The following is a 72,089-nucleotide window of genomic DNA, read 5'->3' on the forward strand; positions in this document are numbered from 1 at the left end:
TTGTCAGTAATCCATATTAACATAAAGTCATATTTTTCAATAAAGAACCCCAGCCTAATTAAATAAACCTTGATTTTAAATCCTGTTAAAGTTGTGTCTTTTTTTATATCAATTGTAATTAAATCAATAGCCATCAAAAATAACTTGTGTGTGTTTATGTCTTTATTTGTATTTTAACCGACAGAGTGACGTCTGATCACATGGTCTAGTGGCAGAAACTTGGACTATGGGCAGAGAAGGTTTCTGGTTCGACTCCACGGAGAGACAACAAAAAGACGAACCTGGATTTATCTGTCCAAAAATCCAAGAGTCTCCCTACCCTGTCTAGTGCCCTTGAGCAAGGCACCTTACTCCCCTAACATCTGCGCCGTACATGGTCGCCCACTGTTCTGTGTGTCCTGCACCAGATGGGTGTGCCTTTGCATGTCTGCATGTGTTTGGGAAGAATAAATGGATCTTAATCTTAATCACTGGAGACCCTTTTGGAGACAACTTCTAATGCTAGGTGTGAACTGATGGATGAATGTTGGGTTTACCAGAGATGTTAATACCGGGTTTGAGCAGAGACGGACTAACATCTGAGTCAGAGTCATCTCCCTCTGTCTGGAATTAAAAAAAAACTGAGTTTCCCCTCAACTCATTTTCAACAAACTCGAGTTTACATAAAATTTGCTTTCTTTAACTTTTCCCCAAAAGAGTGTTGCTTATATTATTGAAGTGCAAGCGCGAGTGTGTGTGTGTGTGTTTTGGGGTGGTTGGGGGGCGCTAATCTCAGCGGCGCCACCTTAAAGAAACAGTCTCGCGGGCCTGTCAATCTAGCCGAACCAGACAGACCCTGGTTCGCCGTCCTGCTGTAAGAGTCGCTTAATGATTGGCCGGCAGCGGGAGCTCCTGTGAAACCTGACTATCTATTGGTTGCAGCATGTTGAGACTCTGGCGAGCACGACGTCTCTCCTCTATTGTTATTGTGGCGTGCGCGTGTGGAACGGGCAGGATGCGCGAGGAGACAGCGGGGCCGTTATGATAAACAGCAGCGAACACCGAGCTCGCGAAGTACAAACATATGAGAAATAAACAGAAGCCGGTTATATCCAAGGATATCTGAGAGCCATCTGCCGTGTGAACACTAAGCCCCACACAGGGCTCATCCAAAGGAGTGTAAACACACACGGCAGCTGCGGTCAGCCCAGACAGCACGGAGGGAGCTGTCGGAGACTCCGAGGTCTGACTGTTTTACTTCTCCTCCCCTCTCCGGCTAATGTGTAAGTACAAGCTATTTATCTCCGTCCCGTCGTTCTCCCGCTCTCACCACTACCACGACGAGACCGAACAACCGAGACACCGAGACTCCGGGGGGAAGTCAGTCCCACTAGCTTTGCTAAATTGTTGCGTGTATCCGCAACAAATGCTCTCGGCTGTCTCACTCTTTCATTGTCACGGTCAATATGTAGTTCTCACTTCCTGGCGTTTGTTCGACTGGGACGAGTCAGATGAATGAGTCGTGGAGATGTGTAAATGTATTTCATGAGCTGGTACTTGCTCAGACAGCGAACTGCGTGACGCATATTCACCGATGTAGGATGTCAGGGAGGTGGGTGTATTGGCCTGGACACCGCTCAGGTTGTGTCAGACAGACATGTAACAGACAGCGTGCCCCCGTTTTCCTGTCTCATCGCACTGATGGAAGTTTTAGAAGTGTGAGAGGTCTGGATCTGTTTGATGAACACTGGGTTAAATGGGAGACGTGGGTAGGAAGAGTGGGATTTGTGGGAAGCAAGCAAATATGCGTGGAGATATGATTCTAAAATGAACAGCTTCTAACTGGTGGTGGCTGCATGATGCAGAATGACCATTCTCTCTCTCTCTCTCTCTCTCCCTCTCTCTCTCTCCCTCTCTCTCTCTCTCTCTCTTAAAGTTGTCTGAATAAAGCAGACTTATGCATGATCATTTCCAATGAAAATCCAAAGTACACACACAACAGAGTCACTGCATATAGATCTACACGACAAGATGAAATATACAGGGATTTCCATTCAAATGTTGTTTGCATTTAAGATATAATAACAATATCCCATCACTGTAATACATATGTAAATATATATAATAAGGGTAAAGAGACCAGCCATTCATTATAACAAAACTCTACTACTGTTGATGCCTTTAGTAGATTTTTTTGTGATAATGCTAAAACACATAATAAAGTCATGAAGTCTGGATTATATCTTTAGAGTTGGATTTTGAGCCTAAAAGCAACTTATTTATTTCAGAATGCCTAAAGATTAAAGCTTTTGTTTTCAGGCCCAGACCCACAAAATAACGGTCCCAGAGACTTTGCAGCCCCCACTATCCTCAGAAGCATACAGTGGTTAAGGATTTGAGCTTTATCCTGAAAAGAATATCCTATGTGTTCATGTCATATTTGTAGACTTTATATAACGTTGCACGACACATCTCCAATTCCTTTCCCTATCCAGAAACGAAGCCCAAATGTCCAGGATACAACCATTTCCGTCTTGCTCATTTGAAGTACAGAGGTAGTGAATTGTGTTTGACCAATCAAGCTGTCAGTCTCAGCTATGACATTTCACACTGTTTTTACAACATCAAATAACTAATTTCAACCAAACTTATCAGAAACATGAACAATTGAGCATACATCAGTGTTATAAGAAATCACAAAAATGACAGACACCATCTTTCAGAAAATTGTATATTGACTTTTTATTTTGGTCCATGTCCCTTCCACTAGGGATATGAAGGAGTCAGGATTTATGACCTAAACTGCAGCCAGCCACCAGGTGGTGACCAAGGCTGAGGCTCAAGAGTAGAGCAGGGTTTCCACTAACTAGAGGGTGGGCAGTTCGATCCCAGCCTCCCCCATTCTGCGTGCCAAAGTGTCCTTGGGCAAGCTACTGAGCCCTTGACAGCTGTGCATGGGTGATGAATGATAGAGGAAGCGCTGCACATAGACGAATTGTATGAACATGTGAGAATGGGTGAATGGTAACTGACCAGTAAAGCACTCAAGAGTGGCAATCAATGCTAGAAAAGGGCAATATAAATACAGACCATTTACTTTGGTTTTCATGTTGTCCAACTTTGAAGTCTATGGTCGTAATGTGGTGTGCTGGCCGAAGGCAGAATGCTTATGGCATTTGTTTTTGCATGGTTGTATCAACATTTTTATTTAAGTTAACTGTTTGTTCGATTTAGACTATGTTGTTTGGAATCTGTCTCTCACAGCTGTATTACTCAATTACTGGAGTAAAGATTTTGAATAGTGGTAAGAAAGGATCTAAACACTTACACTACCCCCACTGCTTAGATTTGTGCAGCACACCTAACTAGCATCCACTAGTTTCTAATCTACCTGCTCTACCAACAGGGACTGATTCAGAGCTGGGCCATCACGATGCCAATGAAGTTTCTGGTCACTCATTGGCTGACCAACTTAATACCAGGTAAGCAAGACAGTATTTTTACTCCCAATACTCCTACTAAAATACAGCAATATCAGTCTTCAAAAACAGGAGGAGAGTCTCCTGTTGATGTTTGTCTTGATTACTACTGTTTTTATGTTATATTTTCATTGGTACATGATATTACTGGACTTCAAAGTTAAAGATTGAATTTTGAAAGGCAGGTTTTGAAAGTAAATATTAAAACCGCATAGAATTTTTTTATTAAATGATAGGAAACACAAATGAAAAAGATCATATGCAGATGGTGGGATTGAACCTTTACATGACCAAGACTTTAAGCAAGATAGCTAATGTGCCAATATTAGAATGACAGTTACAAGAACAGGGATTGGGCCTGAATTGATGATGGTTTGGTAGCTGTCTATGCAACCAATCAGCTTTGAACTTTATGTTGATTCGATTTGGCTTGCAGTTGTGAACATGCTTCTTTAGTAACTATATTATAACAAGAGAATAAAATGGTAGGCTTGTCTCGATAGCAATTTTTGTTGGATGATATATTGTCATAACTCTCAAACCATTTAAAAACACTGATATAATTATATTATAACATAATCATGCGTACCTTTTCAAAGAGCAATGAACATAACTTATTTGTGAAGAACAGTCAATCTGACATTTGATATGTGTCAGTCAAACTGATATGCATAAGTTATATTATGTTGCCACATAGATACAGGGTTTTATGGACATGCTGTGAATGGCGCTGGATCAGGACTTATTTTCAATCTTCTAGCATTATAGATTATACATTATAGCTCATGTGAGTTTTCATTTTCATCTTGGGATAGGCACAGAATGTGCTAACTAAACTTGAAAATTAATCGAAGAGTGAGGACTTTTGAAATTGAATGGGTCTGGGGTAAGGTTGTCACAATACCAACATGTTAGACCTCGATATCATACTAGTTTTAAAAAATGATACTCAATACTGCTTTTGATACCACAATTAAAAGAAAATAGGTTCTGTTATGTTGCGCAATATTGCTCCTGTTATATCTTTAATTTTAGCCCCAAACATTTTTTTTTGTTAATTAATAAATGGAATTGATTAACAACAGTGGCCAGTCTGCAAAAAAATGAGAACATTGATAATAATGCCTTTGACCAATGTTTGGACTAAACAAGTGGTGTCATTTGGGGCAAATTAGTGGAGATTTGTCTTCATAATTGAGTGCTTTTAATTCTAAATATTGTATTTAATTTTATTCATTGAAACATTTATATTATTATTTTTAGTGACTCCCTCCCCCAAGTATGTTATGCAGACTTGCAGGTTGGTTGCAGGAAGTGAAGTGAGTGTATCTGTGTGAGAGAAATGCTGCAGTCACACACAGAACTTCATACAAGAAGCGATGTAACTGAGCTAATATTCGTTGGGCTTTTTTTTTCCTGAGCTCATCTCCATTACATCACAACATCATATTTCACTCGGCTTTCAATAATGACACTTATTAACCTATACTAACACAACATGACCTCTCCAAATTCTTTGAAAAGGTAAGGGTGCCGGTCTTCTAATGTATGTGTTGTTTCTTCCTCTTGTCCTTTAACATATTGACTTGTTGTAGTCTTTCACATTTCCTTGAGAATTTGCTTCGGCTAATATTGCCAAACAGCACTACGACCCTTTACATTTTTTACAAAGTTTGATACTTCGGTCTTCGCCATGGTGGTCATCTCTAGTTTAATTCATTACAGCAACAGGTCGCTGACCGGCTGCTGACATGCTGCTACCTGCTTGTGCTTCAGCTTCCAGTCACGTAATAGGTTTCCCTCTAGTGGGATGAGGCAACAGCGACAGATTGATGATCAATTAATTTTCTCCTGTGTTGTTTTCTTTAATGCAGACTTATGTGTGATGTTTTAAACAAGTGGAAGTCAATTATTGATTTGACTAACCTAATTCTGGATGACTGTCTGAAAGGCACTAACCTGAGAATACCTTTCTGCCATGGTCATCTGCTTGTAGTCGCAGATGTGACACATTCTACTCTAGTCCCACATGCTGTATGTATCATAGTCTTCTGTCTGGTGTGATCCAATCACCCAGACCATATTTTGAGCTGTTAAGGGGTACATGTGGCCACATTTTTTTCTTTGTGTGAATAAATATGCATATTGACATATTAACATATGAGTAAAATGATGTTTCATTGTAAAGCTATATGCATTGCTTCACCAAACCATTACTGGCTCCACTCTGTCCCTCTCTCTATCTCTCATCATCACACTAACACACAAAATGTATCTTTCTGTCTCTCGCTCTCCGTCTCACAAACACACACACACACACACACACACACACACACACACACACACACACACACACACACACGCAAACTGACAATAGACTAATCTATATCGGCAGACTGACTAAAAACAACATAACTTAGTCATTGTGAACAGAAATTACTTATTTCTGGTGTTTCTCTGTCCTTACTTTGCTTAAGAGACACTGGTACTAGAGGATTATTATGAATTGCATTGGAATTATAAAAGTCTTACTAGCCACTTACTCTTGGCCTTTTCTGTGTTATCTGTGTTAAACTTTCCATGTACTTATACGCTGTCTATTATGTTGAACACAGTTTTTCCGAGTTTGGACTAGTATCTCCTCTACTTCTTTTATTTTCCCAGTGTTTCAATCCAGCATCACATATCCCTTTTCATAAATTTTCAATTTTCCAACAGAAAAAAACCTAGTGAAATATATAAAAAAATATTGTTGCTGTGCATGTCTATGTATATGTTCATTAAGCATATGGAGTGTTCCTCTTGTGTCTTGTGGCAGCAGCATCATGTCAGTGAACCCTCCAAGCAGCAATGACGCCTGTCTCAGCATCGTCCACAGCCTCATGTGCCACCGGCAGGGTGGAGAGAACGAGGGCTTCGCCAAACGTGCCATCGAAAGCTTGGTGAAGAAGCTGAAGGAGAAGAAGGATGAGCTGGACTCGCTCATCACTGCCATTACCACCAATGGTGTCCATCCCAGCAAGTGCGTCACCATTCAGAGGACACTGGATGGACGGCTGCAGGTTAGTCGTCCTCTCATTAGCAGGCTTATTATGTTTTTGTATTTTATTTGCTTTACATTAAATATAATTCTACATTTAGAATCAGAAATACTTTATTGATCCAAGGAGGGACTTGTGTTTGTTACAATAGCTCCATGCAAGAGTAGAAATATAAGCATATACACACTAATAAAATAAAATAAAATATGAAATATATACAATATGTGCGTTCTGTACATTGAGTATTTAGTGCAAGCATGGCATTGTAATGAGTCCAGTCTGTTGACTCAGAGTGTCTGACAATCATAGGGAGGAGCTGTAGAGCTGGATGGCCACAGGCAGGAATGACCTCATTTTTGCACTCTCTGGTGCAATTTGGTGGTATCAGCCTTGCACTGAAAGTGCTCCTGTTTTTGGCCAGCACGTCATGGAGAGGGTGGGAGACATTGTCCACGATGGCGTGTAACATAGACAGTATCCTCCTGTCTGACACTGTCATCAGAGATCCAGCTCCACCCCCAGAGCGTCAATGGCGGTTCAGTTTGTTGAGTCTGTTGGCATCCTCAACCCTCAGTCCGCTGCCCCAGCACTCAACAGCAAACAGGAGAGCACTGGCCCCCACAGTCTCAGTATAGTCCGACAGATGTTGAAGGACCTCACTCTCTCACAGGCAGCTCTGGCCCTTCTTGTAGAGGGCATCAGTGTTCTTGGCCTAGTTCAGCTTACGGTCTATGAACACTCCAAGGTATTTATACTCCTCCACAATGTCCACGCTGACCCCCTGGATGGAAAAAGGGGTAACCAGTGTCGTGACCCTCCTCAGATCCATAACCAGCTCCTATGTCTTGGTTACGTTGAGCTGCAGTTGGTTCTGCTCACACCATGTGACAAAGTTACCCACCACAGTCCTGTATTCAGCATCCTCACTCTTGCGAATACATCCAACTATTGTAGAGTCATCAGGAAAAAATTTGGAGATGACAGCACCCTGTCTAGTAGCTGAAGTCCGTAGTGTAGAGGAAGAAGAGGAAGGTAAAGAGGACCGTCCTTGTTGGGCCCCTGTGTTACTGACCACTCGGTGAGACACACAGTGATGCAAGCGCACATACTGTGGTCTGCCAGTCGCTGGTTCACAATCCAGGACATGAAGGGGGCATCCAGCTGCATAGGGCTGATCGATTTGGGAAAATAATCGAATTGCGATTCCCCCCCAAGAATATTGCGATTGCAATTTTTTTATTTTATCATATTTCCCCCACCCAAAAAAAGTAATGAATTAGGGCTTCTCGATTATGGAAAAATTCATAATCACGATTATTTTGGACAATATCAAAATCACGATTATTCAAAAGATTTTTAATATGTGCCCTTATTCTGAAGTCTATGCTTTAATTTTTTTAATCACTTCCGGTTCCGGTAAACACCGAGGACGGCTGCGTGTCTCCTCCGTGAAACTAGGATATCGGTGCCCTGTTATTCAAACCCTTAATGATGGCAACCCTAACAAACCATGACCGACTGACCGGCGAGGAGAAATGCGGATCCGGTCTGACCGGTCTGAACAGCCAGGCGGGAGCGCGCTTGTAAATAGCGGTGTGCGGCTCTGCCGCTACATGGTCTGCTGCGGCCCTCCCTGCTTTTCCACTCGCGCTGTTTTTTTCACCGCCAGTCACCACAAACACAACTCGCCTCCTTCACTTTACAGCTGCTTGAGAGTGAGAGCCAGTCAGCTGGGCCGCTGAATGCTTTGGGACAGAAGGACTGAATTGCGCATGAGCGTCTCTTTCGAAAAAAAATTAAAATAATCGTTTCAACTCGATTATAGTAGTTTGGAGATAGTTTGACCCCATAATCGTAATTACGATTAAATTTCGATTAATCGAGCAGCCCTATAATGAATGATTTAAATATGACCAACACAATATTTATTTAATTAAAGGTGTCTTACTGCTCCCAAGTCAGTAACATTTCCAGTGTTGGGAAGGATACTTTCAAAACGTATTCCGTTACAGAATACAGAATACATGCGCAACAATGTAATCGTAACGTATTCCATTACATGAACTAATCTGAGAAACGTATTACTTGGATTACTTCCACATTGAATTGCATTTTATAAGTGTAGGAATGCAGCGTTGTTATAGTCAGTGAAGCCGCAGCAGTTTAAGCTCTGTATCCACGGATGCGGCGGGCCAGATGGATGCGATGGAAGGGCAGCTTGCGGATCAGCAACTCCGTAGATTCCCGTTCATGTCCGGGTGGTCGTGCAGCGGTATTGAGGCGCCGGGCCTCAGCAGGAACACCCCCATACTGAGCACCTCCGTCTCGCAGATGTGCATGTAGGTGACCGGGGGGCTATGGAGCCCCGCTGCCCCTGAGCTTGTCTTGCTTTTCTGGCGAGCGATTTTCAGGTCCGCCGCCCGCACCGCGGTCACCGGCGAGCTGGACTCGCTCTGCGTGTCCGCCCCATCGGCCGAAGACTTTAGGGCCCTGTAGGTAATGCAGGCTTGCTTCGCTATCTTCTGGATCAGAGGAGTTTTGTGGTCCCGCGGCATTTTGTCTGCGGGTGAGGACAGCAGCCCAGTGCCCTACTTTCTACTATCGCAAATGCAATTAATCGTTCAGCCCTACACCTGCATCGCTGTAAGTTTCTCGCCCAGGAGAGCTGGCCTGATGGTGTTGAAAGCACTGTAGAAATAAAAAAACATGACCCTCACAGTGCTAGTCGGTTTGTCCAGGTGGGTGAAGACTCGAATCAGCAGGTTGATGATGGCGTCCTCAACTCCTAGCTGGGGTTGGTAGGCGAACTGGAGGGGATCCAAGTGTGGCCTGACCATGGCCCTAAAAAGACCCAGGACGAGTCTCTCTGGGGTCTTTATGATGTGGGACATCAGTGCCACCGGTCTGTAGTCCTTGGAACCACTGGGACGCGGCGTCTTTGGCACAGGAATGAGGCAGGATGTTTTCCACAGCACAGGGACCCTCTGAAGACTCCAGCTCATGTTGACTACACGGTGAAGCACTCCACAGAGCTAGGGGACACAGGATTTGATTACCTTAGGGCCGCGGCATAGCGGCCGGCAGCCTTGCCTGAGTGGAGTTTCTTCAGCTGTCCTCTAATATTATTATAATAATAATTATAATTATATTGTGAATATGGGCTATACAAATACAATTTGATTGATTGAATATGGTGAGGTGTGAAGAGAACTTAAGGCCGGCGCATGCTTCTGCAACTGCGTCTGCGGCTATTCATTCCTTTCGAAGGAGTCGTTTATATAACTCTGTAAGTCCATCAATGTCCTGTCCGTGCGGCTTCATCAGAGGTACATAGCAGGGCATGAGATGCAATAAGTTGTGGTCTGATCTCCCCAAAGTTAGCATACAGCAGGTCCAGGCTCCTTTCCCACTCTGGTTTTGCAGGTGACGTACAAGGTGAATTTTTAAGGTTTTTTATTCATGCAAACATGAGTTCCCCAAGATTATGATGAGGGCATTCGGGTGTTCAGTTCGCAGTTAAACGATGTCGGGTTGGTGGACAGAGGAATGTACACAGCTACCACAGTAGCATGCAAGATTTCCCTGGGCAAATAGTATGGACGCAGTCCCACAGCCAACAGTTCAATGTCCAGGCAACAAATACAGTCCTTGATTATAATATGACCAGGATTGCATGATCTGTTGTTTTAAAAAACAGCAATCCCCCCTTCTTTGCGCTCACTTCTCTCCCTGTGTAGCCATGACTCCAAAAAGATCATCGGACTACACTCCCTTTGGCGCTCTCGTCCATCTTGTTCTCCGGTGATCTCACGTTGCCTATGATGAGAGAGGGGAGATAACCCCTGAAACTCCAAAAGTGTTTTGTGGACTCAAACACCTCAACCACCGCCCCCTGCCTGACCTCCAAGTAAAAAGTCAGTAGAAATCCAGTAGAATCCGATATGTAAACACAGCAGTTTATATCAGTGGTGATAAAGTAGAAGACACCGACAAAGATGTCTAGAGAGTTTCTTATGATAAGAGTTGAAGATGGTTGATGGGGTGCTGTAATCGAAATCTCTCGGCTGAATCATGCAGAGGATTTGTTGGTGTTGTAAATGCGTATGTGCTGAGAACCTCACGCTGTGTTGTGCATGTGTGAAAGGCAAACTCTAGTTACACTACGTAGCCAATTCTCCGGATTTTCCCCGGAGGTCATATCTGAAAAAGGCTAAGGGAACTGTGCTGAATTGATGACTGGACTTTCATGTCTCATGGTACCTGAAACGACACAACTACACTAACAGAGTCTCCTGCATTGTTTCAGTGCAGAGCTGTTTTTTCACTGAAGGGCTGCTTAAATGCACACTGACAAATGTTCACCAAACACTCATAGATAAGAACCAGATTACTTCTGTCACTGGTTGTAGTAAATCCAAAATGGATTTATGTTTGGTTTTGGATCAAGTAAAAGATTATGTCATGAATTTTTCCCAATTCAATATTATTTGTATAACGCCAAATCATAATATGCATTATCTCAAGGCACTTTACATAGAAGGTCAAGACCTTCTATGATAGAGAAACCCACTTAACCCATAGAGAAACCCATTTAACAGTAGCTACTGTATACCATAGGTTCCACGTCAATGAAGCGCCAGACTCTCAAGGTACAGGTTAGCTCAGGGGTGGGCAAACCTTTTAACTTGCGGGCCACAACGGGTTCTAAAATTTAACCGAGGGGCCGGGCCAGGAACATACTGTATGGATGGAGGGTTTGTGTGATCTAATATAAATGAAATGTAAAAATCATTAATTGAAAGGATTTGGCCTTTACAGGTAGCAAAGCATTTATTTGCAAGGCAATTTAACAATTTATACGAACTTGAACAATACAAAAACATGTCGTACCGTGACTGATCAAACATCATGAAAACATCTGAGGTCTGCTACCAAACCGATTACCTCACTTGAACTTCTTTATTATCTACATTAACAGGTTAGAGCAGCCACGCAGGCTGTGTCAGAGTTTTGGCTCCAACCTCAATGCAGCAAAACATCATCACTTTCAGTTTCAGTGGGCACAGTGTTGTTGATCTCCCATTTTTGCCAGTGCATCCAAGTCTGGAGTTATTTTGGTTGTGGCAATTCTCAGGATAAATCTGCGGTGCTGATGCGCGGCTGTGGCAGAGGGGTAGAGTGGTCGTCCTCCAACCTGAAGGTCGGCGGTTCGATCCCCAGTCTGACCCATCTGCATGCCGAAGTGTCCTAAGGGCAAGATGCTGAACCCTGAATAGCCCCCCATAGAATGACAAAGTGCTGCGATTTGATGCACTGTATGAATGGATGTATGTAAAACTGTACTGTTAAGCGCTTTGAGTGGTCATCAAGACCAGAAAAGCGCTATATAAATACAAAACCATTTACTTTGATCTGAGACGGACTTTGTTGGTGTTCATGACGCTGAATATCTGCTCACACAAATAAGTCGAGCCAAACAAAATTAGCATCTTCTGTGCAGTCCTCCGGAGGTTTAGAAACATGGCTCTGTTAAGTGAAGCATAAAAGTCATTCAGTTTAACAGAGTTGAACTTCTCCTTTAGGACAGAATCACACTGAAGATGTATCAGTTCCAACTGCAGCTCCTGTGGTGCTGTTTAAGGGTCTTGTGACAGGGAACAGGACACCAGCTGAAGTGACTGTTCAATGTTTTCGAAATTAGAGAACCTACGGCAGAATTCTCCGTGCAGGTCCTCAAGTGATTTGCTGTATTTTTTAGCGTTTCGTGGTGCCTCTTCCTGCATGGCAGGTGTTGGGAAATGAGCGAAAGATTTGTTTCGAAATTTGTCTTGAGAACAAAGTGAACTTGGATTTAAAATCTTTCACATGTTTGTACATGTCGTGAACAAACAGATCTTTCCCCTGCAGTTTCATGTTCAGCTCATTCCTGTGTGAAAATATGTCCACAGCAAACTCATTAAGCCAGTTCTTGTCGCTTCGCTCAGGGAATTCGTAACACTTTCCCCAATCTTAACCAGCGGAAACTAGAGTGGTACAGCAAGTCCTGATGATCTGCATCTGTTTCGTCCAGGAACGTAATAAACCAACGGTACTGAAGTCCCCTTGCTCGTATATAGTTCACAAGGTTTACGACTGGATTCAAGACATGATTAAGCTGCAATACAGACTTATACAGGGATTCCTGATGACTCCCAGAGCCACATCCCCACTCTCTTCCTCCTGCAGCCAACACTGATCACAACACTGATCACAGCCCACTACACCCAACATTTCCCACAATGAGCAAGTACTTTGGTGACTGTGGAGAAACTTACTAGAAGACCTCTGGCAGTACCCAACAAAATTTCCTTTGGTCATTCTGTAGCGTCACTGAATACTACCAGAATCTGTCAGTTGTATAATAAAGTGAGTGTTAGTCTATTATCTAAAAAAAAACGTTGAGTGACTATTGAACCCATAGGAGCAGCAGTATGTTGTTTTTCTGAATTTTTGTTCTTGTGTAAAAAATGACAGATTGTTAACAATAAGGACTGCGTGAGATGGAACATAATGTTAACATCTTATTTTTAAATATGCATACCATTTTATTTATAACAATTGTATTTACACATTGTAACACTTAGCTCTTAGCCCTAAATTATAAACACGATACACAATCATGATATTATGCAGTAAGTGACTTGCATTTGTTAATGTGTACACTACACACTTTGCAAATATTTAATAAGCCCTCATATCAAGCAAAAAGCAAAATTCTGCACAGTTTGTGTAATTTCACAAACAATGATATGATTTGTCTGATGAAGTACATGTATAGAAGCTATAAAGTCTGTGTGTGCTCGCTGTTGCTGCCTAATCAGGCCATATCTTTCAGAACATTCTCTCTACATAAGTATTGATGTGCAAAAAATCATGGCACAAAAAGGTTTATCAGTAACACAAGAGGTTACTCAGCACGACACACAGACTACTTATTCTAAAGGATAAACTGCATTAAAGGGCAGCTGTAGCTCAGGAGGTTAGTTGTCCTCTAAGAAGAAAGTTTTTTCTTCTTAGAGGACAACTAACTAAAAAAGAAACTGTTTTTTTAACACTTGTAATGATGCTGTGCTCTCTCCTCAGGTGGCTGGGAGGAAAGGTTTCCCTCATGTGATTTATGCAAGGCTGTGGCGCTGGCCTGACCTCCACAAGAATGAACTCAAGCATGTCAAGTTCTGCCAGTATGCCTTTGACCTGAAGTATGACAATGTGTGTGTCAACCCCTACCATTATGAGAGAGTAGTCTCTCCAGGCATCGGTAGGTCAGATTCATACTCTCAACAACTCTGAGTGGGGTTTACAATCTCTCTGTTAATTTGATCATTTACACATTAAAGCAAGTTTAGTTCAACAAACTCTGATGCTACATTTTACATAATAAAGTAAATCTTTGTTTTCTCTGTCTTCTCTAACAGTTGGTCTCAGCCTTCAAAACACAGGTGAGTTAGACTCTAGTCTACAGCATCACATCATGGCTTCATTAAGGTTAATTGTCATGTCAACACTCAAGTATTGTTATTGTCAAGTCAAAGTGCACACACAGGGACAGAGCCACTGCTTTCCACATGTGCCAATTGTCGGCCACATAGACAACTACTCATTGAAGTCCAGTCAGTTACTTATGATGGTCAAACAGTAACCTGGGGCCTTTACTACAAAGTGAGTTCAACAAACCGAGGCAATTTTTCTATCCAGTTTAATTTTACCTTACCAGCCCAGTCAGGCTAAGAGGTTCCATGACGTTGGTTATCAAACGGGTAAGTCAACCTTGTTTTACTGATGTAGATATTGGCGCATGCACATTAAAGGGAAGGATTTCACTGCATATGACCAATCACTGACATCGACAAGCGATATATTTTCAGAGACGAGGGGAAAACTATAAAGAAAATGTACGTAGTACAAACACATTATCCAGGCTAAAAGCAACACCGTTAGAGTCGCTTACTGCAGGATAAGGATAGCTGGCCAAAAATCACAGATTGCAAGAATGTGCAAATTAATGTATTTATAATCATCATTTGGGCACGAGTAGATCTGGCCATAATTTAGTTACATTTACATTACATTAATCAGAATGAGAATCAGGGTTTTTTGCCCAGAAAGTTTACACATACAATTTGCTTTGGTGTGTTTGTGCAAGTATATATAAAAAAATTGGAAAATAGGAACAATTCTTCAAAAAAAATTATAAGCACCAGAGAAAGGATTGTGCTATATGTTGTAAATAAACACTCGAGAATGGATTGTGCAAAGTACATTAAGTCTATAATTGTACATTAAGTCTATAATTAAGTCTATAAGCGGATGTTAAAGACCAATATAATACAGTATTTACATATATTCTCATTGTGTGTATGACAGTTTTAGCCTTTTTTTTTGTGAACAAGTAACTTCCACAATCAAAGAAACAAAGGGGAATTCATAGTCTGTGGTACTGTGCATCGCTCCAAGTGTGGGGTTTGTTATGTACGACTCTAGCAGGTGACTAAGGTAGATCATTCCCTTCAATGACAATCTTTAGGTTTCTTAAAGATACTCTTTAGAGTAGGTTCAGAATGATCAGAAATGCTGCCACCAAAACATTTTAGTGCACCAGCTGAAGTGATATTAACTTGAGTTGACAACAACAGTAATTGATAGTTTTTGTTGCAAAAAAGTAAAAGGTCAAATAAAAACTTTATAAAACCACCTATTCAACAAACATGTAGAAAAGGGATATTTTCAACGATTTGGTCCACGGGCTGCAGGCCACATGTGTTACCGACCCACCGCTCGGAAATTACACTAATAGGTTATTGCTCTATTGTTATATATTATGTTGGTTTCTAATGAATCTGTTGAAGTCTTATAAACCTGACTACTGTGTGAGACACCCCACCACCACGACATGTGGTACCTCCAGACAGTGAATCACAGCAGCAGCACAGGAAGGAGAACAGGAGCAAGGGCTGATATCGCCTTGTGTCTTTGTTCTTCTTTCTCTCTAAACTTCACTAATTTAGTTTACTGACATCTTAGATCTGTTTTCAGTGACATAACACAAATAGTAGTGTCTCTGCTGAATATAATTGTTGCTGCTCTAAAAACAGTATGAATAAAATATGATATAATAGGACTTTATATAGTAATATGTGGCTGCTCAGCTGTAGGAGAGAAATGTATGCAGCGCTCGCTCATGAGGTGCAATTCATTGTGAGTAGATTAGCATTTCTGCTTTGAGTTGTCTAAACCTACTCTCCTTTGGTGTGGTCATGGTCTGTATCTTATATTGTCTCTTCAAGACCTGATGACCACTCCAAATGCTTTACAGTACAGTACAGTAATTCCATTCACACACATTCATACAGAGCATCTATCATACATAACACAGACTGTTGGCTCAGCCTTTAGGGGCAAATTAGGGTTCCGTATCTTACCCAAAGACACTTCGACACTTGGAATGGGACGGATTGAATTCGTAATTTTAGTTGGTCAATCCTATACTTTGTAAGAATTACAGTATAAGAATTATTTTGAGGAGTTTGAGGAAAAATGCATGTGGGGCAAGGAGAATTTACAACCTGCTAAAAATAAAAAAGCAAGAAAAACATGAATGCATACAAAATGTGCAGAATTTAAAGAGAATTAACCAAACTTAACTATAGGTAACGAATATTCCCTTTATCTATTACTTCTATAATGTTGGATGTTATTTACCTGAGTTGCAAGAATGTCCACCATGATATTTAGAGTCTGGGTGTTTGATTTCAAATTTTTTCCTCAATGTAATGAAAACTTGCCTTTACAGTGCATACAATATACATAGTCATTCTATCCAGATATAGATATAACATTAGATTTTGAGCTCATTGAATGTCTGTGCATGCTTGTAAATTACTGTAAATATTCACAATAATCTTTTGAAACCTTTCTGACCCAAATGTCCTGCAGCTGCACCAATCGGCCTCATAAAAGAAGAATACATCCATGACTGTATACAGATAGACCTTCCACCTGGCTTGCCTCTGTCTGACCATCAAACAGCCTTGAAGCTGCCTCTTCCAGACCACTATGGTCAACCCCTGCCTCCCCAGCAGCTGTCGTCTGAGCCCCATGGACCCCCATCTGTCAGCAGATACACTAACCTGCCTGTTTCCCCCAAAGGTCAGCTCCTCATTTACATCTTACATCTATCATGGACGTTATGTTTTCATCTGCATTTGTTTGATACCTTACACCAGAGGTCTTCAACAGGGGGTCCGTGAACCCTAGGCGGTCAGCAGAGGTACTGCAGGGAGTTTGCTGAAATTTGGTTTGTTAGACAATTTTGTATATTTTTTTTTTTAAGACTAAATGCGTGCAATTTTGTGCAGCTTAAATGAAATTTTGCGGATAGTTGGGTTAATTGAATTGCTAAATTGTTGAGACTGTGAGACAGACAGACAGACTGACGGAACAAAACATTTGTTGTACAGTGCACTCCAAAGACTTTTCAGTCAGATTTTCATTTCTGTCTTCTTCGCCTGTGCCTCCACTTTGTCATTTGTCTTTCTTTTTGTTTTTATGCCTCCGCAGTGGCCAGAGCCATTATTTTTTCAGGTTGTACGTCCGTCCCTCCTATTGTCGTGAATGCCATATCTCAAGAATGCCTCAAGGGAATTTCTTCAAATTATAATCAAATATTTACCTGGAATCAACTGAATTGATTTTGGTGGTCGAAGTTCAAGGTTACGGTGGCCTCAAAGCAAATTGTTTGTTTTGTGAATACGATATCTCCAGAGCGCCTTGAGGGAATTCCTTCACATTTAAAAAAAAAAACTCACTTGAACTTGGATTAAATTTTGGTAGCCAAAGGTCAAGGTCATGATTACACCATATACGTTTATTTTCTTTCCTGAAAAAAATTTGCTTTAGGGAATTACTTCAAATTTGGTACACACATTCACTCGGACTTAAAGATAGAGTGATCATATTTTGGTGCCTCGAGGTCAATGGTCAAGATCACAGTGACCTCACGTTCCTGTGATTGTGATTTATCAGGATTGTCTTAAGGGAATATCATTGCATCTGGCACAATTGACTTTGACTCATGGATGACCTGATTAGTATTTGATGGTCAAAGGTCGGCTGCACCTCTCAAACACTTGTTTTGCCTTGTCAACATCTCAAGGGAATTCTTTCAAATTTGGCACACATTTTCACTTCAACTAACTGATTAGATATCAGTGGTAAAGGGTGATATTTTTGACCTCTTGATTGGGATATCTCAACACTGACTTGAGGAAATGTCTTTAACTTTCGATAAGTCACTTGGACTCAAAGATGAAGGGATTGCATTTCTGTGGTCAAATGTGAAGGTCACACTCACCTTATATGAATCTGGAACAAAAATGTATGTTCACACATACACCTCCTTGGGCGATCTCTGGAGTTCAGTGCATGTCTGAAAGCAGCAAACACTTCATATAGTTAAGTCGGCCTGATGTGTTCAACTGTTGTCTTTCCAGTGACCTGCTCTGGTTCCATGCTGCCACTACAGGGCGGTCACAGTGATGGCCGACTCCAAACTGCATCCCCACAGGCTCAAGTCATGACCCCAGCACCACGACCTCCGACTCCTACCCAACCCCTACCTCAGCAGCAGGCTGCCCAGCAACCCTCACAGCCCCCCCATAACCAACAACCCTCCCTACCTACTTCTCACTCACATGGAAAGAACGGATACAGCAGCAGTAAACACTCTCAGAGCCAGGCTGTCTTCCACAGTAAGTTAACAAATACACAAACGCACACACACACATATATATGTGTGAGTATGTATATATATATATATATATGTATATATATATATATAAGTGGTGCACGATGTATCGGCTGTAAATCAGTAGCGGCCGATATTCGCCTTGTTTACTGCCATCGGCGCATCGTTAATAAACTTGACTTTCACGCGATGTTCATTGGTATTGTTATGTCCCCGCCTCACAGATGACACGGAACTTCTTCTCTTATTTGTAACTTTATTAAAGTCAACACAACCATGTCACACTCCTTGCTCCTTCTCCGACACTCCTCACATCAACAAACGTCTTCGACACTTCCTTCCTCATTCACCACTGACCCCCAACAAACCAGCCAATGAGAACCTGTCATCCCATACAACCCCACCCCATTGGTCTAGAACTGTCACATGCCCTACCCCGATCTGTTCACTGACCCTCAGGACATCTCAATACTCCTTTAACACGTTGTCTTAACTGAAAATAAGTCATAACAAAACATAAGCATAAACCCAGTCCTCAAATCAGGTCAATCTGAGAAGGGCTGCTTTAGACAGGGTAAAAAGGGTGCTGTTTTAAATTATCCTTGTGGTATTTTGACCAAAATATATTACAGACATTTCATTGAGACCCCAAGGAACCATACCCACTTGTGGTTAAATGGGCATAATAGGTCTCCTTTAAATAAAGTTTAGTTAAACTTAAGATTGTTCTATAAATCTGATTGAATTTGTGCTCATTAAAAGATAGGAGTGATAAAGGGCTGAAATAATTTTAAATAGTGCTTTTTAAATAGTTATTTAATTATTGTCCTGGCACAAAAGGGTGAATGAATAACATCAGAAACAAAATAAACAGATATTGGTATCAGCTATCGGCTAGATTGCTGTTTTAAACATCGGTATCGGCCAAGAATTTCCATATCGGTGCATCCCTAATATATGTATATTCAAAGATCATTGTAAACTGTTGTATTGTACATTGGTTAACACTCATCATTCATTATTTCTCTGTAATCCAGCCGTTTGGACAGGCAGCAGCACAGCCTCCTACACTCCCATAGGACCGCCGCAGAATGGGCGTAATCTCCAACAACCTCCCCTCCATCACCCAAACCATCACTGTAAGATGTACATTAAGGGCAGAGGACTTCACACCTTGTTAAAGCCCTATGAGACAAATTGTGATTCGTGAATATGGTTTATACAAATAAAATTTGATTGATTGATTTAATTCTGGGAAAAGTCCTGACAAAGCAATTATGTTCACACATAATTTCTTTTAATGCTGACAACATTGACTGTAACTATACCAACGTTGTAGATCTGCTTCGGTACCTTACCTTATTTTGCATATATTACTGTTTCTAACTGATGTACACATTTCTCTATTTTTCAGGGTCTCAGCATCACGCCTCAAACTCTTTCCCCCCTGTGGCCAATCATCCAGGTTAGAGATCATTATGCTGAATATTAAATGATAATGTTTATTCTGATTTAATTTAGTATTATTACTCTTTGAGCTGGCGGGAAATCAAAGCCTTATTGGTGTGTTTGTGTGTGTGTGTATTCACAAATTCAATAACACATGATTGGATTTTTACCAACGTTTGGTGAGATTGTTACTTGGGAGGGTATTATCAGATTTAGATTGACTTTTGTGGTGAGCTGTCAAAGTTCAAGACCCAAAGGATATGATCCAAAAAAACATTTTTACAGGATAGTTTGGCTTAATTTGTTTAATCTTTTTATCACAGCAGGACCAGAGTTTTGGTGCTCTATCTCCTACTTTGAAATGGACGTTCAGGTGGGAGAGATGTTTAAGGTGCCCTCCAGCTGCCCTGTTGTGACAGTGGATGGTTATGTTGACCCGTCGGGAGGCGATCGCTTCTGCCTCGGCCAGCTGAGTAACGTTCACCGCACAGATGCCAGTGAGAGAGCTAGGTGGGTGAAGATAACACTCATCTGCTGTGTCTCTTGAAAGACCCCCTTAAAAAAAATTCTTAACATTGTGTATATGCATATATGGCGCATATCATATCAGCAAAACAAGAGCCCCCAACCGGGATGAAACAATAGCAACATTAACAGAGTAACATAAGGCAATTGTCAACACCCCCAAGTCTGAAGATGTATCATAAAGCTTTCCAATTTATCTCCCTCACCTAACATCACCCATTCCAACAGCACATCAAGGAAAGCCTGCATACCTAAATCACATTTTGTCCTTACGTCTATCCGCTAGTGGAATACGCAAAATAATTGGAGTTGGTCCCTCTCTGTTTGGGGCACTTGAATTTGGTGTAAAAGTACTTCAACGTAGACACTACAATGTACTGTTAGTTGGGCCTTTATCTATAACCTGACCTTGGGTACTGCTTGGAGAGAAGGGAGTATGTGTGGAATGAGACAAATGTAATGTATAAGGATGCTCAAAAATTCTCACACAATCATAATCAGTATTTCACAAGCTAAATTAGCTAAGATGGCTGTGATCAGGAGGACATAAGAAGAACAAAAATATTGTTTTTGTCGTCATATCGACTTTGTCGTCATATCTATTATTGTTAGTTTATCCTGAGCAAAAGAGAATTATGAGGTGGCCCCATAAAGTTTTGCTCCACCTCCTCATACTAAATTCCACTGTGGAAACTCGTAACGGCTGTGAGTGGCGCATGCACAGTGCCTTTGTTATGTTAGAGAGCATGGCAACTCCAGTTACCAGATGTAAACTTGTCTAACTTGCAAAGATTCCTTTGTCAAAGAGTATATAAAAAAGGGGTTTTCAGCCTATGTCCTGCTGAGTATCGCATAACCATATAAAAGTTAAATAGGAGATAATCAAAAAAGAATGAAAAATCATATGATATTTTAATATAAGCTCATTTTGAGGTGCACTTACATACAGTCTAGTTGATTCAACTATTAAATATTTCTTGTCATTTCAAATTTCTTGAAACCAACACAAATCCAAATGTATATATACAAAATGGGTGTGCATGCATATATGCAGCAACTTTTGGAAGAAACAATATTATTGGAAAAGCTATGACTTAATCTGCTTTCAATTCAGACATGCACTGAACTCTGCAGATACTCCATTATTTCATTCCATGTGTTGTCCAAGTGTGAAAGGCAGACTGTGGGTGAACTTGGTAGCCAATTATCTAGATTTTACCCGCAGGTCATGTCTGAAAATGTCTTTATTGAGGTACAATCAATGACATCATGGTCAGAAAAATGTATTTGATATTAGATAAGATGGTAAATGGTCTGTATTTACAATATATAGTGCTCATTAGGAGAAACACATCAGGAGGACACAAACACAGAGGAACCTGAAATGGTTATCGGACAATTTATGTTTTGTTTAATTTATGTTTGGTGTCCTAATGCTGGAAAATGAGTGGTTCGTCTCTGGCTGCTTTTGGAAGACACCGGTGGCAGGGGGACCTATGTTTATTCTGCAAATTATTGGCTTCGGCAAGGCTTTCACATTCATCTTTCAGAATATGATTTTTAAAACTGCTGTTTTACAGGTTGAAAATCAATAGTTTGATTGAAACCTCAGAGGCTTAATTTATTTAATTTTGGAAGTTGAATCTAAAGGAGGAAATATCTATTGGAGAGCGGAGGGAAGCTTTTGTTGAGCCTCAGGTGCAAAGTTCTTCATCTGACTGTAGACTCTTGTAGCTCCTGCTCACTGCACTACATTGTCACACTAAACCTTCTCAAGCTGTGTGACTTCTAAAAAAAATCCCAACTGAAATATTAAGAACTTTTAAAATACATGGAGGATATCACCTGTGCTGATGTCTGTTTGTGTTATAGGTTACACATAGGTAAAGGCGTTCAGCTGGAGTGTCGTGGTGAGGGGGATGTGTGGATGCGCTGTATGAGCGACCACGCTGTGTTTGTGCAGAGCTACTACCTCGACAGAGAGGCAGGCCGAGCACCAGGTGATGCGGTGCACAAAATCTACCCGGGAGCCTATATCAAGGTCTGAATTCAGCTCCCTCACTCACTCGCTCACTTACACACACACAGAATTAATGATTTTTATTGGCTAACAATTTGAGAATGAATGAATGTATCAACCATGTTTTGAAGAACAAATGGGACTACCCTCTCCAGATGGCCTTTTCTGGTGTTGTAATGCAGGCTGCGTGTGTGTTGGTCAGGTGTTTGACCTGCGACAGTGCCACAGACAGATGCAGCAGCAGGCAGCAACGGCTCAGGCTGCAGCTGCTGCACAGGCAGCTGCTGTGGCTGGAAACATTCCTGGTCCAGGCAGTGTTGGAGGCATTGCACCTGCAGTTAGTAAGTGTTGTTAAAACTTTATTTGATAATGACATACATAAATGGAAGCCCGATTGAAATACGGAATTGTACAATGAATGGCATGACATTAGTAACCAGAATATAAAAAGCCAGTAATATGACGTGTGTCCCTCACACAAAATCCTGCTTTTGTCCAGTTTTCTGTACTGTGTTATTTCTAGATTTTGCTTCTCAGTTTTTTTATAAGCTGTAAATGGTAAATGATCTATATTTTGTGCTTTTCTAGTCTTGATGATCACTCAAAGTGCTTTACAGTATAGTTTTTACTATCTACTCATTCACACATTCATACAGTACATCTATGTGAAGCACTTTTTCTATGGGAACGGCACAGGGTTCCAATTTGGGGTTCAGTATCTTGCCCAAGACACTTCGGCATGCGGAATGGGGAAGGCTTGGATCGAATTTGCGACCTTCTGGTTAAGAGGATAGCCCACTCTGAGTCAAAGCCGCCCCGTGCTGAGGAAGGTTGAGGCAGCTTTTGAGAAGAGCCTGTAGATGCAACTTAGGGATGAACTAAGTTATCCAGTTTTCTGGTTTAAAGAAATCTCACTATTTTTATTTACAGAAAATTTTCTTGAAAAGTCTAAAGCATATATGATTTGTATAGCTATATGAATGTGTGAATGAATGCAACTCAAACACATTGATTGATTAGACTGGAAAAGCACTGTATAAATACAGTATTTACCATTTACACATCATCTGACAGGAAACTGCAGCAAAAGACAGACAGCGCTCTTTGTGGTAAAGATAACTATATAACTATTTTGTAGATTTTTTAAGTTCAGTGTTGATGTTGGAAATGGTAGTTTGAACTTTTATTGACCATTTTTTATCTAATATAATAATATTTATCATTATGCATCAGGTCCCTAACAGGGACATTATAGCTGATTATTGTGTTTTTCTTTTTGGTACACTAACATTGTCATAAAAATTATAATCAACAAAATGTACTATTTGGTTGATGTTGAAGAATTTGTGACATCACTGTGCTCTAATAGGAACACTCAACACTGCAAATGTCGTCAGAGGCACAGCGCTGTGTATCACTGACACATACAATAGGGTTAGGATTTTCATTAGATAGGCCTCCAACAAATTCAATAAACAGCAACAAAAAGCTCTTTACCTATGAAATATCTGATATCATGTAAGTTCCTCAGGTGTTAAGTGTGTGTGTGCTGTTCCACCATCACTAAACTGTGACATAATATGCGTGTACATGTGCTCTTTAGTTAAAGGTAACTGAGCTTCAACTCTCTGTATGACTGACCATAAACTCCACCACACATGGTGTTATGTGATTATAGGTCTGTCTGCAGCAGCGGGGATCGGTGTGGACGATCTCAGGCGACTGTGTATCCTGCGACTCAGCTTTGTGAAAGGCTGGGGGCCTGACTACCCTCGCCAGAGCATCAAACACACCCCCTGCTGGGTGGAAGTCCACCTGCACCGTGCTCTGCAACTTCTGGATGAGGTGTTGCACACTATGCCATTGGCAGACCCAGGGCCTGCTAACTAAAGACCAAGACAGCATTCAAATTCCAATCAGGATTCTCTGAATGTGTGCACACAGACACACTATTGGATTATTTTCTTCAAGCCAAATATGCTATATGTCTTGATACACACAAGTTATTTAAGTTATTTGTCAGAAACACACAGAAGACAAAAATGACCAACAACACATTATGCTTGTAACAATCAATGCACACATCATTCATGCTGTCTCACAGACATACACACACATGCACAAACACACTGAAACCCAATGGTCTGTAGCTGCAACTCAGACATACAAGTGTGATATCTTTGGGGTTTTTCTAATGCTTTACTATCTAAAGTCAAGTGCAAATTAGTTAGATCTGTGAAGGTTAAGATTTTGAGTTTGTCTTCTGACCAGTGTGTCTCTGTACTGAAGAAAGTGCACTGTACAAATGCAGGGATGCGTTTCAGAAATCCAGTTTTCCAATATGCATTTTGGATTTCTACTAATTGTAGGAGTGTTCTGCACATGCACTCATGGAATAGATAAACATTATGATATTATGTATTCCAGGAGGCCACAACACTCCAGGACAGATAAATGCATACCTCTGCAAAAGAAAAAGTCTAAGTGATCCAAACAGTGTTTCAATTCTCTTCATGTCTTACTAACAGCAGAAGTGATCTAGAAGTGTGTCTTAGGAAGCCAGTGTTAAGTCAACTGTGTGCTTGTACTGCGCTCTTCACTATGTCCATCTCAACTCAAAATGTTAGCCCTCTTATTACGCTCAGCTCAGACTATATTATTTTTGTACCAAAAGTCTAAAAAGCCAAAAATATTTAGCTGTGAAGTAGTTTTGTTGTTTTCCAGTGCTACCCTGTATGTAACCAAATGCTTGGTAGAAATCACCAAAGCCAGAATACCTCATTACTACAGTGCAAAATCACAGTTCAGTTTTCTGCTTTGTTCAACATTGACAGACTAAGCTCAGGTCAGTCTGAGAGGGTATGTGAGGTCAGACACTGACTGTAATTTGTGAATAGGTAACTCTAAAGATTGACAGCGGAGTGGACTTGTCAAAGAAGTTTCTAGGTACTTCTGGTACAAACTCGAGCCTGTGCATGTGACACCAGTGCCTTTCTGTTCTCTGGTCTGATCTGTTTGGATCATCTCCTGCAGACATGTCACTAGCAGTTCATCTTAAAAGGGAATTCCACTATTTTTCAACATAGGCCCTTTGTTGATAAATGTGGGTTTGTAAATGAATGGTACTTAAAAAATAAAATTGGAAAAAGTCCAGTAGTGTGCCTCCACCTGCAGCCAAAACTTGATATTGGCTATAATCTAAACTTGTGGTGCAACTGCGACAGTCCATACATTTTCACAAATAAAATGCTCAAATTGTTGAGTCTAGCAACATTACACTGCTGCTTGACCCTTGCCAAATACCCAGAATTAATGAGATTAAATGAAAATTCTAGTTAAATGTCATGAGGTGATGTACACTTCGAAGGACACATTGACTCTCCTGAGGTTGACACCAGATCTGACAGTTTAATCAATGTCAAAATATCTCATCCATACTGTACCACAGTGGCAACATGGACTGTTGATCTAGATCCAGAGGTGTAGAGATGATTAGTGAGATGACTCATGTAGTTTGGATCTGTCCGGAACCTGAGACATTAATCATCCAATGCCGCTGCATTGCAAGGACCAGCCATTAAGACATATATATATTTGTGATTTTTGCCTTTGGTTGTCGTAGATGCACCAACACTGGATTGTAAGAAGATTGATGTTGCACATTGTGATTTGGTTTTCAGCTGTTCAGAATCTATGATGATATTCTGTAGTCCCCTCAGGTATCTGTAGCTCATCAAACTTAACGTAACGTAGTTTTGTTAATTGCCTTAGTCTTTAGTGAGTGTAGATATATGATATGGCTCTATCTTAATCTTAGCATGAACGCCACAACTAGATTTCATGTTTATCTGCTCTCCTCTGCCCATATTCAGGGATAATGGTCAAGCAGGCTTGCTCACATAAGGAGCAAATTTACCATCATCGTAGTCTTCATTGTCCTGATCTCTCTATATTCAATTCACCCGTTCAGTTTGTGCATCACATTGATTTGAATGACCAACGTCAGCAACTTTATCAAACCACTGCAGATTTAAATTCTGTTTATGAAAATGACCTGGTTTGAAAATCCAGAGTGATCTGATCAGTGTTCAGCCCTAAATACATGTATGAATGCACCCAAATGCTTCCTCAATGGGTCCTGAGATCCAATCAGTCAGATCACATTCAGGGGCTTTTATTGCTGTATGAACACAAATGTAATCAAGGCAACATATGAAGGTCCGCCTACTCAGCGGATGTCCACTGACCCACTAAAACTTTAGGATGAATTTGATTGTATTGTTATTCTTCTCAAAGCTAATACATTGATATGTGTTTTGGGCCAAAAATATAATCCTGAACTGAGGCTATGGTCAAGCTTCAGCTCTTGTATGAAGCAGTAAAGTGGTAAATCTCAATTTCCTTCATGGAGTGAGGATGAGGACAAGATCTCGATCATTGGATGACTATGAAGTATGAGGTAGTGCAAATCTATTTTAAACTTATTTGAAAGAGTTGCACATTTGGATCAATAGATGAATAGAAGTGATAAAAAGCACTTGTAGGGGGAAATTTAGCGTTTTCTTTATTCATCACATCCTTGGTGTCTGAAGACCTTTACAAAAACAAAAGCTGGTCCTGGCTCAAGTGCATTTGGAGCATATCTGGAAATGTTCTAGAATATGTTTCAATCAATCAATCAAGCAACTATTCATAAATCACAATTGGTCTCATGGTGTTTAAGATTAAGATTAAGATGCATTTATTAGTCCCAAACACATGCACAGACATGCACAGGCACACTCATGCAGGTAGGGAAATTTAATCTCTGCTTTTAACCCATCCTGTGCAGGACACACAGAGCAGTGAGCGACCATGTAGCCCTGAGAGTGAGGAATAACTACCCCAAAAACCAAAGGAATTTTTAACTCTTCAGTCAAGGACTGACCTTTTTTCTTTCTTAACAATTATTGTTTTCATCAGTCTATTTAGTTTGCGTATAGGCAGACAAATAAAATACAGAAGTAATCAAAAGGTCAGAAAAGCGCTAGTAGGTGAAGCATTTATGTGCAGGTTACTGTTGGTTATCGTCATGGCATTCACTAAGTCAGGACTAAACTTTAAGGCTCAAGTTCTGAAAGTGACTTGTTTCTCCAGCCTTGTATGTAAGCACAGTCATGATGACTGTAAGAGGGACCACAGCTTTCTTGATCACAACCTTTATATCTGCTCTCAGCAGCTATGCTAGTTCTACAGCATCACATCCTCACCCAAGACTGTAGAAGCCCTAACCATTACACAGAGCTTGTCTATGAAGTGTGAAGTGTGTTCGTGCATGAACTGAAGCTGTTTCTCTTAGTGTTTATGTCATGCATTTGATATGCTTGGGAGAAGATGAATGTTTAAAACAGAATGCACAGAGAAATGCAACAGCTTTAGAAATCGGTTTGGGTTAAATATTCTAATATGTAATTCATGCATTTTTTTATCTAAGTATAAATGTTCTGGAAACATTGTGGAACATTTATGGATTTCATCCCAAACCAAAACCAATGATGATGCATTTATCATTCAAGACAGATTTTTAATTTGAGACGATTGGATCAACACACACCATACCATTTAAGTGACATTACATGGGTTTAGCTGGACACTTAAAAAGGTCTGAAAAATAGGTAGTAAAGAACTGAATTTGGCTATATTACAATATTGTTATTATTATTTTGGAGTTATTTCGTTGTGAACACGTGCTGCTCTTGTAATGTTGACTGGATACTAAAGTAAAATATTCAAACATCATTGTCTCATTTATACAGACTGAAAATGTATTGCGTCAGTAATGTCATGTCAGAGAAGATGGTTAATGGTAAATTGTCTGTACAGTAGTGCTAGTCTTGCTGACCACTCAAAGAACTTTACAGTATGAGTTATTGCCATTCACACACACTTATTTATACAGTGCATCTATGGGCAGCACCTTTTCTATGAGGGGTAATTCAAGGTGATTGACAAGGATTCAGAAAAAGTTGGATACTCTGATGCTCTGATTCAAAAGAGACCATGTTATCTGGACCTACAGTTTCTAGTTTTAAAGAAGACCAAAACCATAACCCACGGGTAGTACTGATGATAGCAGTCAAGTGGGGAAGCGGAATGTGACATTTGGAACACTGATACCTTGATACTGTAGATCCACCCTGATGTAGGATCAGCATTCAACACACAATCGCACTTACCCAGAGGTGAACACAATTCACAGTTACGTTACATTACATGTCATTTGGCGGACGCTTTTATCCAAAACGACTTACAATTAGTGCATTCGACATCTATGAGGGCCAATTGAGGGGTTCAGTTTCTTGCCCAGGGACACTTCGGCATGCAGATGGGGAAGCCTGAGGATCGAACCACTGAACTTCTGGTCGTAGAACAAACACCCTCCCCCTCAGGCCAGCCGTCCTCAGTTAGATACAGGACACACATAACAACACCCCGCTTTAACTGTTTGGAGACCAAGGTACACTACCGTTAAAAAATGTGGGGACACTTAGAAATGTCCTTATTTTTCAAAGAAAGCACTGTTACTTTCAATGAAAATAACATTAAATTAATCAGAAATAAACTCTATACATTGTTGATGTGGCTAGGTGGAAACGTCTGGTTTTTAATGAAATATCTACATAGGTGTGTAGAGGCCCATTTCCAGCAACTCTCACTCCAGTGTTCTAATGGTACATTGTGTTTGCTAATCACCTTAGAAGACTAATTGATGATTAGAAAACCCTTAAATACCCTTGTGCAAGTATGTTAGCACAGCTGAAAAGTGTTTAGCTGCTGAGAGAAGCTATAAAACTTGCCTTCCTTTGAGCTAGTTGAGTATCTGGAGCATCACATTTGTTGGTTCGATTATACTCTCAAAATGGCCAGAAAAAGAGAACTTTCATGTGAAACTCGCCCGTCTATTCTTGTTCTTAGAAGGAAGGTTATTCAATGCGAGAAATTGCGAAGAATCTGAAAATTTTCTACAACTGTGTGAACTACTCCTTTAAGAGAACAGCACAAACGGGCTCTAACCAGAGTATAATGATAAGTGGGAGGCCCAGATGCACAACTCAGCAAGAAGACAAGTATATTAGAGTCTCTAGTTTGAGAAATTGACACCTCACTGGTCCTCAACTGGCAGCTTCTTTAAAGGGTACCCGCAAAACGCCAGTGTCAACGTCTACAGTGAAGAGGCGACTCCGGGATGCTGGCCTTCTAGGCACAGTGGCAAAGAGTAAGCCATATCTGAGACTGGCCAATAAAAAGAAAAGATTGATATGGGCAAAAGAACACAGACATTGGACAGAGAAGATTGGGAAAAGTGTTATGGACAGAAGAATCAAAGTTTGAAGTGTTTGGATCACACAGAAGAACATTTGTGAGACGCAGAACAGGTGAAAAGATGCTGGAAGAGTGCCTGACGCCATCTGTCAAGCTTGGTGGAGGTAATGTGATGGTCTGTGGCTGCTTTGGTGCTGGTAAAGTGAGAGATTTGTACAAGGTAAAAGGGATTTAAAAAAAGGAAGGCTATTACTCCATTTTGCAACGCCATGCCATTCACTGTGGACAGCGCTTGATTGGAGCCAATTTCCTCCTACAACAGGACAATGACCCAAAGCATACCTCCAAATTATGCAAGACCAATTTGGAGAAGAAGCAGTCAGCTGGAAAGCTGTCTGTAATGGAGTGGTCAGTGCAGTCACCAGATCTCAACCCCATTGAGCTGTTGTGGGAGCAGCTTGGCCGTATGGTACGCAAGAAGTGCCCATCAAGCCAATCACACTTGTGGGAGGTGCTTCAGGAAGTGTGCGGTGAAATTTCTACAGATTACCTCAACAAATGAACAGCTAGAATGCCAAAGGTCTGCAATGCTGTAATTGCTGTAAATGGGGCATTCTTTGACGAAAGCAAAGTTTGAAAAAACAAATTAATATTCCAAATAAAAATCATTATTTCTAACCTTGTCAATGTCTTGACTATATTTTCTATTCGTTTTGCAACTCATTTGATAAATAAAAGTGTGAGTTTTCGTGGAAAACACGAAATTGTCTGGGTGACCCCAAACTTTTGAACGGTAGTGTACATGTTTTGCTGGGCCCCTGCTAACGCCCCACCTACCAGCCTCTGTGAATTGACAGCTTTCTTGAAGCAGTGCAATGCTTGTACTAAATGTGTCTGTTTAGAATGGGCTGTTTAATTGGCCTGTGGCAATGCACTAGCATTGACAAAGGCTTTGCTTTCTGAAACTGTAAACAAACAGTGAAGCATGGTGGTGGCAGCATCATTCTCCGGGGCTGTTTTACTTCAGCTGGAACAGGGGCCTTAGTCAAGGTGGAGGGAATCATAAACAGTTACAAATACCAGTCAACACAAATCCTTCAGACTTCAGTTAGAAAAGCTGAAGATGAAGAGGAATTTCACCAATCAGCATGACAACGACCCAAAGCATATCCAAATCAACAGTATGGCTTCACCAGAAGAAGATACATGTTTGAGAATGACCCAGCTAGACCCCAGACCTGATTCCAATTGAACATCTGTGCGGTGATCTGAAGAGGGCTGTGCACAGGAGATGCCCTCGCAATCTGACAGATTTGGAGCCCTTCTGCAATGAAGAGTGGGCCAAGCCAAGATGTGCCATGCTAAAAGACTCCTAGCTTTTTATTTTGTATTTTTCTGCCTAAAAGATTTCAGTTTGTTTTTAAAACTGAATTGTTCACGTTATAGGTCACATTAAAGGTGGAAAAAGTTCGGACAGGATTTATCTCTCATTTGTTTACATCACAAAAACCTTGCATTTTAACAGGGGTGTGTAGACTTTTTATCCACTGTAGGTGAAGATACTTCAGATACTTGTCTTGTTAAATCAGAAAAAGAGAGCAGAATTTGATATCAAGTCAATCAATCAAAATTATCAATCAAATTTGATTTGTATAGCCCATATTCACAAATCACAATTTGTCTCATAGGGCAAATCAAGTCAACGCAATATGCCTCAATACTGAAGCACAAAGCTGTACTATATTCCTGAATTTTTTCCACAGAATCAGATAACTGAGATGGAACCATAACGCCTCTTTTCAATGATCTGTATTTATTTCTCTTTTCTAATCTTGATGGCCACTCAAAGCATTTACAGTACAGTTGTCCAATACACACAATCATACAGTGTTTGCAGCTCTTCCTCTTTCGAAATAATGTGGTCAGTAAATTATTAGTTAAAATTTTCTCTGTAACATGTTTATATATGATAATTCTGTAGATGCTCCCTCGTACTTCCTGGTATCACTGTGGTGTTGATGTTGTGTAAAGCAGGGGTCTTCAATGTTTTTCAGGACAATGAACCCCAAACTGGTGGAGAGATGGAGCAGGGACCCCATACTATATATATTAGCAATGAACATCGGCCAATGACATCAGTGAAAGTCAAGTTTATTACCGATGCGCTGATGTCGGTAAACGAGGCGAATATCGTCCGCTACCGATTAACGGCCGATACATTGATGCACCACTAATATATATTGTATAAAATTGTGTTTTATATTGGGCCTAGTGCCATGTATAAACATAGCTACCCTGTTGTTGTGCATTCAATACTAAGCTATTTTAATATTACATTGGTTCATATATTCATGTTTTTAATTTAAACATGTGCAACGTACAGGGAAGCCATGCCACTGCCATTTATAAACATAATCTTGCACACAACACTGAGCTATTAAGTAATTCACAGATTAATAAAAAAAAAATGTTTAAACATACATGCAGAATACAGTGAATCCTCAAGCCATCTGTGGATGGCACACATGCTCCAAAATTAATCAATCAATCAATCAATCAAATTTTATTTGTATAGCCCATATTCACAAATTACAATTCATCTCATAGGGCTTTAACAGGGTGTGACATCCTCTGTCCTTAACCCTCAGCAAGAGTAAGGAAAAACTACAAAAAAACCCTTTTAACAGGGTAAAAATATGTAGAAACCTCAGAGAGAGCCACATGTGAGGGATCCCTCTCCCAGGACGGACAGAAGTGCAATAGATGCCACGTGCAGGAGAACATCATCAATAATCAATGTCTCTAGCAGCATTGATGAAGCACAGTCCATGCTCAGCAACCATCTAGACCACGATCCACCATCCAGACCAGACGCCACTTCAGTCCTCAGTCACCGTCCACCGCCGCCCACCAGGAGGACCCATCACAAGCCACCACTGCGGTCCTGGTCCACCGCCCGTGCCCAATGCCAACGCGACACAGGGTCCGCCACCAGCACCACGATCAGCCCACATGACTCAGAATCCGCCACACTGGATCCAACACCGCGACCCCCGGTGCGCGATCCACAAACCGTAATCCATGGTGCCACAGAGGCCCTGGATCTGCGGGTGATAAAGCAAAGGGATTCCGGGGAAGGGGGATAGGGATGGAGAAGAGGAAGGAGAAGCTCCGTGTGTCATGTGTCATAAAATAGAACAAGTAACGTTCTGGCGCACTAATTAGCTCTAACTATAAGCTTTATCAAAAAGGAAGGTTTTGAGCCTACTTTTAAACGAACAGATGGTGACTGCCTCCCGAACTGAAAGTGGTAGATTATTCCACAGCCGAGGGTCTTGATGGCTAAAAGCTCTGGCTCCTACTCTACTTTTAGAGAATTTAGGGACGACAAGTAGGCTTGAATTCTGGGAGCGGAGTGCTCTAAATTAGTGAGCTGTAACCATGGACGGATGGAGATTGTCATGCAGAGGGTCAAATCAGCCTCACAATATGTTGGATTCATGTTAATTTGTATTAATAGACAATTACATTTAGGGAAAAAAAATTGGTCTTATCAACCAAACATTTCGCGACCCTCCTGTAGTACCTCCGCGGACCCCCTGTGGAAGACGTCTGGTGTAAAGTATTTAAAAATAAAGGAGAAGATTGCAGTTCCATCCTCCGCACAGTAGGTGGCGGAAGTCGATCGTTAAACGCAGAAGGTGGAACGCGGACATCCGTCAGAGAGGCCGTGGACGTGCTGTGGTAACAAGTGATCTCAGAACACTGCTATAGACGACATCCCCTTCAGCACAATACACTTGTTAATCAGCGGAAACAGCAGCAGGTTCACGGCTGTTTTCATAGCTGTAAAAAAAACAGCTGGTTCCCACCACACACCGAGCAGCCAGCCGGTATGGACTCGTGGCTCCGCTTCTCCGCTCAGAGTCAGGCCAGGGAGCGACTCTTCAGGTAAACTCCAGCTGCTTCAGACACATCCCCTCCTCCACTTAGGACACGTGCTCAGCTTGTCCTCCTGTAATTGGTCATGCCTGACCTCAGTTTGACCGCAGTGGGGTGTCACGCAGTAGCTGTTGTCATAGCAACAGGTCCTCGATCCCTAACTTGTTAAATGTAATGTGGAGGTTTCAGGCTCAACCAACTCTAGACACTAATGTGAGGATGTTTTTATCACAGCTGGAAAAGTGCAGTGAGTTACAGTTTCGAGAACTGCAGTATTGTTAATTATTTGACTGACACCTAGACCATGGAGTCTCCTGACCCAGTGCGAGCTGAGAGACTTTCCAAAAACTCATACTTTGCCTACATGTGATCATATTTTGGTGATTGATTGATTGACTGGGAGGCTCCCCATCACTGTGATGGACTAACTCTGAAACTGGTTTAACAGGGCTACTCAGTATGCCTGCACCCTGTTGGGCTACTCCCTGCAAAAGGGTGGGGCAGCAGATGAACTCCGCAAAACCGTCAGTCAGCTGGAAGCACACATGAGCCTGACCAGAAAATGTGAGTGAAGCAGCCATTTTGTAGTTTTAAAATTCCAAAGTGGAAATAGTGTGAATTATGTGTCTTTGTCATAACAGTGTTGCGTCTTGGAAGCTCTGTTGAGGCACTGGAGGCAGCAAAGAGGGCCATCCACCTCTCTGACAGCGTGCTGAGGCTCTGCCTGACCATCAGCCACCTCAACAGAGCCATGTACTTTGCCTGTGACAATGTTCTGTGGGCTGGAAAGACGGGCCTTATCTCCAAGCTGGACCAGCACAAATGGAGTCAGAGGTCTTTCAGGTGATCCAGGTTCTTGTTTCCATCCAGTCTACATTAACTTTATAATCAGAAACGTATCTTCAGCGCATAAAACAATACTGATCACTTAACCTGCAACACTTTATATGGTCCATTTGAACTAGCTTGTTAACGTTGAATTGGCCAACGTGTACTCATCACCTCGTATGCATTCACAGGAAAGATGTACATATAATCATTTTTACAAGAATAACCCGGTTGACCCTAAAGTCATATAGCTGGTACTTTGTTGACAGATTACTGCTGTAGAGCCATAATTCCTTCATAATATATATATGTGGTTAAACTCTGCAGGTACTACATTTTTGCTCTGATCCTCAACCTGACTCGAGATGTGTACGAGCTTCGGCTCCTGATGGAGAGTGAAGCGCGCTACAGAGCCGCCAAATCACCACCCTCACCCTACCCCAGCACTACTCTGCCCATTGACCCACTGTCCTCCTCCTCCTCCGCCACTCCGGCATTACCTGCTATGTCTATGTGGCTCCACAGACAGTTCAACCTGATAGTGACTGTGCTGTATAGCAACCCGCCGTTGCTCTTGGACCTGCTGAAGAACGGCTGTGATATCTTCATCCCTTTGGACCGGCTCAGGATTTACCCCACAGGGCAAGGCTTTGTTGGGGCCTGTGGCTTGGCCTCCTCTGTCCTCTCTATCCTTACTATTGTCCACCCCTGGCTCAAACTCAAGCCATGAACCCAGATACAGGGTGGAGTGGTCTCGAGGAGCCACCCAGAAGACTGAGACCATGCAGTAAACATACTGATCGTCCTGTGAAGTAAGAGAAGTTCTTAAATGATAGCAGAGTATCCAAATCCCAAAGACGAGCCCAAAACGAGTGACGCTGAAATTTCGTCCACTCTGCCTCAAAAACTGCTAAACACCCACCAGCCTCACTGAGCAGATCAGTAGCAGCTCTGCTTCAATGAGACCACACTGGGCTAAGGTGTAGTGATGCTGCACACATCCGTGACATTATTCTAATGGTTGGGGTGGGTTGCATGTGTGACACAAGTTTCAGTCTGTTCAAGTGATCATCAGCCACTGTAATGGCCTTTGTAGGCATCTGTTTTCCTCCTGACATCACCTTTATTCATGTAAGAGGAGTCAAACTGTAACATTCTGACCCAGCTGTAAATTTTTAAGTAAGTGTTATTAGCAAAGCTCTTGTTAACAACTAATGTCCAAATAAATGTATTTTAGGTTAGAGTCTCTCTTGGGACCATTATAAGTGTAAGGTGTTGGTCAAGACAACATGCAGTTTTTAAATCTTGTAGCATTAAAAGGCTAACTAAAAAGTTGATTCAGCTTTTCATTTTATGTCAAACTGCCCATAACCAGCCAGTGGTGGTCAGCATCATCTGCCATAACTACTCTCATAACATCAGAAGTTCTTCTACACAGTCAAGAGTATTGAAAAGAAATTCAACATAGTTAGCCAATACATTTTGTCTTAACCACTAGCTACACAACAGTGGGCAACAGTCTACTTATTGAAGTGAAACACTTCAGACCCATTAGTCTTGTTTGACCCCATTCATAGCACTGCTATGTAGATTTAAATGTATAGACCTTGCTATAGAGAACATTTAATTGGCATTATTTGAATGTGTCAGACAATCATCCATTCTAAGAATACCTTAATCAGCAATCGGGGGGGAGAGAGAGAGAAAAACTGTCTGATCCACCTCCAGCCCTCTCATTATCTTCTCTGACTTTGGCACAAACAACAGGACTCATGTGAAATAAAAAAAAATCTTTACTATTAACTAAGTCAAAGAGGAGGTACAAACACAGGCAAAGTAAAACCAGGACAATAAAAAAAATGAGACGTTCCCTCTGTGCACATCATGGGACCAGTGGCCTTCAAGTCCAACACTTCCTGCTGCTGTCTCTGCCCAGGGAGGAGTTCCTCATCAACCAAATACTCACTGTGGAAGGAGAACATAGCACAAGTGAGTAAATTAACCTATGAGTTGTGTCTGTAGCTGTACATGAGAATGGCTAACTGACCAAGGCGAGGAGCTTATTTATTTTCCTTATGACATTATTCCTGTCATTTCAAAGACTTCTGCAAACCAGAGAATATCAAAGCCTTCGGATATTTGCCATTTAGGCACAGACAGAAACGACACACGGCCAATGAAAGCGTGCTGACCGAAAACAAAGATAAAAATACATTTCTAACTACCAAAAATAAGTCAAGAGTTGAAAATCCTCTAATGTGCACCAGGCTGTACACATTGTCAAATAGAAAGCATAGTTATGCTTTGCAGAGATGACAGCTTTATTAAAATCGAAGTAGGGAATATGTACAATATCAATCAATCAAATCAATTTTATTTGTATAGCCCATATTCACAAATTACAATTCATCTCATAGGGCTTTAACAGGGTGTGATATCCTCTGTCCTTAACCCTCAGCAAGAGTAAGGAAAAACTACTAAAAACCCTTTTAACAGGGTAAAAATACGTAGAAACCTCAGAGAGCCACAAGTGAGGGATCCCTCGCACAGGACGAACAGAAGTGCAATAGATGCCACGTGTAGCGATATATATATCAATATGTGAGCTGCTGAATGTTTGTAGGTTGTGGTAGAATGTAGAGATGCTCTAACCTGAGCTCATCACTCCTGGGTCTCCATGCTCTCATCCTCAACATCTCCTCCCTCCTCCAACGCTTCATCTTCCTCCTCCTTCCTCTCTGGAGGTTTCTCATAGGCCTTCTCTGATGGGGTGACGATCACGCCGTCCCATGTAGACATCTCCGTTGCCAGGTCTGCAACAACATTAATATCATTGGATGCAACTTGATGTTGGGGACACTGATTGTTCATGTCCACACCATTATTGTCATCACTGATGCTACAGTGTTTTCTACACACTTTGTGGGTGTTTGAATACTTGAGTGTGAACACAAGGCAAGGAGCACTGCTTTACACTAGGGCAAAAACAAAAACACCCAAGTCACAGATGTTATGAAGGTAAAATTTGTGTAAAAATGTGTTTATTCTGAAACTGTGGTGGGACAAGTGAGGCTATGGTTGGCTGCCACTATTTAGGTTATTGTTGGGAAACACCAATAGTTCTAGAAAAAGCCTATTGACATTATAAAACAGAGTGGCATGTGGGAATAGTTTGTGATTTCAATTATAGCTCAATGACACAACCCAGACAGCAGAGTCTGCACTTACCATTGCATGTGCAGACTTTGCACACTCAGAGTATATAGGCCTTTGTTCTAACCCATACAAACGCCTATATACTCTGAGTGTTCTATCCCTGCAGTAAACAGGAAACCTGTCATAGTGAAAATTATATTCTTACAGCTGGCTTCTCCCTCCAGGCCAAGGATCTTCCTGTATCCTCCATGAGAAAGCACCCTCACCAGAGTCTGAGATGTGAAACACACCATGTCCTGCACAAATGCACACAAATTAAATTAACACATTCACCGAATTCAGTATAATTTACGGTGATCAATACTGGATTTTCTGAGGAATACAAATGTGTAAGTGACAGATGCGCTATGCCTTCTACAACAATCAAAGATTCCAGTTAAACAGCCGGAAACGAGTTTATCCTTATATGGCATCCTAATTCCAGAAACCTGTATCATTGGCAGTAAAGTAGAAGGATCACACCTACCTGCTGTTCTAGAGTCATGACAGTGTGCACTCTGAAGTTTCCACTCTCACAGGGGTCAGTGATACCCACAGAGCCGGGTAGAAAGAGACCAGCAGCCAGCATCTGCAGGCAGCGCCTTCAAAAAAAAGTCCAACACTACGCTTAAACACAATGTCCCATCTGTTGCTACGATACAAGCGAGACCTGAGGTGAAAGGTAACCAACCTGTAGGCCACATTCAGGGACAGGGGCTGCCTGGATGGGTTGTTCATCACTGCAGAGTGACCCTGCAACACAATGTGTCCTCAGTATACCATTAAAGGCCTAAGATGTAAATGTTGTCTAATCGACTGTCAGGACTAAGAGACGTAGTCTTACCAGCAAGTCCAGGATCCAGGGAGTTAGCGGTTCAAAACCAGGGAAGCGAAGCCTCAGGTCCTTCAGCAGGCGAATCAGCACTTTGACCCTAAAGATTAATAATGCAGCTAGTTAAAAATGATGTTTAATTGATGATTGTATTGTGAAGTTGTGCCTAAACATGAATTTGCTCTGGTGACAAAACAAGATTTACTCACGTTGACTGAGAGGCGTTCTCCTCAAACCAGCGGGCATGGCGGATGGCAGCGAGCGCACTTTGCAGCACCTTAATGTCCACTGAGGAAAACACGAACGCAAGCGTTAAGGGCTGAATTCCAACCAGAGTCCTTGGACCCGTGCTACCCCTGAACTCAAATTATGAATAAAAGATAAAGCCCTGAAATAAATCCCAACATTAATAAACATAGAAAATATTTTTCGATATGAATTTGGTCACACATTTAGAATATTCTGAATGTGTATCATCAATATATCATTCGGTGAAGTCTGAATAAATCTGTAGGCTATATAAATGCTTTTAAGAATTTTGGTGTCATGATGGTGGGAAATCGCATGGGGGAACACAGCAGTGATGTACACTCAAACATCAAAGGCATCCCCAGACAAGTAGTTACTACCACCTCCATTTATTCAAGATATTAAAAAGCAGCTGATGGTCTCTTGATATGTTTTGATAACCAGGTAGCAGTGAGGTACTGATTTATCAGATCTAAAACGGGACTTAATTTCCTGGAGATAAGTTATCCTCTAACCCTTTTCAGCACCAAGATAATTAAAAGACAATGAGGCACTGTTGGGTAACGCTATCTTATTTACAGAAAGAAAAACTTGACAACTATAATACATTGTCAGTGCACAACTGGGTTGTTATGCGTGTCGTTTAAGCTTTTACAGTGCAGCTCAGGGTCCAGCTTGCGCAGGTTGGGAGGAACAGTTGTGATGAGGATCTTGACGGTGGCATCAGCTGAACTGATCTCAAAGCCTGTCTCATTGGTCAGCATTGACAGCACTGAAAAAAGCAGATTCAAGGTCAGCTGCCTGTCATACAAACATCAGAATGGATTGAGGGCCACATCACTAAATGCTTTAGAATACTTGACCTACGTCACATACGTGCCCCCTACCTCAAAGTGCAGGAACCCTAAACTTAAATTCATTAATTTAATTTGTTTTACGTACATTTATTACACATTTCTTTTAAGATTGCATAACTTCAATGGAAAACTGCAATCAGCTATAATGGAATAATTGCATTGAAGAACTAGATTTACTAGTTTGATATTCTACGACAAACATACAAATGTCTGTAGTCTACATATTACATATTTATATATTCTGAACATTTGAATGAGGGAGAAGTAGGTGTAAGGGATGTCTTAAGTTTATATTTTTCATGTAATTGGTGCCTTATTTATTTATTTATATCCTCAATCCTTTTAAATCCACTTATTGGCCTTTGTTATTACATTACACATCATTGAGCTGATCCTTTAATCAAAAGCCCCTTACAATAAGTGCATTCAAGCATTAGGGTACAAACCCAGCAAGAATTGTTCAAGTACAATTTGCCCAACAAAAGCCAAACTACAAGTGCTACAGGTAAGTGCACCAGAGTTGATGATGCTTACCATCTTCTAATCGCATCGAAAGATCTGTAGACTTTAGTAGTGTCAGCGGACTGGTTCTTAAAAGGTTTAATGTTTGAACTAGCTCTGAGGCACCAGGTTCACTTTGTTGGAAGGGGGATACCTGTGTCCCCACCTGACGCGGCTGAACAGTGTGCTAGGCAGTATAAAAATTGCTACGCAGTATTAAAACAAATTAATGCAAAAATAAATGTGCATTGCATGTCTTGCTTTTCAAATACTATGCATACAACATGAAGTGAAATTACATTAGACTGTTCAATTTAAACCAGATATGTATCTGAAAATGTCTTCTACCAAAAGTGAGGAACCCGGCATCAGTGCCTTACCTTCAGCAGGGTCTTGTGTTCGAAGGGTCTCCACTACTTTGTTTCCCAGTGCAGCAACTGCCTCCACTTTAAAGAAAAAAATCCAACATAACACAGAAGATGGGATTATGTATAGAGTTCTCTTCATACTAGATCAAAAGCTGCTGATTATTATGTCAACCACACTTTTGACTCCTGACACAGACTTATCCACAGGTCTGCAAAGTGATAAATAGGCACAGAGTTTAACCAAAAATAGAGTTACCACTGACAAAAGAACTCTTAAAACTCATCCAAAGGGCCTTAAAAACTGAAATGATAAGTATAGCATCAGCTGTTTAATTTTATACAATGTTAATTTTTACACTTTCTAAGCACATGTGATTTCTAAGAAATCACTCACGTGTCGGGAGAATTTTGAGGATTACAACCAGGTCAGCGACGTTGTGTCCTGTTGTCATGGTGCCCTTCTTGTAAGAGCCCACCTGTCGTACCTCCTCAATTTGCTATGAAAGAGACACAGGATCAACATTATTAAAATGGAATTGTTTTAATATTATTATATATAGATTATATCACTCCCATGTATTTTTTAATTCTTGAAAATATTCATATCAATCTTTACTGGTCACACATCATAATACAGCTTCAGCGTGTAATGCCATCAAGGACTTACCACTTCAAAGTTGCCGGGTGCGACAATCAGGTTGTCAATAACATTATTGATTTTAGTGACCAGGGACAAGATGGAGGACTATGCAGGAAGAGACCGTGAAAAAAGTTTTGTCAATAACCAACACACGGAGTATAAAGAAGTGAGAGTAACTTGTCTGAGTGCAGGTCTGTGGACTGACCTGCTCAGCTGGTGTGGGGCTCAGGTCCTGGTTTCTCTTCAGCAGACACTCGTTGAAAGCTGTCTCATCAGGAGCAGGTTTCACTCTGGGAAACGCCATCTCACACTTGTGACGAACAACAGTCCTGTTTAGTACTCAGTGCTGCTATGCTAGCTGTGGCAGTTTTATTAGGAGAACATCCTCAAAACAAGAAACAAAGACAAATCTGTGTTGTGAACGAAAACATTTCACATTGCTGGAGTGATGTACAGTGTAGTCCAATTTTTTTTTTTTTTTTTAAGAGGAGCAGGTCCAAAACACAAGGTTCATGTTGTATATCCCATATTCAGAAATGAAAGTTGGTCTCATTTGGGTTAACAAGGTGCAACATCCACTGCCGTTAACCCTAAACAAGAGTAAGGAAAAATAAAAAATAAATAACCTTTTAACAAGGTTAAAAGAACGTAGAAACCTCAGAGGGATATCTGAGGGATCCCTCTCCCAAGACGGATGAATATTCAACTCAACACATCAACAAAATAATAGTAGAAGACTCCATGTTCTTGGTGTGAGAGTAATTCAAAGCCTTTTTGAGGTTAAAGTTCCTCCTCAACGTGAATAGAGGCAGTTCACGAAGACCTGCTTACAGGCAGTCATGTGCTGTGGGTAATACATCAGGGTAAGGATTCAGTCAGCTTACCAATAAAAGGGATGGCATTGGAACTCAGCACACATGGCTGGAAAACGCAGATAGTAGCACTGATGTTTTCAGCCTATGCCATGCAACAGCTCTCAAATTGTTCAATAGTTCATTAAATCACAAAATTAAAACAAATCGACATAAATAAAAGGTGATTTCATGTCTACTGTAGGGTTCTAATTTAATCCAAAAGTCGAATGATTTGCTTTGTCAGCTCTAAAAAATGTGTGCGCTATAGTTACAATGACTGAAACGCAGTTGTCACCATTCAAACACTGGACGTGGTGGGGATGTTTACTCATGAAAGGTGTAAGCTGAGCTCCTTTCACAGGACAAGCTCTCAGGACAACACAAGAGTCTTTAAAAATATAGTTTTGGCCACTGACATCACTCGAGGGTTCGCTTATAGGTACAACATAGCATCTCTGACCAACCACACTTTTTACTTACCACATAAAAATCAAATGGGATGTGTGGGACAAATGGACGGTACCTAAGAAAGGAATGAGGAAGAGATACACATTATGCATCTTTCTAATAATGACCTCAACCAAACAGGATATCTTTTGTACACTTGGGACAGGGAACATTTGGATAGTTATACTTTTTGTATTCTTCAGCCTGTCGGCCACCCCAGATCATTCCGGTGGAAATAAAGAAAAAATGTCTGCTTTAAAATGCCAATACCTCGTCCATTAACATGTTCAGAAATTGAATTTCAGGTCTATTTGACCAAATTTGCCATACCTACTAGCACGCCTGAACATGCATTTTAAGTAGGTTTGATTACAATGATGACATAAATATGCATCACCCAGCTCTAGGTAATCATTAAGTATTACTGATACTTTTTAAGTGAAAGGGAACCACGATGACCCTCATCTATTAACATCGGGCTAAGCTTTAGAATCATGATGCCTCCATTGGTTGATAACTAATGTGAGGAGCAGCCCTACGGTTCAACTCACCCCTGGACCAGTCCTCCCCGGGAACCAAAGCGGCCTCCCCGGCCCCTTCCGCGGTCTCCTCTGGACACAAACACAGGAATGCAAGAAGACTCAGCTTGGTTTGATATTTACGATTTGATCTCACTGTTAAGACGAAGGCTATGTTGCTAAGCTAGCGTCTAGGTCCATTCATTCATTCATATACTTGGCTAGGCCACACTAGCTAACGTTAGCCTACCGGGCAGCTTTTAAATGATCGATATTGAATGTAGAAGAACCACGGCACTTCAGCGATGATGTCGTATACACGCTTCACATCAGGATTGAGAATTCATATTATGACGAATCCACCAAGTTAAGGGTTTGGCTAGTATGCAGCGTTCAAACCATGTACGTTGCTATCTTACTAGCAACATTTCTGCTCGCGTCAACACTCTGCTCATACAAACTGTTATAAACCATGGAATTTAAGGTCCAGCATAAAAAACGACAAATACCTCATTGCGTACGACGTTTTGGCAATTTAATTCGAAAATCTTGTGAGGAAGGTTCAACGTTTCTTCGTGGAGTTTCTGCTGCTGGTTTTCAGTGTCTTCTTCTTCTTCTGATTTGATTGGCGGCTGGCCAACTAGCTTATAGGCGCACAACCGCCGCCTACCTGACTGGAGTGTCGAGCATGAGATTGAAGCAAAAATAGACTACACTAAAAAGTATATACTACATCCTTCTTATTAAACACTTTTTATGCTGAGGTTGGGCCATGTGTTAAAACTCTTTAAATAGATGGTGGCTACATGTCAGCCAAAGAGAGAAGCTGTATCAAGCTTCTGCTTTCACACACCTCCTTTAGCCAAGATCTTTACAAAGTAAATCTAAATGTTGAATTGTCTTGCCTCATAGCTTTTTTTATGCTCCAACATCCACCCCAACCAATTAAATATGGACCATGCTCACATTTTTCTGAAGTTCCTATCAACTTAAAGGTAAAGCAAAAAAATTAAGATAAAATAAAAATCACATGTGGGATTTGTGAAGTCTGAGCCACCTCACAAAGGGAGAGTAAAAGCTACTGCTAATCTATTTGCAATTTTATAGTACCCCTTAACTCCTAGCTGAGCTTGGTGCGGTGTGATTCAGCCAGTGGGCTCTGAGAATATATGAATCTTAGATAATAATGTTACACGTTAGTATCCCTACCGACAGAGTGGCTGTAACAACAACAAGATTGTGTTGTGTGGCGCTGCTGGTGCAGCAGCAGTAAACTTATTTTAGTCTCTGTGTAGGGGATAAGCTCTGTGTGTGGCTGGCTTATCAAGGAATGATGTGGACACAGCTATCCAATGAGAGGTACAGATATACAGATATTGACACATTTTACTCGGATAGTACTTGTGCTCTTAAAAGTACTATATCCGTACCAGATACTTGTTTCATCCGAGTATTCGGCTCAACCCTAGGATGGGCTCAACTTCACATAAAAGAGTCATCTATTTTTAGCTCACGCAAAACAGACTTCAGGACCCTTTTCAATAAGTTGCCTTGTCTCTCCCACACTCCCCCAAAATGAGGTCCAGCAGGTTGCCTGAAAATCCACTTGATTTCAATCTGAGCAAGAGTATCCTAGAATTTGGCCTGATTCCACTGCTGCATAGCTGCCCGTAGCTCTTTATCTGCACCGACTAGGTTGGTGCCATAATCTGACCTTATAATCGACGCTTGACCTATTAAAAAATAGAGCAAAACAAAGTGCTATAAGTAAGTGGCATTTAAGTGCTACTAAATTGTAAGTTTAATTTTTTTATTTTAAATAATAATTATATTTTAAGATATTGATGCATAAAAATGGAGGGCCGCATTTGGCCCGCGGGCCGTAGCTTGGACATCCCTGTTGTAGAGTATCTGAATAAACATATTGTATATCAATAATAAGAACAAATTGCAGGTCATACAGGTTTTAATGTCCTTGAAACATGCTTAAAGTTAAGTTAATTGATTATACCAGAGGTTTTAAATGGTTGTCCTCTGCATAGCATTGGAAATTTACAGAGTGTGTCCTAATAATGTTGCCTAGTGAAAGCATATATAATGAGAATAAAATGAGGCTGAGTACCGTGGTTAACTTTGGTGCGCACAGATGACTTATCATTGATCTGCACGAATTGGAATAGGTTTGAAAAATAGGATTGAAACCAGTTTAGGGAGGTTCCTTTTTATTTCCAATTATCTATTAATTTATATTAATTTCGATCTGTGTGCATAACCCCCATTTTCAGTTCCTTTTATGATGTCTTAATGTTTGAGCCACCTCACAAAGGGAGAGTAAAAGCTACTGCTAATCTATTTGCAATTTTATAGTACCCCTTAACTCCTAGCTGAGCTTGGTGCGGTGTGATTCAGCCAGTGGGCTCTGAGAATATATGAATCTTAGATAATAATGTTACACGTTAGTATCCCTACCGACAGAGTGGCTGTAACAACAACAAGATTGTGTTGTGTGGCGCTGCTGGTGCAGCAGCAGTAAACTTATTTTAGTCTCTGTGTAGGGGATAAGCTCTGTGTGTGGCTGGCTTATCAAGGAATGATGTGGACACAGCTATCCAATGAGAGGTACAGATATACAGTTCAAGTTTTAATTCCGTTATATATTTCCCCCCTTTTCAATTTGATACTGTCTGATCATTACATTACATTACATTACATGTCATTTAGCTGACGCTTTTGTCAAAAGCGACTTACATTTTTAGTACACTCAACATTTTACGAGGGGACACTTAGGGGTTCAGTATCTTGCCAAGGACACTTTGGCATGCAGATGGGGAAGAGTAGGGTTTGAACCGGCAACCTTTATGTTGGAGAACGCCCGCTCTACCAGATCAGTAATCCTCTTTCAACATCATGTCATATGCTTTCTTAACATCAAAGAACACAGCCAACCCTCTTTCTTTATTAACATAAGCTTTCCTGATTTCCTGTTCTAAACGCAAAGTTGGATCTTTAGCCCCTATTCCTCTCCTAATCCCACTCCGATAACATTTGATTTCTCCCTCGGTTTCTACATAATGCTAAAAATGGTAAATGGTCAGTATTTATACTGAACTTTTCGAGTCTTGACGACCACTCAAAGCACAAAAGTATAGTTTACTGCCCTTCACAAATCATTATTAATATAATAAAAATATTATTTTCAACAATAACATTACCACCATCTTTCAGTATCAGATATTCATATTCTTACCTATTACCAGACATATGTTTACTTCCTTTCGGTCCTTTCGTCCTTTCGGTCCGAAAGGACGAAGTCTGGGGCCCCCTGCTTGAGCTGCTCCCCCCGCGACCCGACCCCGGATAAGCGGATGAAAATGAGATGAGATGAGAGATGTTTACTTCCTCTTCTTCTGGATTTATCGATGAGGCCTAACAACTCCTGGATGGGTTTACCTCAAAATGTAAACGTGGACTTCAGAAGTGTTTCTGTCAAGTCAATACCAACCACTTAACACACCATTGGGTATTGTACATGTCAATTCGATGTTACAATTAAATATTCCTCTGTGATCATGATAACTTGTATTAAACATTATAAGTTTTGTAGGTTAACATAATTGGGTTTTGAAATCATTTGGTTTTACATGATTGTCTGTTGGTACATGCCTTATTCATGATTCACACTGTAGATTTGTATAACTAGTGTTGCCCTTTACCTCTACAGTAGAGGTATGATGAAGATGTGTCATACAGTATGAACCCTAATATGCAATGTGTTGTGTATTCAGGTCTGGGATTGGACTGTTTGATTTACTCTTAGGGTTTTTTAAATCAAATCATAACATTCAAAACGAAGAGGTGTTTTCATTAAATAATCCATCAACTCCTGTCACCACTGATAAGCTCCACCCATGTATTTTTTGAAGGAGTGGGGGGTGGGGATCTATTGTAATCATTACTCACACCTACACTATACACAGGTAGACAACACTGAAAGTAAAGTGGACAATGTTGGAATCAAACTAGTGACACCAAGACAAGCCTATAATGACATTGCGACTTTTCATTTATCACTTCTGTCTTGCAGTGTTGTGCAAGTTCACACCTCTCATGAACTAGTTCAAAGTTCAGTTCACACAAGTAAATATGAATAGTTCACGTTCATAGTTCACCATTTAAATTCTGAACTAGTTCATAGTTCAGTTCATTTCATAGTTTAAGGTGGAAAGTGAGCCATTTTTTGTAAGAGACCAGAGCTGTTGTATTGCAGGTATGGCCTGCCCCTTTAAGGAAAGTTTGTAGTGTGTGACGTAGTGCACCTGGGTATTGTGGGTAGAGACGTTAAAAGTGTGTTTATAACGAACTGACGGACCACCTAGAGGTGATGCGAGTGTTGCTCTTACTGTATATCCGAGAAATAAAGTGGCCGCATTCCAAGTAAAGCCTGAAACATGCTTCTGCGTTTTCACGGGCCCGTAAGCGCAAGAGCCCTTCCGGGTCCCTTACGTGCTTATGTATCCCTCCTTACGTGCTGACGGGTGTCGACCCCCTTTTCTAAAATTTACGGCAAAGCTCCGCAAGCTCACTCAGCCCGCAAGGCTGTGATTGGTCTGCTCTACATCCCTTCTGGAGCTGCATTTCCGGTTTCATGCCCCATAATACCGGCAGAAATCACGGAGGATTTAGAAGAACGAATATGGACCAAATAGAAGAGCACTTGGCAGAAGATATCCGATAGTATGATCACTTGTATAACCTGTCACTGACTGGCGGATTTGTCCGCCAGAAAAAGGCTACGAGGAGCCGCAGTGGCTATGTAAATAAACAATCGACGAAGAAGAAAGAAGGCGTCTCTAAGGTCGTCTTCGACAAAAAGCATTACTCCGCCTAGTGTTCTGGCGCGGAATTGCTTTGTAAGACGCGCAACGGTTGGGGAAGCATGAATGAAAACGAGTCTTGCGCCACAGCGGCGTGAAAAGACGCAGACGCAGTCGCAGAAGCATGTTTCAGGCTTAAAGAAACATGTCCTCCTCCTTCTTCATGGAGCGGTCCGGACGGCTGGTTACCGGCCAGACAGCGAGCCAAGATACCCCGTGAGCCGAACTCCAGACTACGGCTCGGAGCCGAGACACTGGCCAGAGAAGAAAACACTTGGAATACGTTGCTTGTTTGGTGTGCATTTGTGTGTGCGATGAATCATGGGTACGTAGTGCGAAGTCGCGTTAAGGCCAATGTATGCTACTCCGAGTCCGTTGCGGACTGACGGACGGACGGAGCGGACGGACCCTTTTTGATTTATAGTTCTACGAGCCTTTTTGTTGTGAAAACAATTCACCGCCAGAACAGTAGATGGCGCAACTGAAGTCGAGCTTAGAGACGCGACAGTTTTTGCTGAATAAAGTGACACCCAGCGGGTCATAATGCTTAGTAGTAGTGTTATCGTGTCTTAACGCAGCGGTTCCCCGGTCTTGTTTCCAAACTGCGTTTCTAATTCAACAGCTGCAACAGCTTGAAGCTACACGGAGGCAGCTAGCTTCCCCCCAGCTTCCACACACAGTCAGCAGGGACACCCAATACTAACTACTACCGTTAGTTAGTATCGATCTAAAGTGTTTGCTTCTAACCTGACGGTGTTTGAGAAACAGTGTCATGAGCCGTGGGATTAAAGTCAGCGGGTTTTTGCGCTGTTCCCACCGCAGTTAGCATGGTGGTTAGCCCGCTAGCCACGTTACGAAAGTTCGTTATAACAGTATGTGACCGTACACACATGCCGTAAGTGCTCTAACCAGCCACCGTCAGCCGGACAACGCCGCTGGCTTAACACACTTGTCACATTAATCATAGAGTCGTAGTTGTGATTTTGGTTTATTGTGATGTAGGGAATGGAACAGGAAGTTTCCATTCCGAAATCCTGGCGTTAGTGGACCAATCACAGCCAAGGGCTATCCGTGGGCTCTCCGCCATTTCGACGTGTAGTTAGAAAAAGGAGAGCTGCACGAAAAGCTCTCCGAGGAGCCGCGGAGAGGCACGGAGAGGGCGTTCCACGTTGGAGAAGGCGGTCCTATCTGTTCGTGTCCGTCAAAACGGAGAAGCATACATTGGCCTTTACTTGGTTCAGGTTACGCCGGGTTCACACCGGACGCGGAAGCGACGCCGAGGCGAGGCGTAAGCGCAGCGCCAATCCTCTGGCTCCCATCCACTCCCATGTTAAATCGATGTGCTGAACACACCGGACGCTGAAGCGTAGCGTTGCGCCGCGGCTGCCTCGCGCCGTGCAGCGATCGTTTCGGCGTCAAGTCTATTTTTTCCGCTTGACGCGAGCGTATCGCGACAGGAAACACACTGAAAAATGACTTTCAACGATATTGACGACATATTTTATATGATGTAAATGATCAAATATGCATCCCATACTTTGTATTCACCCTCTGTTGTCCTGGAGTTTTAATTTTACCACATTTACCGACCACATTATTAAATGTCCCCCTCTGCCCATCCACTACAGCCACACAAGCAGTCATAATGATAAAGAGAGGGAGAGAGAGAGGGGGGGCTACGTATTCTCAACATAGGTTTGAGTGGAGAATACGTAATTTACCCTCAACACCCGACATTTAACAGAGCAAACAGCGGAGAAGTTCGTCAACATGGATTAAATTAATAATTGAAGTGGAGAAGTACAGAGATGTATGATCCTCGGAGCATGTTGAATAAAGACAACACTAAAAATGGCACATGTTGGGACGCTGTTGCAGTTCATTTTGGAGCAACAAGTAAGTATATGCTTAAAAAAAAGTATTAAATGCCGTTTTTACTGCAGGCTGATAACAGCGGCGCTTCGGCTTCGCTACCGCGCCCGGTGTGAACCGCTTCTCCTCAGGAGAAGGAAAACATTCCGTAACGTTTTAGCTAGACCTCAGATAATATTGTAACGGACTGGTAGTTAGGTTTATGTTCTGTTTGACTGCTATGTGTTTGTTATGACTTATGTTCAGCTAACTACACCATGTCAATAAGTATTGGGATTTCCAGAGGGTCAGTGAACCAGTCGGGGTGGGGCAAGTGACAGTTCTAGACCAATGGCTGGAGAGTTACCTGGCATGACAGGGTCGCATTGGCTGATGAGTTGGCATGTCAAGGGTGAATGAGGAAGGGGAGTGAAGAACACAGTGGTGGATGATAGGAGTGTCGGAGTTACAACAAGAAGTGTGTCGTGTTCGCTGGACTTTAATAAAGTTACACATAAAGAGAGAAGTTTCCTGTCGTATATAAGCGAGGACGCTGAAATATGAACGTGTTCACCGTTCAAATTCATTATTTGTAATTGAGGTGCGTTCAGTTCATCGTTCTCGCAAAAGTGAACGTGCTCAATGTACGCGTTCTTTTGCGTTCGTTCATGCACAACACTGCTGTCTTGCATCTTTTGACTGTGAAACATGTCAAAAGAGTGATGTGGACACAGCTATCCAATGAGGATTTTCTTTGATCACAAATACAGATATACAGATATTGACACATTTTACTCGGATAGTACTTGTGCTCTTAAAAGTACTATATCCGTACCAGATACTCGTTTCATCCGAGTATTCGGCTCAACCCTAGGATGGGCTCAACTTCACATAAAAGAGTCATCTATTTTTAGCTCACACAAAACAGACTTCAGGACCCTTTTCAATAAGTTGCCTTGTCTCTCCCACACTCCCCCAAAATGAGGTCAAAAGAAGCTCTTTTGACTGTGAAACATGTCAAAAGAGCTTCTGGGGATGAGGGTCCAATTCTGGCATTGATGTGCTCTAAACCAGTGGTTCTCAACCTTTTTTCAGTGACGTACCCCCTTCGAAGAAAAAATTCTGCAGAGTACCCCCTAACCAGCGCAAAGCATTTTAAAACTCCATCAATGTCCATAACATTGCTCATTTTTAGTTGTCTCTCTTGAACTATTTCGAAATAAAAAGATATAAAAAATAACTATTATTATCTCAATATAAATAAAGATTTGTGCACATCAAAATAATTATCAACTTAAAGTGACCTCTTTTGGGATCATAATAAAGATATGTTCTCAAACTGAACTCATGAACTTAATAATAGCTAAACACTTCTTCCCAAAAAATAAATCATTAACTTAGTTTTAAATAAAAGATTAGCTCAAAACATATTTTTTCAATATTTATCATCTTAAAATATCTTCTTTAAGGATCGAAAAGAATACTGACCGGAAGCTTGTTTCCCTCTGATTCGGGGAGGCTTTTCGCATCGTGTCTTGAGATGACCTGAATTCAGAAAGTTTCCTCTTAAAAAACTCAGGTGGCTTACCAACATGACTTTCATGTTTTGTCTGGAGATACCGCTGAAGATGTGGTGGCTTAATGCCACTGTTGGCTAATCTCTCCCAAAAGAAAAAACAAAAAGTGTAAATAACCCAATCTATGTTATTGTTATTGAAGTGGCTTTCTGTTATTTTATTGTGAAATATTTGCTCGCTTTAAGGTCATACAATTTCATTTCCGCTTTTGAATTACATGCTTTTATTTTGAAAGGGTACCGGTAGAGACGCGGACTTGTTATGAATCATTAACTTCACAACGGAAAACTTTTACGTTTTAGCGAGGCTCCGAAGAGGCACAAGCTCTCACGGTGTTGTTTAGGGAAGGCTCTCTGCTCTGGTTTCGCCTTCTTTGGTACTTGTCCCTCCGTGTTTCAGCAGCATTGCTGTTTTCAAGGCAGGTGATGACAGTTGATGACAGGTGGCATGTGCCAGGTTGGGTCAAACCATCGGTATGGGGGAGACTCTGTTTTTTTAGGATAATTAAATTGAAAAGCCTACTGAATATAACGTTTAGTTCATGAACTTACACTTATATTTTATTGAATGTTTGTTAAATAACAATTTTTCAAGGATTTTTGGATGGTTGCTAATTTTAAATATATAAAAACAAAATCTCAAGTACCCCCTGGAGTACCTTCAAGTACCCCCAGGGGTACGCGTACCCCCATTTGAGAATCACTGCTCTAAACGACAACAAGGGAAATCTGCAGTCAATTAACATAAAAAATCAGAGAGAGAAAAGATCAGGAACTGTGAAAAACAGATTTTGTAATGAAAACAAGCTGCTATCCTGTAGAAATCAGTTTTTTGTTTTTTTTTAACTTATTTTTTATTTGGTTTTCAACAAAATAATATGCATATCCAGACAGTTACTTTCTTTGTCCATTTTTCAACTGTATACAATACTGTTATACATGGTATTCAAGTATAGCGTGCAATGCATAGAAAAAACAACAAACATCATCAGTGCTCACTCCAAGAGAGAAAACAAGGGGGGGATAAGAATAGATGATTGATTACATACATAATATATTAAATTAAACAAGGACAGAAAAAAGAAAAACAAGTAAATGAAAATAAAACCAGGGATAAAGTAATAGTTATTGTCCACTCCAGAATTTAGTATCATAGGTGCTATATATGCTTTTCCGAGAGGATGGTTTATGATGTACATAAGTAGGCAAAGGTGACAGATAGCCGCACGATCGGAGGCTTAGAGCGATATTAATTAGTAACCCTCATTGTATTAATAACGCAGAGACAGGACCCCATCGTTTAGTAAAGATAGACTTTTGGAGCCTTAATGAATATGTGATTTGCTCCATTTGGTAGATGTCCCATACTTTTTGGCTCCATATATTATATGTGGGTGGGTTTGGTTTTAACCATTTGATGGTTATACATTTCAATGCTGCTGTCAGTAGTATGTTTAGCAGGTATTCTTTGGCCCTCCCATTTAGGCCTTCAGGTATTGCTCCCAGTGTAGAAATCAGTTTTGAACAGTAATTTAAAGATCTGTAATGGGTTGGTGAGCCTAATCTCATCAGGCAGGGAGTTCCAGAGCCTCAGAGCCCTGACAGAGAAACCCTGTCGGCTTGAGTGGCCAGCCTTGACCTAGGGACAGCCAACAGGGACAGGCTGGCTGATCTCAGGTTGCGACCGGGATTATAGGGTCAAGAGCTGCGAAATGTATTTGGGGGCCAGCCCCTGAGTCTAACTGTTCACAAGAATCGGCGTGATATGAGCCCTACGTTTTGGTTTTTTTTTAAATACGAGCAGAAGTGTTTTGAACAAGCTGCAAATGAGCTTCTACGGTTTGGCTGGGGCATTTATACAGGGCGATAATGCAATAATCCAGGCAGGAGAAAACAAAGGCATGTATTGACTCTTCTAGTTCAGGAAGATATAGAAGCGATTTGATTTTAGAAATGTTTTGTCGGGAAAGTAATAGATTTGATTAATATGTGTTTGGAAGTTTAAATGAGAATCGAAAGTGACATCATTGATTTTTAGCTGTTTTTTTAATATTGGCTGCCAGGGGACCGAGATATGATAGGGGCCTGCCTGCTAGCTGGTCTGGACGGAAGATTATTATTTCAGTTTTATTTGAATTTAACTGAAGGAAGTTAAGTGAAATCCATTCCTATTTGGGTGTCATTGGCATAGGAGTGATATGATATCGCATTAAAATGGCTGATGATGTTTCTTAATGGGAGCATGTAGAGGGTAAATAGTATGTGTATAGTATAGGTACGTCTATGCCAGAGGCAATAATATTCAGACATAAGTATAGTTTCCTGGTATGGGTACTTCAACAGTTGTTCAGTACAGAAAATATATTAGCACATCCCACAATAAACATTTATGTATAAAGTATTTCATTTACCTATTGTAAGGATTTATGAATAAGAAGATATTTTTGTTGTTATACATGACTACTATAGACAGCTTTGAAAAGAAGAAATCTGTCATGTGAGGAATTACATAAAACCTGTTATTGTTTGAAAATGTAATAGGAGATCAGAATTGTATTCTCTCTTTGTTTAATGATCAAGGCATCTTAATCTCCTTCTTGTTGAGTAGTAGCTTCAGTCGTACCAGTAGCAGACTCACATGTGCAAACAGAACTTGATTTAAGAAGTTACCTGCAAATGAAAACAGTTAAAACAACTCGAGAGAGTGGGAAAATACAGATGATTGTGATTGTATGTTGTGTTAGTAGATTAAAAAAACTAAACATCCTCCAGAGACTTTTAGTTTGACAATTAACCCTGACAATGGGGTATATAACAGGCGGCACCCACACATTTTCTGAAAGTAAATTTAAGATCAGATAATAATTGTTATCAAAAGTTTATGCAACACACTGATATCTCCACAAACGAATTTTCGCTCGATTTCCTAGCCAAAGTAAACAGTGAGGCACTTTTGCCTTTTCATCTGAATAATGCAGATGAGATAACATTCAGTTTTGGACCAGCCTCTTATCCCTGCCCGTTCTTATCCTGAGTGAATAAAATCCTTCACATGAAAGACTACAACACCATTTATGTAATCAAGTAAGATCATCTCAGAGATCACCAGAACAGTGCTTGACCAGCTAACTTGACTTGGACTCACCATGGTACAACTGAGATTGCTGTGGACCATGTTTTTTGTGACATCAGGTGAGAAATATGCCGGCATTTAGGGTGGTTGGAGGAAAAAAATGAACGTACTTGTATTGTAATGTAATGAACTTATGTCAGTATTGCCGAAACTTCTTTACAACCTCAGAGATTTAAATGCACTGCTCAAAGCAATATACAGTGTTTTGCATATTTAATGATGCACCAGTTAATGAGGCAACTGAAATGAAATGTGATTATTAGGTATTATATTAATACTAACTGAACATCTTCAAGAGTAGCAGTATAGTATGTACTTAAAACTACATTTTATTAATTTATTTATCCAGGAATGTCCCATTAGATTAAGAATCTCTTTTTCATGGAGGACCTGGCCAAGACAGAAAGCAGCACAGATAAAATAAAATAAAATATAGCACAGGTAAAAACACTTGGTTACAGACAGCAGCAGAAATTAAAAGAAGATGGAAATAACCAAAAGCCTAGGCCATGATATTTCAAGATTTCATCTACACAACCAGGTAAGTTAAAAACTGACATTAAAAGTTGTAATTACTATGGTCGTAAAGGTCCATTATAGTGGATCCTCATAATGCACAACAACCATCAATAGTTACTCTGCTGGATACTCAAACAAATGGAATATGCTAAATAGACCACATTTTCTCTTCTTTTGCACTGACTAAATGAAACTGCTTGATACTCGGGCACAGACAGATTTCTAAGCTTGAGAATTAGACATTTAAAAAGGGTCCATCTGTAGCTCTGTCTGCTATTGAAAAGAGAACATGTAACAATGCTGCAGTCAAATTCAAGATAAACTCTTGACAGAGAACGTAGATATTTTTGAACCTACAGCTGGGCCCACAAGTTAAGAATAACTGCAGTGCAGTAGTCCTTTTTTAAAAGAATCAATATGTGAAAAGATTACTGATATCTCTGATTTTGGTTCTCATTATTACGAAGTCCCCTATCATTCATTTTAGCACTTTGTTATTTTTCAATAAAATATGTATAAGGGTGCAAGGCTGTGGACATATCCGTATGTGTGAATAACTGTCCAGCTCAGGTTTCCCCCTTAAGTTAATGGAAAATATTTCACACTGAACCTGCAGGTTTTCTGACTGTCCCATCTCTTCAGCTGCACGGCCTTCTCAGTGTAAAGCAACTCAACTCTCCTGAACAGAGGGTCTTCATTCTTCCAATTGAGATCACCAATAGAGTCTTCAACAGCCAGCTGCTCAACTCTGCATCGGAGGAATATAAGATCATGTATAAGGAAGTCACTGACTTGGTAGGACGAATAATGATAGATGCTGTTGATGATAAGCACATAATCATGTTGAAAATACTATCTCATACCTTCATAATGATGATGATGATGAAAACTGATTTCAAACTAATCATGATCTTGTTTGTAGAGCCATACATTGCTTGCGAAGACAGTATCAAGCTTGTCAGCATGTTTTTTCATCACAGGCCAGAGAGAAAAAACATGGTCATGATCTGAATTATTTTATCTTGGCTCATAGCATTAGTCTGCATTGTGACAGTTGTTGAACAGATGAACCTTGTCTGGTTCAACAGCTCCACAGTAGCAACAACGTTCCTTCAATAATTCTCCTTCTGAATGAGGTTTCAGCTTCTTAGCTTACACCTTACACAGAACAAGTCGGTGTAAAATTGTCTCTGTCGGAGTGTGATCTTATGAGAGGTGCTTGTTGGACAACACGCTCCACTGAATAATGTGAACTTGATCCAAGAGCATTTATCTGTGTAACTCAGCTGCATGTTATTTAGCTGTAATGATGTGTGACATGCTGGATTCTTCTTTTGCAGATTGACAGCATCTATGACTGCTCTAATATCAATGTATGTCCCACAAAAGGCTTCTATGGAGGTGTTGCAGCAATGACTTTCAGGTATCATATACCATTGATCTCATACTCTATTTACAGATAGAACAACAGACTCCATTTCCCGGCCAAAACACTTTTTTAATTTAGGGGATTTTTGGTATTTAGCATTTTAGTATTAAGTTAACTGTTTTGAGGAACGTAGATTTAAGAAAAAATAATGGAATCAAAATGTCCCAAAGAGGCACTGTATGAATGTTTGTGAATGGGTTAATAAACTGTACTGTCAAGGGCTTTGAGTGGTGATCAAGACAAAAAAATGCTATATAAATACAGACCATTTCATTCTTTCTTTCATTCGCAGCTCCGGATCAGTTATTGCAAATTCAACTCTTGTCTTCCATACCTCATCTATTAATCCAACCATTGTCCACGAATTATTTGAAAACAACTTTGAGCCCAAGACTCTCCAAATCAATCTGAACTACACAACAAGTAAGATCTGCTTTTGAACATATAATTGTAGTTGTTCCAAGTAATTCATGTTCAGCTTGTGTCTTGAATAAAAATTAATGTTTGTAATATTTGTTTCCCTTCAGTTGACAAAATAAAAGAATCTACCATGCTGGAGACTACAACTACTACAACATCTATGACAACCACTACAACACCTACTAAAACGACTACAACACCAAAAACACTTATGACAACCAGTGCGGCACGTAATATAACAACAACAGCTACCACTGCATCCACGTCCACCACTGCCACAGTGCAAGATCCTACAACACCATCTACAAGCAATACAACAGTCTGTCCTGATGACACCACATTGATTTCAACCACCATCAAACATCATGGAGATCATGATGCCACACAAGACCCTGTTGTGGAAAATGCTACAACTGTGAATCCACATGATAAATGGACAGATTCTCAAGGTGTCTCAGAGGGAACATCCAGTGATCCTCAGCCCTCAGGTGGTGGCAGCAGCAGCGATGGGAACAGAGACTGGGTTCCTGGATGGGGTATTGCGGTCTTAGTTCTAGCTGCTGCAATCTTATTGCTAGTCATAATCATCTTTGTTATGATGGTGAGTCATCAGGCAAATCTACTACAGTACACCGCTCTCATTTAACTCTGTTTTAGCAATACCTAAAATCCACTGAGCACTGATCACAACTAAAATATTGATCTGTGTGGGCCAGGTGCAGGGTTTGAGTCTCTCAGACTACTTTTAAAATATTATCATTTGTTTCAGGAATTTAATTAAGACTCTTCTTATCTCAGAGCTGTATTTTGATGTTGTTATTTTGATGTTTTTCAGTTAATTCAATGTTGTAAGAAGACTGAAAGCATCCAAATTGATACTACTGACGATCTATATTACACTGAGAAGAAACAACTACCCCAGGAACCTTTGCCAGTGTACTCCCCGCAAACCCCAATGACACAGACACCAGCCTCAGCCCCTTTTATTATCGTAAGTACTGCATCGCCACAGTTTGTTGTTATGTTTTTTTCACTTTGTACATGAAATTCACCTTTTTCACTGAAGCCATTTTAAAATTAAATAATATGTAAACGCAGGTGTTAGTAATCACATTAATTAAGGCTAAAAAGAGCACAACCCAAATGAATGTGATCGGTAACACGTGTGTTAACCTACTATTTGGCCAAAATGGCTGCCGTGAAAAGGGTCTATTACCCACTGTTTACCTGCATATAAAACTCTGCCTTTTTCATAGTGATCAAATCCTTATTCATTGATAGCCTTAATGTTTAATTTTGGTCTTGAAATGTTTGTCAGGAGGAAGACACACCCAAGAAGAACAAGACAGGATTTTATGCAGTGAATCCCTAAGATTCGAAAAAATGAATGGAAGCCATAAAGGGGAGAGCGTGGCCTAGGGGATAGAGCGGGTGTTCTGCAACAAGAAGGTTGCCGGTTCGAATCCCACTCTTTCCCATCTGCATTCCTAAGTGTCCTTGGCAAGATACTGAACCCCTAAAATGGCCCCTCACAAATGCTGAGTGTTCTAAAAATGTAAGTTGCTTTGGACAAAAAGCGTCAGCTAAATGACATGTAATGTAACAGGTTGACCACATCATTCATCCAAGATTGTTGTAGTGGACATTGGCTGTACTGGCTGGCTTTGGATGTTATTTAGGAGGTCCTGGTAAAGAACAAAGCCTCCCCATTCTTTCGCTCACAATGAAACTAACACACAGCAATTTAACACATGATAGAGATTTGTGAATAGCTTATGGATTTGGCAAAATGGAAGAATACAAGTTAAATCTCCACAGAATTAAATATTGCGACTGAATCATTCGCACTCCAATATTGTCTTGGAAATATTTTCTTTCTTTTTTCAACACGTAAAAAAAAAAACAGGAAGATAAGTATCCAAACTTTCTGTCACCTGGTAAATATCATTCAGTAATTAATTTTGAGTCAAGACTTGAATCAAATATTTAACATGTGACTACACTGTCATCTAATCAGTATCCCATACAAAAAGGAATTATGTTTTTATCTTATATAGGAGATATTGTGGATTCTGGATATCGTATTATTGTTCATAGGAATCTTTTTTTTTCTAGTAATTAGTCAGTTAACCACTTGATGTTTATTGAGGATTTGAATGATGTTCTGATATACATGTATAGTTATTTTCTGTCATTTATATCAGTTTATAGTTTGTACATATATATTATATTTATTCAACATTAAACGGGTCATGCCTGAAGATGGATGTCTACAGATTAAACAATTCTATCTGTCCCATCACACTATCATCACTACTAATAATTGGTTTGTTCCACTGCTCTGTTGTGCATCCTTGCTTGATTGTGATGTATAGTTAATGGTTAATAAATGTTCTTTATTTCAACCTGTCATTGACTGTATTCCTTTGAATTGAGAAGTCCTTGCCTAAAGTAATAGACTAATTTGATTCACCGTATTAAATGTTTCCTTCCGTAGAACATTGTATATCCACGCATTATCCATAACAGAAAGGAAAATAATTACTTTAATAAACGGCAAATAATGAAAGTGTACAAAAGTTTTGGTTGGATGTTTGATGTCATCACGGTAATGATGACCATTATGTCCACGATTCAATCAATCAATCAATCAATTTTATTTGTATAACCCATATTCACAAATTACAATTCATCTCATAGGGCTTTAACAGGGTGTGACATCCTCTGTCCTTAACCCTCAGCAAGAGTAAGGAAAAACGACTAAAACCCTTTTAACAGGGTAAAAATACATAGAAACCTCAGAGAAAGCCACATGTGAGGGATCCCTCTCCCAGGACGGACAGAAGTGCAATAGATGCCACGTGTAGGAAAACATTATCCAGATTAAAGTTTTTAGCAGCATTGATGAGGGTAAATATCCGGAAGGATAACCCCAACATGACATGCCAAGCAGTCCCGCTGCAATCACAGTCCAAGGTCAGCAACCAGCACGACCACGATCCACCATCCAGACCAGACGCCACTCCAGCCCTCAGTCACCGTCCACCGCCGCTCACCAGGATCCACCACGAGCCGCGGTCCAATGCCACCAGCACCACGATCAGCCCACATGACACAGAATCCGCCACACTGGATCCACGACCGCGACCCCTGATGCGCGATCCAAAAACTACAATCCATGGTGCGGCCACAGAGGCCCTGGATCTGCGGGTGATAAAGCAAAGGGATTCTGGGGAAGGGGGATAGGGATGGAGAAGAGGAAGGAGAAGCTGGAAAAATAAGCTCTGTGTGTCATGTGTCATAAAATAGAACAAGATACGTTCTGCCACACTAATTAGCTCTAACTATAAGCTTTATCAAAAAGGAAGGTTTTGAGCCTACTCTTAAACAAACAGATGGTGTCTGCCTCCCGAACTGAAAGTGGTAGATGATTCCACAGCAGACGGACTTGATGGCTAAAAGCTCTGGCTCCTACTCTACTTTTAGAGACTTTAGGGATGACAAGTAGGCCTGAATTCTGGGAGCGGAGTGCTCTAGTGGGTTTATAAGGTACTAACAGCTCTTTTAGATAAAAAGGCGTTATATTATTAAGGGCCTTGAAGGTGAGAAGGAGAATTTTCTATTCTAGATTTAACTGGAAGCCAGTGTAGCGATGCTAATACTGGAGAAATGTGCTCTCTTTTCTTTGTTCTCGTAATTTTGTAGGAATGGGATCTAAGATACAGGTTGTTGGTTTAGAACCTGAGATTATTTTGGTAAACTGATCACGGGTGATCAGAGAGAAGCTGTCTAAGTAATGGGTAGGATTCTCAGCCGTTTCTGAGATCGCTGTTGTTGGGAGGGTACTAGTGCCAATTGAGGTCAGGAGATGGTTGATTTTATTTCTAATAGTTAGAATTTTATCATTAAAAAAGGTCATAAAGATATTGCTATTTAGGGATCGAGGAATACTGGGTTCGGTGGAGGTGTGACTCTCTGTCAGCCTGGCTACAGTGCTGAAGAGAAACCTGGGGTTGTTTTTATTCTCTTCTATTAGTTTTGAATAGTAGGCAGCTCTTGCTTTGTGGAGAGCCTTTTTATATTCTTTAACACTATTCTTCCAGTCTATGAGGTTTTCAACATGGTTGCTGGAGCGCCACTTCCTTTCTAGATTTCTTGATAATTGTTTTAACTAATTTGTCTGGGAATTATACCACGGAGCTAATTTACTATGTTTGACATTTTTCTTTTTTATTGGGGCCATTGCATCTAATGTTAATCGTAATGAGTCTGCAGAGCTATCGACGAGGTGGTCGATCTCAATGGAGCTCTGGTTTTTAAAGAATTTAGTCTTTATATCTATGGATAATGCGGGTTTAAATGTAATTGGAATTATTTCCTTACATTTAGCTACAGCACTATCAGGTAGACATCTAGAAAATGAGTTTTTTATTAGTGGAATATATTCAGTTATTGACAAATCGAAGGTTATTAAATTATGGTCTGATATAAACTGGATTGCGCGGAAGTACTGTTAAATGTTCAATTCCGACACCGTACGATAATACAAGGTCAAGTGTATCAAGTGACGGTAAGCGTGCTGCGTCATTTCCTGTTTTCTTGCCACTGGTGGTGGTCGCTCTGCGAATTTGCTCCGCTGCTAAACACAACTGTTTCTCTGTAGCACTACGGCTAAAATCACCGGTCTGTAGTTAAACACTCGCACATACCAACCATTTTTCTATCGTGCTTAGTGTTTCTGTGTTCTGTCTGAGCTCACCGTCGTAGCTCTATAGCAGCGATGTCTTCTCTCTCTCCCTGTTGCTCTACTGCTCTCTCTTGCTCCGAGTGTCTAATGTTTACCTAGTCCTCTGCCTCCCTTAACAGTAGTGGTACATGTAATAAATGTAGTGTGTTGATAGCGATGGAGGCTCGGCTTAATAACTTAGAAGCTCGACTCAGCAGCTTAGAAACTCCGTTAGCTGTAGTTAGCCACCTCCCGCTAGCCGCGGAGCCACCTATTTTAGCACGTAGCTTAGCCTTAACGAGCAGTCCCCAGACTAGTCCCGTGCAGCCGGGAGCCCAGGGCAGATGGGTGACGTTCCAGAGGGGGCATAGTGCTAGACTTAGAAAGCCCACGATTAAAGAGCCACCAGCTCACGTTTCAAATAGATTCTCTCCACTCAGCGAGGCACCCGCTGATAAACAAACTCTGATTATTGGCGACTCGGTTCTGAGAAACGTCAGGTTAGCGACACCAGCGACCATAGTTAATTGTATCCCAGGGGCCAGAGCCGGCGACATCGAATCTAAACTTAAGTTAATGGCTAAAACTAAAAAAGGTAAATACAATAAAATCGTAATTCACGTCGGCAGCAACGACTCCCGGCTTCGTATGTCGGAGGTCACTAAATTGAATGTTGAGTCGGTGTGTGCTTTTGCTAAAAACGATGTCGGACACAGTAGTTTTCTCTGGCCCGCTCCCTAATACAACAGGTGACGACATGTTTCGCCGCATGTTGTCTTTTAACCGCTGGCTGTCGAGGTGGTGTCCTGTAAACGGCGTGGGCTTTATAGATAATTGGCTAACCTTTTTGAGAAAACCTGGTCTTGTTAGGAGAGATGGCGTTCATCCCACTTGGGATGGAGCAGCTCTCTTATCTAGGAATATTACTAAATCTATAACATGACAACCCATAGTTGGGACCAGGAAGCAGAGCTGCAGTGCTAAACACTTCTCTGCGCTCCCTCTGGATCAGTCACAAAACCCCATAGAGATTGTGTCTGTTCACCGTCCGATTAAATTATTGAAATTAAACAATAACAGAGCGAGAACTCCACACAAAAATTGAATACAAATTAAAACAACCACTGAAACAATACAGGAAACCCAGACTTTTAAATGTGGTCTTTTAAACATTAGATCACTGGAAAAAAAGGCTCTTTTAGTTAATGAAATAGTCTCTGATTACAACATAGATTTATTTTCCCTCACTGAGACGTGGCTGCATCCTGATGATTATGTCAGTCTAAATGAATCTACTCCCCCCAGTCATATCAATTCACAGGTTCCTAGAGAAATTGGGCGAGGAGGTGGAGTTGCTGCTATTTTTAACTCCAGTCTATCAATTAATCCTAAACCTAAACTCAGCTACAAGTCATTTGAATGTCTGGTTCTTAGTCTTCCACGCCAATCCAGGAACCACCAACAGACAATCATATTTGCCGTAGTTTACCGTGCTCCCAGGGCTTATACTGAATTTTTAAAGGAATTCCCTGAGTTTTTATCAAACTTAGTCCTAAAGACCGATAAAATTATTATTGTTGGTGACTTTAATATTCATGTTGATAATAATAAAGATTGCCTTAGCGTAGCATTTATTTCAATACTAGACTCTATTGGTTTCAGTCAGTGTGTGCACAAACCTACTCATTGTGGTAACCACACACTTGACCTTGTATTATCGTACGGTGTCGCAATTGAAAATTTAACAGTACTTCCGCGTAATCCAGTTCTATCAGACCATAATTTAATAACCTTTGATTTTTCAATAACTGAATATATGCCACTAATAAAAAATTAATTTTCTAGATGTCTACCTGATAGTGCTGAAGCTAAATTTAAGGAAATAATCCCAATTACATTTAAACCCATATTAGCAGTAGATATAAACAACAAATTCTTTAAAACCCTGAGCTCCATTGAGATCAACCACCTCGTCGATAGCTCTGCAGACTCATTACGATTAACATTAGACTCAATAGCGCCTCTAAAAAAGAAAAATGTCAAACATAGTAAATTAGCTCCGTGGTATAATTCCCAGACAAATGAGTTAAAACAATTATCAAGAAAACTAGAAGGGAAGTGGCGCTCCAGCAACAATGTTGAAAACCTCATAGAATGGAAGAATAGTGTTAAAGAATATAAAAAGGCTCTCCACAAAGCAAGAGCCGCCTACTATTCAAAACTAATAGAAGAGAATAAAAACAACCCCAGGTTTCTCTTCAGCACTGTAGCCAGGCTGACAGAGAGTCACACCTCCACAGAACCCAGTATTCCTCGATCCCTAAATAGCAATATCTTTATGACCTTTTTTAATGATAAAATTCTAACTATTAGAAATAAAATCAACCATCTCCTGCCCTCAATTGGCACTAATACCCTCCCAACAACAGAGATCTCAGAAACGGCTGAGAATCCTACCCATTACTTAGACAGCTTCTCTCTGATCACCCGTGATCAGTTTACCAAATTAATCTCAGGTTCTAAACCAACAACCTGTATCTTAGATCCCATTCCTACCAAATTACTTAAAGAAATTCTGCCCCTAATTGATAGTTCATTACTTAACATTATCAATCTGTCATTATCATCAGGTTATGTACCACAGTCTTTTAAAATAGCTGTCATCAAACCCCTACTCAAAAAACCCACCCTAGACCCAGAGGTTTTAGCCAATTACAGACCAATATCTAACCTCCCCTTCATTTCTAAAATCTTAGAAAAAGTGGTAGGCAATCAGCTGTGTGAGTTTCTCCAGGAAAATAATATATATGAAGACTTTCAATCGGGGTTTAGAGCCAATCACAGTACGGAGACAGCCTTGGCAAAAGTCACTAATGACCTTTTAATAGCCTCAGATCAGGGACTTGTGTCTGTCCTCGTTCTGTTAGATCTCAGTGCAGCATTCGACACAATTGACCATCACATTTTATTACAAAGACTAAAACAGTTAATTAACATTAATGGAACCGCCCTTAACTGGTTTAAATCGTATTTTTCTGATCGCTCCCAATTTGTGCAAATTAATGATGAGTCATCTGTGCGCACCAAAGTTAATCATGGTGTTCCACAGGGCTCTGTGCTCGGCCCAATTTTATTCTCATTATATATGCTTCCACTAGGAAACATTATCAGGACACACTCTGTAAATTTCCACTGCTATGCGGATGACACCCAGTTATATTTGTCAATAAAACCTGAACAAAGTAATCAATTAACTAAACTTCGAACATGTCTCAAGGACATAAAAACCTGGATGACCCGCAATTTTCTCTTATTAAACTCAGACAAAACAGAGGTTATAATACTTGGCCCCAAACACCTTAGAGATGCATTATCTAATGATATAGCTGCGCTAGACGACATTGCCCTTGCTTCCAATGAAACAGTCAGGAACTTGGGAGTGATCTTCGATCCTGATTTATCCTTTAATAGTCACTTAAAACAAATTTCTAGGACCGCTTTTTTCCACTTGCGTAATATTTCAAAAATTAGACATGTCCTTTCACAAAAAGATGCAGAAAAACGAGTCCACGCCTTTGTTACATCGAGACTGGACTATTGTAATTCATTATTATCAGGCTCCAGCAGGAAGTCGTTAAAGACTCTACAGCTTGTCCAAAATGCCGCAGCACGTGTCCTGACGAGAACAAAGAGAAGAGAGCACATTTCTCCAATATTAGCATCGCTACACTGGCTTCCAGTTAAATCTAGAATAGAATTTAAAATTCTCCTCCTCACCTTCAAGGCCCTTAATAATATAGCGCCTTTATACCTTAAAGAGCTGTTAATACCTTATAAACCCACTAGAGCACTCCGCTCCCAAAATTCAAGCCTACTTGTCGTCCCTAAATTCTCTAAAAGTAGAGTAGGAGCCAGAGCTTTTAGCCATCAAGCCCCTCGGCTGTGGAATAATCTACCACCTTCAGTTCGGGAGGCAGTCACCATCTTTTCGTTTAAAAGTAGGCTCAAAACCTTCCTTTTTGATAAAGCTTATAGTTAGAGCTAATTAGTGCGCCAGAACGTTAATTGTTCTATTTTGTGACACATGACACACAGAGCTTCTCTTTCCAGCTTCTCCTTCCTCTTCTCCATCCCTATCCCCCTTCCCCGGAATCCCTTTGCTTTATCACCTGCAGATCCAGGGCCTCTGTGGCCGCACCATGGATTACGGTTTGTGGATCGCGCACCGGGGGTCACGGTGTTGGATCCAGTGTGGCGGATTCTGAGTCATGTGGGCTGATCGTGGTGCTGGTGGCGGACCCTGTGTCGCGTTGGCATTGGGCATGGGCGGTGGACCAGGACCGCGGTGGTGGCTTGTGATGGGTCCTCCTGGTGGGCGGCGATGGACGGTGACTGAGGACTGGAGTGGCGTCTGGTCTGGATGGTGGATCGTGGTCTAGATGGTTGCTGAGCATGGACTGTGCTTGCAGCGGGACTGCTTGGCATGTCATGTTGGGGTTGTCCTTCGGGATGTCTACCCTCATCAATGCTGCTAGAGACTTTAATTATTGATGATGTTGTCCTGCACGTGGAATCTATTGCACTTCTGTCCGTCCTGGGAGAGGGATCCCTCACATGTGGCTCTCTCTGAGGTTTCTACATATTTTTACCCTGTTAAAAGGTTTTTTTTGTAGTTTTTCCTTACTCTTGCTGAGGTTTAAGGACAGAGGATGTCACACCCTGTTAAAGCCCTATGAGATGAATTGTAATTTGTAAATATGGGCTATACAAATAAAATTTGATTGATTGATTGATTGAAGTGTGTGGTTACAACAATGAGTAGGTTTGTGTACACACTGACTTAAACCAATTGAGTCTAGTATTGAAAATTAATGCTACACTAAGGCAATCTTTATTATTGTCAACATGATTATTATAGTCACCAACAATAATAATTTTATCGGTCTTTAGGACTAAGTTTGATAAAAACTCTGGGAATTCCGCTAAAAATTCAGTATAAGCCCTGGGAGCACGGTAAACTAAAGCAAATATGATTGGCTGTTGGTGTTTCCTGGATTGGTGTGGAAGACTAAGAACCAGACATTCAAATGATTTGTAGCTGAGTTTAGGTTTAGGATTAATTGATAGACTGGAGTTAAAAATAGCAGCAACTCCACCTCCTTGCCCAAATTCTCTGGGAACGTGTGAATTTATATGACTGGGTGGAGTAGATTCATTTAGACTGATATATTCATCAGGACGCAGCCACGTCTCAGTGAGGGATGATAAATCTATGTTGTAATCGGAGAACTAAAATAGCTTTAGTTGAAAGTGATCTAATGTTTAAAAGACCACATTTAAAAGTCTTAGTTCCCTGTGTTGTTTCAGAGGTTGTTTTAATTTGTATTAGATTATTGTGTGGAGTTCTCGCTCTGTTTTTGTTTAATTTTAATAATTTAATTGGACGGTGGACAGACACGATCTCTATGGGGCTATGTGACTGATCCAGAGGGAGCGCAGAGAAGTGTTTAGCACTGCAGCTTTGCTTCCTGGTCCCAACTATGGGTTGTCATGTTATAGACTGAGTAATATTCCTAGATAAGAGAGCTGCTCCATCACAAATGCGATGAACGCAGTCTCTCCTAACGAGACCAGGTTTTCTCAAAAAATGTATTCACATTTATGCTATGCTATTTTATGAGAACAGTGGGTGTAATGTTATTAAAGTAGTCTACAAAGGGCTGCCAGGTATCTTATTTCCAAATGTAACTGTATCTCACATTAGGGCAGAGTCTGAAGAAAGCTATCAATAGGTCAGGCTCAACCTGTGACAGGTAATGATGATATTGCAAAATATGTTTTGCAAATAGGCAGTGCCAGAACAAATGGGCAAGTAAAGCTGTTGACCTCACACTTTGTATCTCATAGAGGAAGTATATTTGAGCACATTTTGCTAGTTTTTCTTTTAGATAAATAAATTCCATTGGTTAACTGTGTTCTCAATATCAGGGACGGATGTGGTATTCAGTTTTACAAAGAAATGTGTATGTTGCAGATCAATTCTATTTTTAACTGTATAAACCAAGCAACATCAGTGAGGGATGGATTACCAGAATGATTTGGAACCAAGGAGCAATCAGAGAGCCTGAGCTCCACCCAAACTTTTTACTTGCTGGGAACCAAATTTTAGGTGAATCTGATACAATCTGATTAGAGTACAAATGGGATGTTGCAAGAACAAGCTAGAGTTTTCTTCCAGGCAATGAAGGAGTTTTTTTCTCTCCAGAGTCGCCAAAGTGCTCACTCATTGTGGGAACTGTTGGGTATAGCTAATTGATGGATTTATTTAATCTTTAATATTATTTAGATTAGATTCCACTGTGAGGAAACTCATGAACTTTGTTCTGAAATTAAACACATACAGATGAATTAGCTTATCTATAATGCAGAGGGAGTGAAGTGTCTCTGACCTCTCCCACTGTGACAACAATATCTTAATCAGGGCTTACTCATTAGAAGATTTATTTGACTCACAGCAACAATACAATGAGGCTGTTTGTTTGTGTGTGTGTAAATGGTTTGGTAAATGGTTTTGTATTTATATAGCGTTTTTCTAGTCTTGATGACCACTCAAAGCGCTTTACAGTACAGTTTTACATTCACCCATTCACACACACATTCTATTCTATGGGTGTGTGTGTGTGTAAAATAGTATTATAAAAATATTAACAAAAACATAGATCAAATAAAATGTTGCCCAAACTGCCAGGGATTTTATGCACAAAAGGCAAAACTTTCTCCCTATTTTGGTATGACAATGTATTTTGGGTATTTATGTTGGCTGTCCATAAGAATTAGACTGTACTGACCGGGTGACTTTAAAGAAAGATGCATCTGCCACATAAAGTGTGTAGGACGCTGATTGGCTTTAAAAGTGAGAGACAGTTCCTGGTGAGACTCAGGAGGAAAAAGGCCAGGAATCACTCCACAGAGCCCAGCCCCTCCATTAATTTGTCCTCCAAACTCAATGCAGAGTAAACAAGAGCAAGTGGCAGCAGTTCGAAAAAGATGTGTGTAGTTTGAGTTGACACACACAAGTGAAACAATGCCGCACAGAGACTCCAGGGACCCTAAAGTAGCCCCAACTGGCTTTGAGGTCTGCACAGGCTCGAAGTAGAGTGCTGCCTGGGAGTTGCAGGTGGTGGAGGCATGGCCAAGGAGAAACGCCCTTGTAGGGATGGATGAAAATAGATATATACACTGCAGCTTCCCCAAAGCCTTGGACAATAACCATTTCTGCTGGTGCCACGACCATTTGCTCAATAAGGTAGTTTTGGAAGCAGTTACTACAGTTATTTGGTCAAGCAAACAGCACCCCAGGATGAAAATCATATTTTTCCCCAAAGTTGGAGAGAAGCCTCTTTCCCTACCACAGACATGACCATGCCATCTGCCCACAGTCCCAGACTGGTTGGCTGAGAGTGAATCTCGAAAAACAACTAAAGTTCCCAAAGTTACTCACTGGGACTTCCTCATTTTCTCAGACAAAACACCAAATGATTGGTCATGAGAGAGCTGACTGTGCCATGGGAAAAAAAAATATGGTAGCGGTTCACAAGAGGAAGCTTGCCAAATACCAAGAGCTGCTAGAGCAGTGCAGAAACCGAGGCTGGTGGGCTATCTGTGAGCCAGTTGAAGTAGGCTGCCTGGGGGTGTTGTGTGCTCAATCTGTAAACCTCTGGCAAGGCTTGGAGTAACTGGCGCTGCGAAAGGGGGGGCATGTGTATCATTACAGGACACGCAGTGAGAGCCACTAGGTGGCTTTGGCCATGTATCGTTCCTTCTGGATTGCAGGACTTGAGCAACTGGCTGGGACACCTGGTTGAGGGTGTCAGATATTGGAAGACCTGAAACCCTTGATGACCCAGGAACCTCACAGATGATGCACCCCAGCGCATCCTAAAGATGTATCCTGCATCCCATCTTGACAGAGGTCTTATTAAACTGTGCTCCAGCATAGCCAAGAAGCAGGGTATCTTTTTCAACTGTATGTGTGCGTGTCAGTGACTGTGTGTGTGAAAGAGAGAGAAAGAGAGAGAAATTGTGACCACTTACCCACCTGTATGACTGATGCTCTTGTTCTCCCCATGAGTAACTGCTAGGCACTTATTGTCTAATGCCAACTATTGTACAATTGGTATTGTGTTGCCAAATTACTGGGCAGGTAACACCAGTGACGATGCTCTTATCAGTGACTGTATCCCAATGCTGAAATAATGAGTAATGTGAAAACATTCATCATGATAAATGCCACTCCAAACAGTCTATGCACCACTCCTTCTTCCATGTTTGGACAGAAACATTTGCACAGTGCTGGTTACAGGAATATTAATTGCTACTGTATTACAATACAGCAAAACAGTAGGCAGAATGGAACAAACAGCGCACCACTATAGAAAGGCAGAAAAAAACAATGCAGGGTTTAACCAAATGCCATGGAAATGTGGCCACACGTACTTTTTTTTTTCTCTCTGTAGGAGTTCTGTCTAACTTGTGGTCTGTCTAAATAGTGAATGGGGAATGTCCTGATATGATCGGGCAGCCATGTGGAGAGATGACAAATGCTGCCGGCTTTTTTAGAAATATTGGTAGCTGATAAAACTGTCGACCGGTTCTTTGGATTAGAATGCTGGATCATAAAGATGTATGATTGGTTCTGTTATATAAAGCTCAAACATTGTGGAACTGGGCCTCATTTTGCCTCCCAAGTTTGACATAAAAACACAGATAGCAGCGCTTGTAAGAACAGCCAAACTACCTGTTTGTCACCTTGTGGCTAACTGGCCCTGCCCTTGTTAGCAAACCCCTGCTAGCAGCGTGCTAACTCTAACTCATGTCATCCGGATTATTTTGCAAACCCACCCACCTGAACAGTATCCATTGGGGCGTGAAACAACTACAATGTCGTTTATTTTAACTCCTGAGGTTCAGTTCGGTTGTAAATCCCACTTGTTCGTATGCTGAACTACGATCCAGCGGCTACTGGCTGACTGTCAGCGAGAGGCAGAGCTGCAGAAGGCGAGTGACTGATAAACTCACCCTACAGTCATCCAAGTCTGTTCCACAGTGTACAAGTGATCCGCTGGCACCAACACCAAAATAAGAATTTTAGTACTTCCGGTACCCTTCTGAGTAATGTGAAGACAATAACATTTATTAATATAGTTAACGCTGTTCCACTACGGGATATTAGTTATATTGTTTATTTTTCATTTATCAATCTGTAAATTGTAGGGATGTTATTGTCATGGGATGAACACCTCCTGACATATCATAAACAACACATTGCGGGGGACAATAATACAGAACACAAAAGTTACAAAAACAAACAAGAAAACAAAGTAAGGACAGAAAAAACAAATGAAAAGGTTTACAACCCTAGACTACACACAATCTAAACAGATGAACAGGATCTCTCTGTGAACAAATAAGGCCTGAAGAAAATACAAGAAGTGATTGAACAGTGTATCATTATTGAACAGTGCATCATTACTGAAAACATACGCAATTGTTTGATACATTTTTGAATAAACTAAATGACGAGAGAAAGTATGACCACTTGTATAACCCGTCACTGACTGGCCGATTTGTCCGCCAGAAATAGGCTATGAGGAGCCGGAGTGGCAATGTAAATAAACAGTCGACGAAGAAGAAGACGTCTCTTCTTTGTGTTTTGTCTTTGAAAAAAAACGTTACTCCGCCTATGGTTCTGGCGGTAAATTGCGTTGCAACACGCGCAGCAACGCCTTGTGTGAGCGGTCGTCTGCTGCAGGATGAGCAGTGTATAAACCTCTGTGGATATATGAATCCTTCATGTGCATCGGGTTCAGTAGCTTCACAGCACCATCCCTCTGCCCATGATCTCCATCCTCTGAGGCGGTTCTATGACCGGCAAAATGATCCAAAAGAGACACTCTGACAGAGCTGGAGGACGCGGAGCGTGGGTCTCCTCTCTGCACTGAAGGCCGATTTACAGTCGGGTTGTACGCACGCACGCATGCACGCAAGACACACAACACACCCCTCGCGTGCCCTCTTGCGGCTTGCGTGCGTCCGCCAATTTTTCTAACTATACGACAAAGCGACGCAAGCCTCATGCAGCCCGCAAGGCTTGTGATTGGTCTGCTTACAACGAATATGGACCAAATAGAAGAGCACTCGGCAGAAGAGATCCGAAAGTATGACCACTTGTATAACCCGTCACTGACTGGGCGATTTGTCCACCAGAAATAGGCTATGAGGAGCCGGAGTGGTGATGTAAATAAACAGTCGACGAAGAAGAAGTCGTCTCTTCTTTGTGCGTTTTGTCTTTGAAAAAAAACGTTACTCCGCCTATGGTTCTGGCGGTGAATTGCGTTGCAACACGCGCAGCACGTTAGAGAAGTATAAACCAAAACGAGTCCGTCGATGCAGCTGCGTGGCCTTCCGCGGTTGCAGTCGCAGGACTATAATTAGGCGTTTAGCCTTAACGAGCAGTCCCCAGACTAGTCCCGTGCAGCCGGGAGCCCAGGGCAGCTGGGTGACGTTCCAGAGGGGGCATAGTGCCAGACTTAAAAAGCCCATGATTTAAGAGCCACCAGCTCACGTTTCAAATAGATTTGCTCCTCTCAGCGAGGCACCCCGCTGATAACAAACTTATTATTGTGCTTTTGCTTAAACGATGTCGGACAAAGTACAGGCAACATAGGCGGTTGCCTAGGGCGCCACTCAGAGG

The 72,089-nt window shown here is 41.0% G+C and overlaps 3 protein-coding genes and 1 long non-coding RNA gene across 6 annotated transcripts; 2 read left to right on the forward strand and 2 right to left on the reverse strand.

The window, feature by feature from the left end:
• The first annotated feature begins 827 nt into the window (after nt 1–827).
• smad10a (SMAD family member 10a) lies at nt 828–28,053 on the forward strand. Of its 3 annotated transcripts, none has more exons than XM_062409226.1 (13): nt 828–1,262; nt 3,386–3,461; nt 6,277–6,520; nt 13,622–13,796; nt 13,954–13,977; nt 16,472–16,684; nt 18,028–18,285; nt 19,319–19,420; nt 19,696–19,746; nt 20,057–20,240; nt 22,128–22,296; nt 22,478–22,616; nt 23,954–28,053. In XM_062409226.1, the coding sequence occupies exons 1-13, from the start codon at nt 1,259–1,261 to the stop codon at nt 24,163–24,165; spliced, it is 1,851 nt and encodes a 616-aa protein (XP_062265210.1). In that variant the 5' UTR covers nt 828–1,258; the 3' UTR covers nt 24,166–28,053. The 3 variants fall into 3 exon arrangements, with proteins under 3 accessions (XP_062265210.1, XP_062265209.1, XP_062265211.1); XM_062409225.1 differs by having other exon boundaries at nt 829–1,262; nt 20,054–20,240; XM_062409227.1 differs by having other exon boundaries at nt 829–1,262; nt 6,280–6,520; nt 20,054–20,240.
• Nucleotides 11,311–33,237, reverse strand: LOC133972044 (uncharacterized). The gene is made up of 2 exons (XR_009924419.1): nt 32,284–33,237; nt 11,311–11,746 (listed from the first exon to the last, which is right to left on the reverse strand). It is a non-coding gene; the product is annotated as an uncharacterized LOC133972044 (long non-coding RNA).
• A 54-nt stretch (nt 33,238–33,291) lies between these two features.
• pex11b (peroxisomal biogenesis factor 11 beta) lies at nt 33,292–35,682 on the forward strand. The gene is made up of 4 exons (XM_062409229.1): nt 33,292–33,528; nt 33,968–34,083; nt 34,161–34,362; nt 34,675–35,682. The coding sequence occupies exons 1-4, from the start codon at nt 33,473–33,475 to the stop codon at nt 35,075–35,077; spliced, it is 777 nt and encodes a 258-aa protein (XP_062265213.1). The 5' UTR covers nt 33,292–33,472; the 3' UTR covers nt 35,078–35,682.
• Nucleotides 35,683–36,122: 440 nt separating this feature from the next.
• On the reverse strand, nt 36,123–43,456 carry ilf2 (interleukin enhancer binding factor 2). The gene is made up of 15 exons (XM_062409228.1): nt 43,318–43,456; nt 42,842–42,901; nt 42,324–42,366; nt 41,195–41,299; nt 41,017–41,094; nt 40,744–40,846; nt 40,362–40,427; nt 39,279–39,395; nt 38,584–38,662; nt 38,387–38,474; nt 38,234–38,295; nt 38,030–38,144; nt 37,709–37,799; nt 37,000–37,160; nt 36,123–36,312 (listed from the first exon to the last, which is right to left on the reverse strand). Exons 1-14 carry the CDS (start codon nt 43,320–43,322, stop codon nt 37,009–37,011), a joined length of 1,164 nt encoding a protein of 387 aa, XP_062265212.1. The 5' UTR covers nt 43,323–43,456; the 3' UTR covers nt 36,123–36,312; nt 37,000–37,008.
• Nucleotides 43,457–72,089: the final 28,633 nt, after the last annotated feature.

Source organism: Platichthys flesus, chromosome 17, assembly GCF_949316205.1.
Source record: "Platichthys flesus chromosome 17, fPlaFle2.1, whole genome shotgun sequence".
NCBI classification, from domain to species: domain Eukaryota; kingdom Metazoa; phylum Chordata; class Actinopteri; order Pleuronectiformes; family Pleuronectidae; genus Platichthys; species Platichthys flesus.

Excerpts from the sequence above, each read along its gene's own strand:
- smad10a (XM_062409225.1), top strand. Across the intron at positions 18,286-19,318 it reads GAGCCAGGCTGTCTTCCACA|CCGTTTGGACAGGCAGCAGC; the intron begins GTAAGTTAACAA and ends TCTGTAATCCAG. Across the intron at positions 20,241-22,127 it reads GATGCCAGTGAGAGAGCTAG|GTTACACATAGGTAAAGGCG; the intron begins GTGGGTGAAGAT and ends TTTGTGTTATAG.
- pex11b (XM_062409229.1), top strand. The coding sequence starts at position 33,473 with ATGGACTCGTGGCTCCGCTTCTCCGCTCAGAGTCAGGCCAGGGAGCGA. Across the intron at positions 34,084-34,160 it reads CATGAGCCTGACCAGAAAAT|TGTTGCGTCTTGGAAGCTCT; the intron begins GTGAGTGAAGCA and ends TTGTCATAACAG. Across the intron at positions 34,363-34,674 it reads TGGAGTCAGAGGTCTTTCAG|GTACTACATTTTTGCTCTGA; the intron begins GTGATCCAGGTT and ends TAAACTCTGCAG.
- ilf2 (XM_062409228.1), bottom strand. Across the intron at positions 42,367-42,841 it reads CGGGGAGGACTGGTCCAGGG|GTACCGTCCATTTGTCCCAC; the intron begins GTGAGTTGAACC and ends TTCCTTTCTTAG. Across the intron at positions 38,475-38,583 it reads GAGAACGCCTCTCAGTCAAC|GGTCAAAGTGCTGATTCGCC; the intron begins GTGAGTAAATCT and ends ATTAATCTTTAG.